General features: G+C 43.6%; 1 protein-coding gene across 1 annotated transcript; it reads right to left on the bottom strand.

The window, feature by feature from the left end:
* Positions 1-12687: 12687 nt before the first annotated feature.
* Positions 12688-70286, bottom strand: cdin1 (CDAN1 interacting nuclease 1). The gene is made up of 12 exons (XM_030356754.1): positions 70188-70286; positions 69831-69949; positions 60266-60311; positions 59079-59143; positions 58121-58181; positions 55400-55472; positions 47289-47368; positions 46997-47046; positions 45368-45435; positions 43600-43665; positions 43231-43336; positions 12688-13380 (listed from the first exon to the last, which is right to left on the bottom strand). Exons 2-12 carry the CDS (start codon positions 69929-69931, stop codon positions 13179-13181), a joined length of 918 nt encoding a protein of 305 aa, XP_030212614.1. The 5' UTR covers positions 69932-69949; positions 70188-70286; the 3' UTR covers positions 12688-13178.
* Positions 70287-72089: the final 1803 nt, after the last annotated feature.

The raw sequence follows: 72089 nt of genomic DNA, 5'->3' as shown, positions 1-72089 counted from the left end.
AAAGCAGCCTATTTTCTTATATGGTTATATTACTTTAAGTTTACAAAAGATGCGGCCTGCTGTACATTTGAGTTAGTTTCGGTATCATGAGGCAGGCATTTATTTTGACTCTCAATCAACAATTAATCTTTGTTCTTTTGAAAACTGAAACAAAAATAGTTTGCAACGTGTTAATGTCCGATGTTGCTATATAAAAAGAATATTATGCAACATTGTAATTTGTTTCACCTGGACATACAGGCATACATTCTGAATCGCCAATCAAGCTTACAAAAAAAGAACATTGTAATATCGTGCAATACACACAAGCTGTTCTAAGGATTGAAGGTACGATATTGTAAAAACAATCTTATACTCCACATTTCAGGGAATCAACAAGCTAACCCCTACAACTTTTGTTTCGTTTTATTTTGATTCAACGGATGGAAGAGCCACTCCGTTTTGTGCGGAGATTACCAGATGAAAGAAAGAAAAAAACGGGATTATTGTGGATGGAGGGGATTTTAATATTAATAGTTTCTCCATCCCCCCCCCCCCCCCCCCCCCTTCCCTTTCTCCCTCTCCGAAGAGACAGAAGGTAGATTGCCTCTGCTGCTTTCTTTTGCCGATTCGGTGTGACAGGAATGATGGATGATCTAGCCGAGCTAAACAACTCCGCCCCTTCATCTCCTCCCTGTCAAAGCCAGTTCGGGTACTGCTGCAGGAATAAAATAAGGAATATTCCCCCCTCTCTCTCTCTCTCTCTCTCTCTCTCTCCCTTTCGTGCACAATGCCGCCTGCTCTTCCAGCAGTACGCCTTGAAACGCTCAGATGGCTCGACTGCAACAAAATGAAACGTCCGCAGCACCAGGCCCAATACTACGTTTACACAATGTGTGTTTAAGAGATGGCGAACATATTAATAGGCTTACTGCTTATGGTGATATCTGGTATCTCTGTAAAGAATCGGAGAAGAGAGCAGGAGGGGAGTGAGAGAGGAAGAGCGAGAGAGAGGGGGAGAGAGAGAGAAGGAGAGAGAGAAAGAGAGACGGAGAGAGAGAGAGAGAGAGAGAGAGAGAGAGAATGCCCTGTGAATATTAACTGCTGGCTTTTGAAGAAGATACAAGTTTTATTTCCTGTTCCTTTTTAAAGAACAAAAAAACATGCTGATTTGGATGCCGGATCATTAAGATGGGCGTGCGGAGGCACTGCGCGTGTCCTTCGCTTTGCAGCTGGCTCTCCCCAAATGGCATGCTTTGGGGGACAGCGGGTTGCGTATGTAGGCCTCTGTGCGTGTGTGTGCGCGCGCGCGTCTGTGTGTGCGCGCGCGCCTCTGTGTGTGTGTGTGTGTGCTGCCCTCCTTTTTTTTTTTTTTTTTACATTTCAGCAATTTTCTCTTCTCTTGCCATAAGGTGTTTCTATGACTACGATATGTAGGCCTGTGTGAGTGGGTCAGAGGCGGGGGTCCCTGGGAGAAAAGGGCCGCATTTGGGTGATCATTTATCAATGTCAACCGCATAATGATTCTCCCCGCAGTCCCCTATTGATGAGGATAATTACATTAGCTCAGACTGACTGATCAATAAAGCCGAGGGAAAATGGTTTATTATAGCACCACCGAAAAGCCTTTCTGGAGGGATGGGCTGGCTGTTGTTTTATTTTATAAAACCAGGCGGGGAAGAGGGGAGGGAGGGGGTCTGTGCATACGGCTATCGAGATAATCAAGTCAGGAGAAAAGCTTCATTCCAACTTGCTTTAATATAGTCTCGTGGTTGTTGTTGGTGGGTTTTCTAACCCATTCTTCTGCCTTGTTTGAGACATAGGTTGCTGCTCGTCTGTGGCATTAGGGCAATACCTTTATATATTTATATATAGACAAACAATGCGTTATTTAATAGTCTAGTTTAATATATTTCTTCTGTTCGAGGAAGAAAAAGAAAGTCAAATGGGAATAATGTTGACGCGATGAAAGCACGCACACGCATATGTATAGGCTGTCGACTCTACCGTATGATATGAAATATGTTTTTTATTTCTCTATATATCCTGAGGACAATAATTGTCTTTAAACTGCTAACTCTCCATTGCATCCGACAGCATTGACCAGAAACAAATGGTGCTTGACAGCGAATGCCTTGGAAGAAGATAAATAAATAGCCAAGCAGAAACAGAAAATAAAATGACAAACATTTTTTTCTCTTTGTGAAATTTGCTTTTCACAATAGGGAGAGTATATTAAAAAGAATACTTATGTACACACAACTAACATGGCGAGGAGACTGTAGACTGCAAATGCGTTCGACTAATAACTCGGGCACGCTCTTCCTTCCATCCTTGTCCGCTTCTCTTGTGTTTCTTTGTGTGTGTGTGTGTGTGTGTGTGTGTGTGTGTGTGTGTGTGTGTGTGTGTGTGTGTGTGTGTGTGTGTGTGTGTGTGTGTGTGTGTGTGTGTGTGTGTGCGTGTGTGTTCTTTAATTGTCAACAACTTATCCCCTGCAGGAATGTTGCGAACTCTTTCGCCTAATTCTCCGTGGTGGTCTGTGCCAGCTCCTATTTAGGCCTACTACTGATGAACGTGTCTGCAGGAGACAGCTCCATTATCTATGTATCATTTATGATAGTATTTCCCGGCTACGCATGCAGACAGACACACACACACACACACACACACACACACACACACACACACACACACACACACACACACACACACACACACACACACACACACACACACACACACACACACACTATGAATGGAAGCGTGTTTCCTTTCACAGAACACCTATAGCAGGCTTCTGCATGAATGCCAAATTTGTTATTATTGTGTAAGAAAGCACAAGGCCAAATAAACATTAGATAAAAGTATTTTCGGCTTAGAGGAAAAAAAGACCACTAAATATACGTCCAAACATAATTGTTGCATTCTAAAAACAGATAACTCATATTAATAATAACTATTATTTGTTCTAATGAAACCAATGATAATATTATTATTATAACTATTATTATGATAACGATAACGATAGTATAGCAATAATGATAATAATAGTTATTTTATTTATATAACGTTTAGACAAACTGCTTCTCCTATTCGTTTAAAACAAATACAAATATCAATATTAGATTTAACAAGCATGTATCATACGTTGGTTATGCTATAGGCCTACGGCAGAGCAGCAGAGCATTTGAGCTATGATGCATTTCACTGGACAGTCTGTTTTCCTGCGTTGACCTGCATTCCGTGCAGCAAAATTGCCCCTTGCCGAGCCGGCGGAAAATCGGCTTGGCTGGTATAATGGGTCTGCGGAGAACTAATGTTTGTTCTATATATACACAAAAAATATAATACATATAGCCTATGTGTGTATGTAGCAATTCAATTAATAATAACCAAATGCAAAATAAATATCTGCAATAAGCCTAAATGAATAGCCTTCTTAATATGGAAACAGTGTTACTGTAATCAATAATAACAAAACAAACAATAACGAAAATAAGAAATCAAAAAGAGTGTTATTGTAATGATCATTTGTGTTGTTGTTTTTATTATTCAGAATATTCTTAGCATCATGAGCAATAGGCTATAATCATTACTGCACTTATTATTATAACTTATTTTGTAATCGTTATTGTTGATATAGGTAGCCTAATCCTCTTCTAATTTTAACGGTGTAACGTTTGTGTGTTACTTTGTCAAGTAGACAACTATAAATGGGGGTCTTTTTTCACACTCCAACGCTGCTTGTCCTCTTCAAATTGAATGACAGATTTGTTCACTCTCTCCTCTGCTCCTGTAAAACGTAATGATGTTAAATTTATAATTAGTCAAATAACATAGCTACAGGGGTTGGGGGGATTAGTCACAAGACATTGCAATGGCCAGTTGGGGCGCTGGAAAATCAAAATTGGGCATTTGAGTGCAGAATAAATAAAGCGCAATAAAAGGAAATAGCCGGAGTTTAGTCAAGCCGCGAGGCACCGGAGACGTTATTTCAATCAGTTAAGATTTAATTAGGCAGGCCTCGGGCCTGACCATCTCTTTTTTCTCATTATGTTGCCTTCTCCGATGCTGAGTGTTACATTGGCCTAAAGGTTGTCAACATTTGACCGGGTTTTCCACTAAACTAATCTTGGCTATAAGGGCTTAGGGCCGCTATTAGGCAAATCTGCAGGAAGAAAAGACACAAGAAAATAAGAAGCATGTTCTATCACACGATTAAAGAAACAGCAAGCATACAGGCGTTGTCGTCTAAGATCGTCCGCTGTCTCGACTTGAATTTTAGTGTAACTTTACTGTCATTTGAACCGTAAACATCAGAAATATTTTGTGGCCGAGGGCAGCAAAGTGAGACATTTCACGAGAACTGTAAATAACAGCAGTGCGGACGACGCTCGCAAGTGTAGAGAAAGGATGAGTGGCACGAGAGAGGAGTGCATGTGCATGTGCGTGTGTGTGTGTGTGTGTGTGTGTGTGTGTGTGTGTGTGTGTGTGTGTGTGTGTGTGTGTGTGTGTGTGTGTGTGTGTGTGTGTGTAAGCGAAGTAGAGAAGGGACGTAGAGAGACGGAGAAGGGAGATGAGAGAGAGAAAGACCGAAAAAAGAAAGAGAGAAGAGCAGGATAAGGCGCAGGGACACCAGACTGTTGAAAAGGGGGGTTGATGGGAGTAGAGGAGCGGTGTGTGTGTGTGTGTGTGTGTGTGTGTGTGTGTGTGTGTGTGTGTGTGTGTGTGTGTGTGTGTGTGTGTGTGTGTGTGTGTGTGTGTGTGTGTGTGTGTGTGTGTGTGTGTGTGTGTGTGTGTGTGTGTGTGTGTGTGTGTGTGTGTGGAGTTAGGAGGGGATCTTCACCGCAACCGAGCGGACTCCTGGGCATGCTTGTTGGCGACCTCTTCTGGACACTTAAGTAAGTGAGGTTTACACACTGAGAGACAAAGCGACCGCTGTGACAAGTCTCCCCTTACGCGCTGCGTTGAGGCGAGATGTAGGCCTTTATGGTCCAATGACACACGTTATTTTGTACTTTAAAACAGGATCGGCTCTGTGTGAATGCATCGCACTTGGGGGGAGGCATAGGCCTACCTCAAAAAAAAAAAAAAAATCACAGAGAAATGTGTGTTTTTTTATGTATGCAACATTGACCTATTCCAATCCAATCATTTGGTCTCCAAATGGCCGGTCCTCCCTATATAAAGGTGACCTCCAGAGAACGTTAACTAATATTTACTCCCAAGTATGGGCTTTTTATGCATGCATTAGACTCCTTTGATGGTAGCCTAATCGATAAAGATGGATCGTACGGTCAATATGAGGTGTTACTCCGGGGACTTGTTGCCAGACGTTCTTCATGGGCAAGTGTGCGCGTACGTGTGCGCCGAGCTCTGAGTTTTTTCTTTTTCCGTTTTTCTTTGTGTACACAGTGCACATAGGTCTACATATATAGTCCTCCCCGCGGACGACACTATCTGTACACAGTTTACTGGGGCAGGAGTGGCAGGTTGAAGAGCGCGCAGCAGGACTGCAGTCACCCAGCTATGAGGCTCGAGGACCCTCACCGCAGTCCCCCCCCCCTCCCCTTGCTCACGTTGAAATCATTAATCATAGCCCACTTGAACATTATGACTGGCCGAGTACAGAATCGGTAACCATTATCGTCTCCGATGGCAGTTAAAACCTCTCCTTATTTTTCCAAACAAAATGAACGGCGGCACGAGAAGCCATGCAGGACAATGGGAAGGGAACACCATGGCTGTGCATCAACTTGGACCGGATTACACACACTTGCTGAAGAAGCGTGTGTAGATCATGAGGTCGTTTCAATAGCCTTTTAAAACAAGTAACAAATAGAACGAATAATAATTATAATATGCTAATTGTAATCTACTACGAATACTAAAAATGTATGTCATTATAATTAGTTTTACAAGTTACACATAGGCCTAATACAATTATTTAAGAGGCTGGCGAATGGTTTAGGCTACTAGGCTTTATTGTTGGTTATCTCAAAGCAAAACATGATACAATTAATAGGCCAACACCTTATACACAGACCTATATAATCAAATCCTAATCAACGTAGGCTTGCATCATATTTGGTATTTTTGTAGGCCTCCATCGATTTATTTGGGAACTTTGTGTGGAACCAAGACGAATACAAAATAAACACAAATAACGGGAAATGTGAACTTGGTGACTAAACCCGTTTCAACAAAAATCCAGCGTTTACCGCATAACTAGCCTGTTAAAACATAATCGAGCATTTAGGCCTACCGGAGTCGACTCCGCTTCATCTCTCAATAGCCTACTTAAAAATGATTGTGAACAATTATTATTTGATCTACCTCAAATCAATTCGAAAAAATATAACCTAGTTGGTTTTAACCTCAAGCCGAAGACACGCTGAAGAACGCCTTTTACTCCGTGAATAAGATGCCTGTTACTTTGCCTGGATGAAATGGAGTCAGGGAAAACCGGAACAAAAAAGAGAATGGAGAGGAGTGGGAGTAAGGTAGTGGTGAATAAGGTAGAATGTTCTTGTTCAAAGTGGCAGAAAGAAAGAGAGAAAAATGGAGAGAGAGAGAGAGAGAGAGAGAGAGAGAGAGAGAGAGAGAGAGAGAGAGAGAGAGAGAGAGAGAGAGAGAGAGAGAGAGAGAGAGAGAGACTTAGGCCATTAATGTATTTATTGTGTGGAAAACCTAGTTGTTCAAGGCATTTGCTTATCTTCTCAAAGGTTTAACCACTGGCGTGAGGAAAGAAACATGTGCTTGTGTTTTGCGCAAACATAGAGCAGCAACATTTGTAATAATAATAATATCTTGTATCAAGACTGTGCAACTTCACGTGTCTCTGTGAGGGGAATGCTGTCCAAGCGGAGCTAGATGTGCCTGTTAGCAGCTGAAAGTTCTGGTGTTGAAAAGCAATAGCTGCAGTGAAAAACTTGTTTAGCGACATCAACACTGTTGGGCGGGTATAAATAGCACCGCTGTGAGGAATGGCAAAACTGTTGCTATTTATTTCTAGGGGTGCCTAGGGTTTTTGCAAATCTCCTCTTGACAATTAAAGGTTAAGTTCAAAGTGGTGAAACAAGCTCAACATTGTTTACTAACAAGCAGTATCAACCGCTGTCAAATATTCTCAGATAGCCTTCTGGTCTGGCAGTAATGACCCGCACCCGGCTACATATCTTATCTGTGGCCAGGTAGTGGATATACCTGGGGGAATCACTGGTGTGATAAAGAAGTGGCTGGGCCAATAGAGAGGTCTGTGGTCTGGCCATGGAGTTAATGATGGAAGCCACTGGAGACAGGAAGTCTTCAAAAAGTGAAAAGCACTTTATTGCACACCTGAATGGTGGGGCTTGGGTTTCCCTGGGCCCCGATGGGAAAACCACATTACAGATCTTTACACAGGGTCATTACAAAAGGCCAGCCGAGGTTCAAGTGAGCCATTCGGATTTGAATGACAAACGGTCGCCTTGCTCCATTGAAGCATCAACCCCCCCCCCCCCCCCCCCGTTTCTCTCTCTTGTATGACCAGCGAGGTCTTTTAAAAGTGTAGAAGTGGTGGTGGCAGGAAAGCTAGAGTGAATTGAAAAAGTGTTTATTTTAAAATAATGACTCATGTTAATGTTAATTATCGGCCTAGAGAGAAGACGAGTTCCGATGGCCGTTTTTTTTTTTGTCAGCAACAGGTTGACGGATCCATAACCCACAATACATTGCAACATGACATCATCGCCCATCTAAAAATGAACAGTGGCATCGATCTCCCGCCCGCCTGACCTTCCATAAGTCAAATATAGAAGATATGTGATATGTGTTTGGATGGAAGTGTATATTTACCTGTCATCTGGGACTCAAGGACATGGCATGGGGAGCTTGTATCCAGAGGGAGAGAGTGGTTTGGGGAGGTGAGAATAAGTTGTAAAAGTGATACATTTCCCATATTTCTCAAGCGGTGGAGGAGCCCTGAATCTGGCACTGTGCTTGTTGCTGAACAGTTAATTGCTCAATACAGTGAAGGCTCAACAAAATACTCATAAACCACGGAGATGGGTAGAAGAAAAAAAAGATGAGTCGCGTAACAATCTTCCCCTCCCTCCTTCCCTTGCTTATTCTACTCCTTTTCTTCTCCTTTCATCATGGTCCTCTTCTTCCTCAGTCACATGGCGGGACTGCAAGGCCCGTGCCCTCCACAATTTTCCAGTGCACAAATATTATGTTGCCGGGGGCAACAATTTTCATGAAATAACCAATCACATCTGCCCCGGTTCAAAAATATTTCCAAAATTAAGCTGCCGCCATCAAAATAGAGGAGCAGGCTCATCTCTTCTAGGGTTTCATGCCAGGATTTATTGTGCGGTGATTAATGATCACAAGGCTTGTTTTGACCCCAGCGACGGTACTTATGAATGAAAACTGGCCCCGGCGCAGCAGGGTACTATCAGCTGGATTAGTGGTTCTGATTATGCCTTGGATCCAGACTCTGCTCTCAGCACCAATCAAACACTGTGGTTGGACGTCTCCCATGATAATAATAACAACTATGCCCCAGTCTCCATAGGCACCCCACCCCACATCACGGTCGCCCCCCCTCCCTCTTCCATTGATGACAGAGATCCTTATTTAACAAGCTAGCGATAGCTCTCGTCAGTCTCGTTTAAAGATGGAATACCAGCGGACAGGCACCCTGGGTGTTTGGCTTGTATCACATTCTTCTTTTCCAAGCATCCCACAACCGGATCCTGCTCAATTTGATTATCATACCTCGGATTCTTAACTCCATTATAGCGATGACTCCTATTTCTACCAGCTCCCACCACCTCTCGTCTCCCCCTTGCCGCAGCCCTCTTTACCCTCCTGAGTCCCCCCTGCCAACCCGCTAGTGTGGGCCTGCAGTTGTCATTGGGCCCATTTGGGCTCTCCACTGAGGACCAGAGATGACACAGTATCTGGGTCACTTCTGTCACAGCCCAAATGCCACTATGGGAGGCTGACCTTTACCAAGATGTGGGAGGAGATCCCCTCGTAGGGTGTACCTAGCTGCCTTCTCAGCCACACACAAGCGCTCTCTTCCGGCTCTCTAAAGGCCTCTAAAGGCCTCTAAAGGCTTCCAACCTTCAATTTCGTATTTTATTTTTCCCATCCACAACACAACAGTTTGCAAAATCCGAGCTGACAAGTAAACACAGGCGGCTGTTAGTCAGCCAGTGTGGCCGTCGGTATTCAGGCCGGCCGGAGCGTGGGGGCATTGCAAGCTTGCTATGGCCACAGACACATACACTGCTAACCCATCCCAGTCTGGCAGGACCCCCAATAAGCCTCAAGGATGCATGCGTACTGACAGTATGGGGTTACACACCGTTATGCCACAGTTACAGAGTTACAGAATACTTCAATTAGCAGGAAGCGCAGTCAACACCCTTCAAAGGGCTTCAACATGGTCATCCGCTATCTGAGACATTTAGGTGTCCACTAGCCAAGATGTCCCTTTTAACAGCAAGCGACTTGAGCCACTTGGAAGGAGGCTCAGGAGGCTGGAAGAGAAATTTACATATTTACGTGGTCTGGCCACTGGATACATGTGATGTCAATTCAGTGTCAGAAGTGATCTGTGTACAGGGTGACAAATGTCCTACGCTTCTGCCGGCTGCATCCATGCTTGCTCCGACGTTGACTACTACACTGCGTTTCAAAATCTTTAATGGAAGTAAGTGACATATTTTTTCTTCTGACAACAGTGTGCCCTGGTCAGCCGGCAGGCCAAAAAGCGACATCGCCCATCTAAACAAACTCCAACATATCGATATCCCATTTCTGCGGAGGTTATCCTCAGTACAGTTGATATAGGCAATAGACAAGGTTCTTGGCAGAGCCGGGTAGAACGTAAAAAAACTGTTTGCTACGAAATGTTTAATTTCCCCGTGGGATGCCTGGGCTATCAATGCACACCAACACTGGAGCTGTCGGCCAAGTTTGTCGGGCCTACTGTTACCTGTTGTGGCTGCTGCATATACGGCCTAGGCCCCCTAAAAATGAAACACCATCAACAGCATCGCCATGCAGTGATCAACGGTGTTAATATACAACAGAACGACGTCTGAGAATTCATGACAATAATATGAGCAGAAATCCTTTCAAACACTATTTAGGAGAAAACGCATGAAAAGGTGTCCACACACTTGCATGCCCTGAAGAACACGAGAACATAATATCAGTATCACCATGTGGTATCTATTTGTAGTTTTGAAAATGAATGCACCCTTTCATTTGTAATTGGCTATAATTAGTTTGCTTCTATCTATATCTTGGGAACTTAATTAAATAATTTGTAAATGTCAGTGGCTAGGCTGATATTGCACTAAATGTAATTAAAAGACTTAAAATGAAAATCCCATCGCTTTCCCTAATTAAAAAAACAAATGATAATCATAGAACGTTTGGGGATAAGGAATATGCTACAATCGTATCTTAAGCAATGGCATCACATGGATGCTACTACCAACTATAAACAAACAGCACAGTACTTGTTTGACCACCATTGGTTTTGTATTCTGACAGGCCATGGCGGACTCGTTAAACTGGTGTTTTTGTGTACTTCCAGCCTCTGATTTCTCGCTGGCTTGAGGAAGCAGAGATGATCTTCCTTCCCTCCAAAAGCGCTGTATTGCCTGGGGCGGAAAACTAGCCAGAAGCCCCCTCCACATAAATAACGCAAGAACCTGAGAGGAAGGCAGTACGGTGGTCTGCTGGAGGGCTGGGACATAGCCAACCTCTCAGTTTTTTGTCTCAACTTCACTCACATTCTCTCTGTCAGCCCGTGTATCGGATGGCCTGGTTACGGCTGGGTTTTGAAGTGGGGTTTTGACTGGACTGGTTGGAGCAGGCTAGCTGGCTGCAACCAGATAATCTAGACATTGAAGACGGGATTCACCATAACCTCACTATAAACACATTAATAATAGCTACCTGGTTAAAAATGGGCTCACTATTATAAAACTATAATCAATTCATTGGAAAGATTGTTTTTTTCATCAGGCATTAAATCTCAACAAAAGCATTGATGTAGTCATCTACTCCTATACAATTGTCATAAAAGTGAAAGAAAGTAGTATTAAGCCAGTTGCATATGTTCTGCAGTGATTCGCAGAGGGTGGTGTTTGTATGCAGACGGTGGACATATAAGTCTACTGACGCTGTTCCTCAACTATCGGAGTGCGGGATCACATTACAGCGAGAACCTTGGCCTCTCACGACCAGCCTTATTTGGAGAACGCCTAAGTGCCCCATTGTTGTGACAAGAACAATGAATCTATAAAGAGAAAGCAGACAGGAGCACGGAAAAACACAAAATAAATATGTCTGGCCCTGAAAAAAAAAAATCCTCAGATGGATGCATTTCTTTTATATGCACAAGACTTACATCATGGAAATCCAGTCAGCTGACGTGAAAGGTCGGCCTTTCCCTTTGAAGTAGGGTTCTCAAAAAAGGCTGTATTTGGTTTGCATTGTGTGCAGAAACTAATTTATCGGAGTTGACCCCGGCTCCTCTTTTGTGCAACAGCCATCTTGGAAAACAATGGCAGGAAGGCTTGAAACCTGAGAGGAACTCAATCTGCTGATTTCCATTTTTCCCCCCCGTCCTTATTCAATGCACTATTTTCCTCCTGCCCGGAGTAAAATAGCTGTTTTGTGTCCAAGAGGAGTCATAAACTGATGTCTAAGCATTCCATGGGCAGGCAATAGGCCCTGGCTTTAACTGGACACATGGGGACACTTGTTTTGCACCACATAGAGCGGGGGGGGCCCAGGCGTAGGAAACCCTGGTCGCAGGCTGACCCTGGCCTGACCCGCCTGGCCTCCTCACTGAGGGATAAAGGCTTAGATGGGTGCCTGGCTAGAGGTTAGAGGTTTAGGGGTAACAAATCAAGTAACACTTTAGTGGTATTTAACCACCTTCTAATCTCCGCGCATATCTCCAAGACTACAACTGGTGGTTGACAACATGCACACTATATATATATATATATATATATATATATATATAATAAAAGGAAAAGCTGCACATGGATTTAAAGGTGACCAGCATGATGGCAATTCTGTGTCGGTTCAATAGCAACCCGATCTGTGCTTTGAAATACTTAGTAGCCCAAGTTTGTCAATAGAAAAGCAGACACATATGCTTTGCTGTTAATTTGTTAAAAATACTGAGACCCAAAAAGGAAACAGACAAAATAATTTTCAATTGAATTTATTTTAGAATAAACATAAACAGAGTTAAAATAACAGAATTACAATTGAATGATAAAAGAAAGCAAAACATTTGGCAACTTTAAAGAACCCCATCATAACACAACAAAACAATTTATTTCAGTATGATTAAAATGCCTCCACGGTAAGCCATCGGTATCTTCTTTCTTTTTTCTAACGACGCCCGTAAAGGAGGTCACGGCGGGGTCCGCCTTTAATCAGAAGTGCTCCCGTTTCCTGTGCCGTGGTGTGACAGAGGGGCCAGTGAGTGACGTAGGTGAGAGACAGATCTCCCACCCCTCACCCGGGCCACTCCTTCTTTATCTGCCCGCTGAGCAGAGCAGGAAGGAGTGAGAAGGGCCAGCGCCTTGGAAGTGATAAGGGAGAGCCTCACGTCCTCTTGGCCCCACCGACACCCCCCTCCCTCCCCACCTCCTTAACCCCCCCCCCCCCCCCCCCCCCCCCCCCCCCCCTCGACTGGTCTGGATACTCGGAGAGGCCAAGGAGCTGGCTGCAACCTGGAAAGGTTCACGACAGGGCTTCACACTGTGGTGCGGGGGGCGAATGGCAGATGTGTAGAATGGCGGCTGCGTGTGTGTGTGTGTGTGTGTGTGTGTGTGTGTGTGTGTGTGTGTGTGTGTGAATGTGAGAGAGAGCGAGAGCGAGAGAGAGAGAGAACAGGGTGGGTCAGAGGGAGATACCAAGTAAAAAAAACAAAACATTTGGAAATAGAAAGAGGGTCAGTTACAGTTCAGGGCAATATATTTTTTTGCTGGTAGTCTCCCACTGCAGGAAGACTAAATTGCTTCCGGATCCATCTATCCCAGCCTGCATAGCTCCACGTTTACCCTTCCTCTCCACCTCCCTTCCTCTGCTTTTCTCTTATACCTCCCTTCCCCCCCACCCATGTACCAGGCGCCATTACATTCTTTCGCCAAACTCTCTTGACCTGTCAATCAAGACGACTCTTCTTCTGCGGTTGTTGTCGTCGGCGTTGTTGTTATTTTCCCAGGGGGGGCGGGGCCTTCGTGGCGGGCGCCATGGCAAAGTGTGACGATGTCAGTGGGGAAGCATTCCTTGAGGAGGATTCCGCGGTCTCGCTTGCAGTCCAGCTCCCCTATGAAGCCATACCAGTAGATCACCAGGCCTGGCCCGAACCTACAGGAGAGAACACACACACACACACACACACACACACACACACACACACACACACACACACACACACACACACACACACACACACACACACACACACACACACACACACCCCACAAGTTTAGCTGGAATGTCAAAGATAATGTCAATGGTTCTGCAGCCACTGTGAAATTGTTGCGGTTCTTTTGGCTGTTATTGAACTGTTAGCTAGGCTTGTATCTCAACTACACATCAAGATATCATACACATCTATTAGAAGATATACAACTAAAATAAAGTATACAACGCTGGGACAGATTGATTGAGCGATGTGAGATAAAGTCACGTCAAGTGCAGATTTCTTTGATCAACATCCAGTCAATGTTAAATCAGACACATCCTGGCAAAGAATACAGACACACACTCAATCTAATAACAATAATCATTGAATAACATAGGAGGGGAAAACAAACGGTGGAAACGGGTGCTTAGGAACCGCCGGCAGCTATCGGAGCAGAGCAGGACCCAGGGAGGGTGCAACGAAAACTTCAATACTGCACCCGCTGGGGGCTGGCTAGCAGCGCAGTCCTCAGCTGTTTCACTCACACAAGCTGTGAGAGACACAGAAACTCTGTCTTCGTTGGCAAGAGTTGTGTCTTCCAGAACTCTATAAATAATCACGCCTTGTCATTCCGCTGGGAAGACAACTTACAACAATATTTATATGCAAGTCCCCCCCCCCCCCCCCCCCCCCATACCCTGCTTAGAGTCCGTTCATTTTGCTAGTACCCTTCAGCCCTTGCGTATTTTGTTTGGGTCTGTTGGACATACAGTATATATCTGAGGGTTTGTTGAAAAGTGTAAAGGCAATTCAAATGTAAGATGCTTAATAATTTCACTGCTCCTCCTGGCCAAGGCCGTAAATCATCATTGCGGTTCTTTATGACGCCCTGAAGAGACACCGCAGCCTCCCCTCTGCCTCATCCACATCCGAGCTATTCTTTGAACATTAGCTGGCAAACGTAAATACGTGTCACAGTTTGAAGCGCCTGGCTGAGGGCCACTCCACCCCCCTGACACCAGTGCAGATTTAGGAGGATGACCATGGTCCTGTCCCAGGTATTTCATCCTCAGACAGTTAAAAGTGTTCCGGGGTCCCTCGAGACCCCCGGACAGGAGGTTTTGCCCCAAAAAAAAAAAAAAAAAACGGCAGGAAGGTACAAAGTACATAAGGCTTCCAAGTTCTAATCAATATAAGAAAAACAACCATTCATGAATCTAGGAGTCATTCCCAGAACGGCCGACCTTTGACCAAGTAGTCACACTACATGAACATACAATACTAGACTACAATACTGGAGCTAGCCTCTTATCATGCCATTGCAGTCTACATGCACAGACTGTGCTTGGCTCACACGTTTGTCAACTAGACCTTAAGGCAGTGCATGTACTGTGCCGAGAGTCAGAGTCGTGCATGACACATATACACATACACACACACACACACACACACACACACACACACACACACACACACACACACACACACACACACACACACACACACACACACACACACACACACTGGCCCGCATTCCGTATTTTACAGCGTGTAATTTACGGTGCTGTATCTATGAGCGAACGGGCCAAAGCTAACAGCCCTGGAGAAAGCCCACAGATGTACACGGCAAGTTCACCGCAATGTCACACACACATAGCTCAGCCTTTGAGCACGGCACAAATCTCAAAAAGCTGCCATTCCTCTCTCAACCAGGCACTGGCCTAGCGAAAAGCACATGGCCCGCAACTCTTAATATGGAAATGTTATGGAAACAAAACCTAAACATTTACATTAGATGTCTTTGGGAAAAAGGGGTTATGCTTGAGTTTTTTTTATTATTATTTGGCGGGCCGTGTTGTATGTACTCCCATGTGTGTGGATGCCTAGTGTGCATGTGCGCGTGCATGCATGGATGCGTGTGTGTGCTTGTGGTATAGATGTTAGTGTGCGTGCATGCCTGCTTTGTGTACGTGCAGGCTCCGGATTGTGAGGGGTGGGTTTACACTGGAGTAGGTAAAGAGAAGTGGAAGGGTAGTGCAGAGATCGGAGGGGGGAGGCAACCTTCTGAAAAAGGTTAAAACTGTACATCAACAGATAAGGCCCAGGCGTATGATACATCATGCTCCTGGCCTGTCAGTGGAGGGGCCAGACACAGAATTGAGCCAAGGAGGGGCGGGGGGAATTATAAACACAGGGGAGCGGTGTCACAGAGGCCTCTTCCATACTGTAAAAGAAAATAAATGGGACTTGGAGTCATCCGCAGAATTAATGCGAGCGCTAGGACACTGAAGAAGGACCTTGAAGTGAGGAGAAATACACAGACGGCCCGACTAGAAACAATAACACTCAGGGTTTCAGGCAGAGGAAGGTCATGGGGTCAAGGCTCAGTTGAAGACCGACGTTAAATTCTCAAGAAACGGTTCCAACCTCTACTTAGGCCCACAGTATATATATATATATATATATTATATATAATATATATATATATAAACTTTTTTATAATTTTACCTTTTTTTATATATTTGTTTTTATTTTAAGTTTTCTCATTCATATTTTACACAGAAAATATCTACTATCGAGGGGGACTTTTATTTTTTTAAGAATTAATTCAATTTCAGACAGGAAGTATAATTCATTATTTATGTTGGCTTGACACGGGTTCATACAATACACGATAAGCGTGATAAAACAATAATCTAGTCAATGTTTTACAGTAGCGTGTAAACGCTTTTTATTGATAAGAAGGTGTGATAAAGTGTTTTACACCTTAACAAACTGAGGCTGGAGATCTGCAGCTGGACTCTATTGAGAAGGTCAATGCTCGGGGGGTTGTAAAATTAAGAACAGGAACTTTGGGGTGGGGCATGCAGAACTGAACATCTCTGATTTGGGATACATTTTATTTCAGCTAATTTAACAATCTGCAGCTGCAAACAGACAGTATTTTGTTCATTCCAAAAGGTAGTAAATCACACACAGTGCTCTTACTGCATCCATAGAGTTGAAGAACATTCAAAGACCGATAATTATCTCTATCTGTTATATAGGTCGATCATTCATCTTGATAGCCGTCGGCACTACAATGTTTACTTGCGCTAGTCGGCGGGCCTGGAATATAGGATGCTTTTGATAACATGACAGTTTGCAGTTACAACATGACATTACAACTGCACAACTAGAACTCGTGTTGGATACAAACTTGGCCTGAAAAAATGGATATCCTAATTTAAGTTGTCGCGTTTTATTACGCTTTGTATTTTATCTCAAGAATTTCTCGCTTTTTCATGTTCTTTGTTCATTATGTAAAATTTGTTAACTTTAGTCCACGCTGGAAACGCAGACGAGTAAGTGCAAACATTTGAAAAATAATTACTTATATTTTCGGTTCATTATTAAACAATGGCAGGCCGGCATAGTTTAGGTAACTATTGGGAAACACTGACACACACACACACACACACACACACACACACACATATATATATATACAAACAAGTAATGTAATATATTTCACATCCAGGCACACAGAAAATACACTTGGTATACAGTACATTTCTTAACACCTAATCGATTATTTAGTGTATTGAGGCAAACCCAATACAGTACAGTACAACATAAATATTATCACTTTATCCATGGCTCAGTTTGAGTTCTGGAGGGGCTAATTGTGGGACTTATTATGTGGGCTGGTAGATCCTAACCTGGTGTGCGCTTATTATTAAACACACACACGCGTGCGCGCCTTCAGCGTCAACCCAGAGTCATCTTCCAATAAACACCTAGCTGTGGAACGAGTTGGTGAAATTGTTTGTTAAGGCGGGTAATTTCAGCAGGGGGGCTCTCTGCTTGACGAGCCCAGGCGCAGTGTGCTGCTGCCAGGCACGCCGTAGCTGGGTAATGAGCAGGGCGCCGTTAGTGTTTAAAAGCAGGTGCTGAGCAACACACACACACACACACACACACACACACACACACACACATAATGAGATCACGACACTTGGGGAACTAAACAATAAACACAATCTTTTTAAAATATAAATGTATGGAGTTAAATCTATGAAGCTCAGCCTTAAACAGACGTGCATACTGGCTTATGCACATCAATTCAAGATGAAAATACATAATTTTAACATACACACTTAGATAAATAAAGAAAATGATTTAAATATCACACACACACACACACGAATAATTCATACATAGGGTTTGTGTGTGTGTCGTGCGTGACTTGACATTATTTGACTTTTCATTTTTAGTGGTCTGAGCAGGTCCTGGACACTGAAACTCGGTTGTGAGTGAGTTCAGGCTTGAGGGTAGTGAAACACTACCTCAAGGTTAATTTGTTCTGTCACATTTGGTGAGAAAAGACTAAACTAAAAACATTGCCGAACTGCCAGAAAAACATCACATGACATGAGAAATGATCAATAAAATTGTGGTACAAAATACAGCCCACTTCAAAACACACTGGGCTCGTTTGTGAATACTGCCTAGGCCCATTTTAAACAGACGTCCCAGCGGTGATTTAGATAGCATGAGCCTCCAAATGACTGTGAACTCCAAGGCTCCGAGGTATTCCCCCACAAAGACCCCTTTGTTTTCTGCATCCACACATCAGGGCAAAAAGGTAGAGCGGCTGAGGCCCTGCCAAACGTTTGCACTCTTTTCTTTCCCCACCGTCCTGAAAGTCTGTTGGACTCTAGTACCTATGCTGTACAGTGCCTGGACCTGCATTAGCGTTCGCCAAACAAGATTCTCAGGGAGAGGAAAGGTGAAAAATGACACTTGGCACAGGATAGGGGGCAAGGTAGCCTTGGTTTCTGGGTTTGAACCCTTGCACATCCTTGTGCAAGTTACCGAACACGCCAAGTTACGGTGGATCACAGCTTTGGCTAAACTAATAAATGGTGACACAAGGCAGAAAATTGTTGCATGTTGGTTGGAGTAAAAGAAGTCTCGACATTGGCGGAACTCTGTGGTCAGAGAGTGGACTGATGGACCATATATATGAAGGCCATATAACTTTTGTAGAGATTTAAGTGTGCAAAATGGTGGAAATAACGTGCATTGCTTGGCCATGCAGCTGCGCAGCCGTGAATAGCTACACTTGTCTAGCATAGCTTCTGCAAGAATTAAGCCGCACTCTCACAGCTTAAAGAGTTGATTCTGGGCCAGGGGGGGGAGGGTTAAACCCTCACCCAGGGAGGTAAACAAGCCTGGTAATGTTCGCCACACCCAGTAGCCATAAATAACTGGTTTAAGGGAGGAGCCAGCCCACCTTATGAAGCGTTATTAACAGCACCAGAGATATGGGCATATTAGGTCACCTCACCTCCCACTTCGTTCTGAACCGCTCAGTGGAAGTTAAACCGTGTTTCATGTATTTCAAACACAAACAGAAGATCATCGTAAGCAAACGACTAAGGACTGTCTTTGTAACTGTCACACTGGCGTTATTTCAGATGAGAGGGGCGTTTTTTTTGTGAGTTTAACTGGAAATGGCCTGTTACACAGGTGTTCTACCACAGGTCGCTGTCTCGTTTGTGTCGACTGTTTGATGGATGAAGGGGGGCGTGGCTGGTGGGCGTGGTGCGTGTGTGCACAGGAAGAGGTGCATTGTTAAGTCAGTTGGTTGTGTTCCATGTGTGTGTTTTCCGTTTGTGGTTTGGAGGAGTGCCAGAGGTCAAGTTGGGGGAATGTATGACAAACCACAAAGGTAATTTACATCCTCTCTTCCCCGAGATGCGGATATGAAGTGGGGGGGGGGGGGGGATCAGAGGAGGATTACTATGTTTTAAATAGAAACCATAGCAACCTCTGTAAACCCTTAGGGCATGACCAGACGCCAAACCTCACCTGACCCGTCATAAAATGACTCAACTACACCCGTGTTGCTTTGATGCCTTTGAATGTCCCATCGTCGATATGCATCTATTTGCTGCTCTAATGGGGCAGGGTAACATTAAAAAAATGTCAAAGTATTTTGGGAAGTAGTTGCCCTAGTTGCTGATTTAATAATAATATGGTTTAATAGACTCTTACACTTGTAAAACAGGTCAAAATATCCTGTTTTTCACAACTTTGAACTTGCCCAACTTAAGGAAGACTGCTAGTCATAACCTGAAAATGTACTATCATCCAAACTAATGAAAATATGTCACACAAGTCATTGTGGCAGCATTTTATCACAAAGTACGTATAAAATGCTCCGTCAACTTCCGTGTTTAACGCTCGATTCGGCTTGAACGTGAACATATCAGACCTGCACTTTACCACAAGTCGCAGCGGCATCCTTTAGGACCCATTATAATAAACACAGAAATAAATCAAAAATTGAATCTTCCGACATGGGTTGTCTATCTCGTACGCAACGCCGCCCGACGTGGCGCACCGTGGCTCGTCTGGTGTGTGGCCCACTTGACACGATTGAATCTCTGCCCTAACCGAGTGGGATTCGGACCAACGGTGGAGCAGGAACCCATTGGGTTTGGTCGTAGAGTTGGGCGAGCTTCAGTTGAACGCGATTTTCTTTTGTTGACTACAACTATATTGTTGATATGACATGAGGCTTTTTTTGTGCAGAAATGGATACCGGTATCCTCATCAAAAATATGATATCTCCCAATCCTCTGTTCTTAGCGTTTGATTCAAACTCCATGAACAGAAATAGCAACCAGAATCATCAAGGTAAAATTCTCAACAATAATACTGTTTTTAAGGTACTTTTTAAGGTAGAGGGTAGGTCATTTATATAAAACCGCTGGGCTGCAAGCACAGGGAAATGATATTCAAAATACAGTCATGTTTTCCTTTGGCATTTGAAAAGATTACAATGTAGTGGTTGGTTCGGATTCTACAAACCGAACTTCACTAAACTGCCCAGGTATACAGCCCCAGCCTTCTCCTGCCGAGCACACTTACAGTATCTCTCTTTCCAAAAAACGTAACTTCCAATACCCTAACATTCCCCTGACACTCACAAGCCTATCAGCCTTCAGGAGGGTGACACCTCTAAAACACCCTGGAGGCCTCTATCTCCCATTGGTCTATTATCACCTACACTGACCTCAGTACCACCCGACAGCCCACTATCCTCATGACACCAGCATACCACCAATCTTATCAACAACCGCACCAATCTTAAAACACCCAATTTGGGCCCAAGCATCTGTATTGATAACTGGGGTCAACACGTCATTCTCTAGATTTTCTTTTAGGTAGGGCAAAGAAAGTCCCCCAAGGAAAAACTCCCCCACTCCAACCCCCATTTGGTCTTTATTAGGAATGGTATGAGCAACATCAGAGCCTCCACCACCCCCCCACCCCCCCCCCCACCCCCTGCCCCGTATTGCCAGTCAAAAATGGAGGGCGGCCTAATGAATGTTTGGTACTTGTTAAGTCCCTTAACCGAGCATGTCCCCCACCACATTAGCGCTCGTATTGGAGGGACCCGTGTGTACATGCTGTGTGTATAATGCTTGTCAGCCCCCCGTCTTAGATCTACGCTTTCACGGTCCAACGCGCTCTGACAAAGTCTGGTCTGCTTTGGATGTGGAGCAAAACCAAACAAGGTGTGGTCTGGTCCGGGCTTAGGCGGTCAAGTGTACAGAACGCGGTCCAAACTTGTGCAGTGGACATTGATTAGAACAATACGGCATGAGAGGAACAACAGCATAGTGGAATGCAACACACGCAATGCAAGGGTTTTTGGAGAGAGAAATTTGGACCTTACCAAATCCTTTCGCATGAAAATGTTTTTTATGTCTTTGGTTGTGATTAGGTTCATTTCCACCTTTGTAAGAGCACCTTTGCTCAAGTGTTTCATGTCATTCAGTTAAATAGCCCCACTAAGACAGTCCAGAGTGATCTTGTCTCAGATATTCCTCCACCATTTACCTCTGTAATAGCCCTCTACATCACTAAAATGGATTAACCTCTTAAATTAAGGTCTACTTAGTAGGTTTTCATCAAGACCTGATGCTTGGACTCTAACATTTCAGTTGTGCGCAATTGAATACGCCACAAATGGTGTCAGCTGTCCCTGCACTGAAATCAAGACATCAGTGGTGAGTGGGAATGTGGATAAATCATGAAAGAAAATAATCAAAATAATAAATCAATGAATTATGGCGCATTATACCATACTTACTGAAAATTTGTCCAAGAATTTGTGAAAATAAAGCCCTGAAGGCTTGCACCCTGTTCAACCAAGAGCTAGCTCCACTCAGAAAACAAACACTAACCATAGTGCTAATTTGGAGTTCTGACCAGAGCGCCCCCGAGCCTTTGATGAGTCATCGTGTCTGTAAGCTAAGCTTGGAGACAGGAAGTTCCCTTTGGAGGTAGAGGCTGGCGGCGTGGGGTGAGGGGGAGGGGGGACCACAGCGTCAAGGGGATACACAGCCCTTTAACCTGTTATTGTGAACTCCCTGCAGCCCTGGCCGATAATTACCATCCCTCTCTGGGGGAAACCCAGTCAATGACAGGCAAAAGAGACGGCCATTTTGTGTCTGCTGCTGTGCCCTGACTGGCGCTGGTCCGCAGCCCTTGGCCTAATCTTGCCCCTCAGCCCCGCTGGCTAATGTGTTTTCAATTTCTGACAATACCCCATATACCCATGGTCTTAATCAACAACAGTGTGTAAGGTAACCTTAGCCACCACGGTGAGGGCTGGCTGGCCCAGCCAGGTCGTCTGCTACCAAACCTGCCCTGCAAAGGGAAACGTAATTTTTGCGTGCATTTGAGTGTGCACGTTTTGTTTATAAGTGAGGTCAGAGGATATGGGCATTTGATATGCACGACTGTGGACCTTGTCTTGGCGATCTTTTGGACACAATCATATTGAAGATAAACATGCCGTCTTACACCCAAACACACACACACGCTTGGATAAGATAGAGAGTTTGACATTATACTGTTGGTGACTTTGCGAGCTAGAGTCAAATCATACGTAGCATCAACATTCCAACATGTGTGTGTGTGTGTAAATAAAATATTATAATTCCACATATAATGTTTACATTTTTCGTGCATTCGAAAGTTTTTAAGTGAGTTATTGCAAGGGAAACTAGAGGACATCTCCAACAATACTTGTAATAATATACATTTCGAGCTTACATTTGAATTAAATATCAAACATTTCCTTAAATTCTTGCCATGTTAAATTTTATATTTGTCACCCCAAAAACGTCCTTCTGTAATTGTGAACATGTTGGTGGGGGGATTTTTTTCACTGCATGTGTCAGAGAAGGTTGAAGGAGAAGTAATATTCCACGTTCCCATTAATGAAGGCTGAATCAATAACAGGTCATGGGAAAAGCAGGTGTGAATGTTTGTTGTCTGGAGCTCCCCACCCCAAGCATCTACACATGGAACCCAGCCCCCCCCCACCCCAAAAAAAACCCAGCATGCCTCTAATGTCTCCCTGGGAGAAAGGGGGCCTGGCTTTCGTCCAAGTCAGCACCTTTGGAAGTGCAGTCACGTTACCACCACTAAATCAGCATGTCAGCGCCCAGGCGCTCTGAACCTCCGCACCCAGACCCTGTTGCTCACGGCTACACCGCACACCTAATGAATCGCTGCCCCCAACCGCCGCACCCCCCCCCCCCCCCCCCCCCAAAAATAACAAAAAAAAGTGGGAAGTAAAGCCAATGGGCAGCAAAAACCTTTAACAAAACCAAGTAGAGGGAAGTAAACGAAAGAGCGAAGATGAAAAAGAAGGAGAGAAGCAACACTGTTTGACCACTGAAACATTTTGTGTGCTGTGATCGTCATTAGTATCATCCATTAGAGGCCCTACTGCTCCGAAAAAACGACTGTAACCAGAGAGAGGAAGGATTTATTTTGCAGAATCTTCTAGTTTTAAAGCATGCAACCTTCATTAACTAGACTACCCTTAAACCCCCACACAGTCCCTGATGTTTCGAAAGGGAGGCCGGACATTGGACGATGGACACAGACACACGGCCATAGAAAGTGTTGTGCTTACTCTGCCGTTTGTTTACATTCCTGAGGGGTAATTTTAGCCCCCCCAGTGGGAGTGGGGAAGGTTGGGGCTGGGGGGGGGGCAACGTTTCGTAGAATCTTGTCAGAGGCCGACTGCTCGCCCGACGCAGTGGCGGCACCTGGATGTGTGGGTGGTAAGCCCCCCTCCTCAACCCCCCCTGGTCCCCTGCCACACACATATACACAAACACAACATTCATATACAAACACAGCACACGCACACACACACACAAACACTCTAGGGTTGGGGAGGATCAGATTAAAATGATTAATGTTGATCGTTCGTCACCTGAATGACAATTAGCATTTGTATCTCTTCATATTGAGACACATGGTCTTAATGACAGGAATGGATTTGTACATATACACTCCACTAGATACATACACTCTAGAATACACACCATATATCTTACCAACTATTAATTTAAACAAAAGTGTCACTGGTTTGGAAGCGTTATATTAATGCTGCACCAGTGGTACACTGAACGTCTGAATTCCAAAACTAAGACACCAAGACCAAAGCCAAGCTAAGCCAAAGACTACCAGTATTAGGGAAACACTCAGCATGTGGCCATTAGCACTGAAGCACACAGGATATCCCCTGTGTTTACACTGATGATCTGGGGTGAAAATCTGATTTCATTGTAGTTTTAAAAATTTGCTACAAAAACAAAACAAGGATCCCCTGTTTAAAATGGACCAAGGGGCTTCTGTGTTAGGTTGGCTGTTTTATCAGTTCCAGCCTGGAGTCCCCTCACACGGCCACACACACAGTATCAATTTCTGACCGTAGACAGGAAATGACAGATAGAAAGGGAGAAACGCAGAGCGAGAGAGAGCGAGAGAGAGTGAGGGAGAAAGAGAGAGAGACTGAAGGGCTCAGAGCTCAGTGACGGGACCCAGCGAAACTAATTAGGCAAGGGATCAGGGCTAGAAGTTAAATACTGGGCTACATGTAATGAAAGAGGCAGAGTGGGGGACATCTAGGGGTCAGGCCCACACCAAACAGTGGTCCTCGGGCAATCTGGTATTGATTTTCACTCGTTGGGGGATGAAGGTGGACCTGGGTGGGGGGAGGGGAGCGGGGGGGAGCCTAGGAGGCAAGCCAGCGGTGGGGGCCAGCGACTAATGGTCTCGCAAGTTGTCAACTTGACAGTTTAACCCCCTATTGGAGCAGAAAACAACAAACAAAAGGATCTGCTTGCCTCACAGCGGTGATCCGCTAGTGAGATGACACTGCAAAGCCCCCCGCCGGCGATGCCACCTCCATCTCAACCATCTCCCACCACCACCACCACCACCAGCGGCGATGGAGAGCAGGGAAGAGGTCACTATCTGGGAGAGAAAAATGCAGCCGCACAGTTCACTAAGCCCCTGAAGACAGGGCCGTGTTCCTAGCCAAAACTGAGCTCACGCACAGACACACACACACACACACACACACACACACACACACACACACACACACACACACACACACACACACACACACACACACACACACACACACCTTCTTATGAGTGATTACCCAAAATCAATAACTGCAAATCAGTAAATTTAAATTCTTGCCACTCTGTGGGGCTTAAAAGGGTTTGCAGAAGAGCGATGGCCTGACAAGACAAAACTACAAATGGCTTTTCTTAATGGTTATTTTCATAAATGAAAGCCGCAACAATGAGTCATTAGAATATGCACCACATCTGCCTATTTATTCGCATTAATAACACCATTTAAGACAGCGTGTCGATTGCGATACGCCCTCTTCTTATTAAACTCTCACTCATTACTAATTGGTCCTCAGCACTCTCCCAGGTCATCGGGTTGGACCATCGCTGGGATAATAGAATGGGTGATCAGCCCATGTCAACGAAAGACACACAGATGTCCAAGTGCACCAGCGTCGCCACTCCTGTCACTCACTCGGTGAAGGCCGTCACCCTGAGCGCCTCCTCTCTCATGTCCCTAAACACTCCAAAAACCCTCCATTCACGATCCCCTTCAAACAGGCCTCGACACTGTCAGACGGTCAAAGGGGACTCCATTAGCCCGGCCTAGCCAACAGAGCAACACACCGACCCAAACACTAAAAAACAATCAAAGGCACACACAGGCTTACAAAACAAACACACACACACACACACACACACGATTACGAGCACACAAATACACAGTTACAAGCACACACACACACACAAACCCAAACACATTACATACATGTATGTAATCAACAAACAACAGGATGTTGATAACATCCTTTTGTATGACTTGCATGTTTACACAAGTCATGCAAACACACACACACAAAACATACTCGTACATAAAGTGGCTCACAGTAAACCGAGCACACACATAAGCTGGCTCACAAACCAAATCCCACACACACACACACACACACAAATAGCCACGCAAAGTCCCGACAAACACACACACACACACACACACACACACACACACACACACACACACACACACACGGACCCAGACGGGACACCCACAAGGCTGTCCATGTCAAATTAGAGTGGCCCCAATTGTCCCCATTACAGCTGGGGAAGGCACCATCATGACGGATGCTACGGGGCCGGCTCACGTGTCAGGAGTTGTCAGACAGACGGGGGAGTCTGGACACACACGGCTGACAGGTCATCTTAATGCCTTCAATTAGCCCAATTAGGCCTGTCATAAACAATTCGATAAGTGCTCAACCAACAAAAACAGATAGACGCACGCGCAGGCAAAGGCTGCATAGGGCTCTCACACACACACACAGACGAAAGAGCCTGGGAGGCATTAATGAGAAGCGTAATGGGTATATCAGTGATGGCACGGATGACTTGTCTTTGGTGTCTAGGCCAGGATGCGTCCCTCTCCGACCATGCACTGTGCTCAGCTGTGCACTCTTGGCTGTTACCTGGTCAGTTCAAATTGTACTATCTCCTTTCATTAGCGTGCCGCGGCCTGAGAATCTGAAGGGTCGTGACAACATTCATTTAAGACGAGGGAAAGCAGATTGCCAGAAGCAGGTGCTATAAAGGAGATAAAACAAAAGAACTGCCTGTGAAATTCAGAGTGTGTATGTTTGTGTGTGTGTCTTCGCGATGAGTGTGTGTGTGTGCAAATCTATGAGTGTGTCTATGAGCATACGTATCTGTGCGTGCGTCCATATGTGTTTGTGTGTGTCCATGTGTGTGCGTCCAAATGTGTGCGTGCGTGTGCGTGTGTGTGTGCATGTGTGTAAGTGAGGTTTTGCTCTGGTCTTCACATTCAGTTATTCTCCTCGCTGGGGTAAATGGATAATGACACAAAGAAAAAAAGTGTGTGTGTCGGTGTGTGTGTGTGTGTGTGTGTGTGTGTGTGTGTGTGTGTGTGTGTGTGTGTGTGTGTGTGTGTGTGTGTGTGGGGGGGGGGGGGGGGGGGGGGGTAGGGTTGATCAAGAATTTCCCTTCATGTCCATGCTCTCTCTCTCCCCCATGCTTTTGGTGGATTGACAAAAGCAGTGGCGAAATCTAAATATTGTTTCTAGCATGACTAAACAGGCCAACACCTCTCTGGGTGCAGGACATGGGATTGTGAGACATTGTTTGAGTTGCTCTCTGCTTTGTGCTATCTTATCGTGGTACAACGGCAACGCCCGCCACCGCAGCCCCGTGCTTTTGTTCCTAAGACCGTGTTTTAATTCACGTATTTGCACTTCATATCCACCCTTCACTCATGATGTCCGGGGCACGTTTTGGGAAATGCGACGAGCCCTTGTAATTCAAAACCGTTGATTTTTTCAGTGTGTGCAAAGGACTACAAACGGTGTGGCCTCAACGTGTACACAAATGCACCCAAACACATGCAAACGCACAGACCACGTGAGCACATGCACGCACGTTTAACCAAGGCCCAAGCAATGACCAATATTTGAACAATAATTCTTTCCATCACCACAGCCTTGACCATATGCACCATGCAAATCCTCCAAAACCTCCCCCAAAATAATTGTCTGGATCAGGCAAACACATCGACACTACTGAAAAGGTAATAAGTACTGTACTCCAGGAATATTACGCTGAGCAACGGCAGGGGACAAGGACGATACCCTGAGGCTTCAGGGTTAAAGAGGCACGGGAAGAGTCTAAACATAAGCGTGCACTATGGAGAAACAGGTGTTCGTGGTCATCCAGTCCAACATCATCGGCAACATCTGTGATCGACCTCCATCGCCTTGACTCTCATTTCAACCGACGTCTGTAACGTGGCCATTCGAAAGGACAAAAAAAGGAAAGACTGAAAGAAACGAAGAAAAAATTGTAAAAAAGGAGGAAAAGACGTGACTGAGAAGTTGTAATAGGAAATTGCTTTTGGCAACTATTTGTTCAAGCACCAGAGTTTTTTTTTCTTTGTGCCAACCCCAGCGAGCCCCCCCAATTGGAAAACAGGGCAGGTCCCTCTAATGAGTAATCTATTTCAAAGCAGTCGTGCCTGGGCATGACAGTTTACTGAGAGGCTTGAAGAACTGGTAATTACCAGTGTTACGGGGCAATTAATGCATATTACACTGCGCCACTCATGGCGGCGACTGTCAGCTCCCCAATAAAAATGAGCACTCTTCAGCTAAAGGGTGACATTAATTGGGTCCTTAATGACTATGCAGAGGAACCAAGCCAAATACGAACAAAACAGGGGAGTGACTCTGACTCCAGGAGAGGGCTGGAAATTGGACTAAAAATGAGATTAATTGCTGTTTAGAGGAAAAAAAGAAGGAAAAGATTGTGGCGAGGGGGTAGGGGGGGGGGGGGGGGTAGGGAGAGGTTGGAATTATAGGGTGCAGAGTGCAAGCGCTGCCCATCGACATGACAATTCAATTCATTATTTTATGTTTTTTTCTACCTTAAGGAAAGGAGACAGACGTGCTGACAATTCTGAAGGCGGATCGGTGGGGTTTGAGTGGAGGGATGTGGTGTGCGAGGCGTTTTATGTTTTTTTCTTTTGTGAAGGCGCCCACATATCTAGCCTCTATATGCAATACATATAAATATATGTGTAATCTAATATAATATTGTCCTGCAAAAACATTTTATAGATGTGGGGAATTTCAAAGAGATGATATGATTATACTTTTTCCTTGTATTAAACAAAAAATACAAATAAAACCTTATTTAGTAGGCAAAGTATTTATAAATTCCTCCCCATTTCCGCCAAAACTCATAGCCCATGGGATGTTTGTAATGGTCATAAAAACCATTTAGCAAGCCTTTCATCAAAAGTACATCTGCCAAATTGCAAGTCTACCGCCCCCGGAACCGCTTGTTTAGAAGTAAGTTCGGGATGCAGCAACCGCATGAAGTAATTCAGATTAATGTTAGTGAATCTAAGCACGTCCTCAATTCACACTCCACCTGAATAAGCAAGCCCGGCAAATCATAAAAATATATCTGCATGCAAAACATGCCAGCATTTGCATACATTTTTGAGTTTGGATTTCCCCGCTGCTTAAATATGCAGTTAGATATAGTCCGGCGCTGCCTATTGCGCTGTCACGCTGCACACTCATACTGTCATTGGTCCTGATAGAACTCACCCGCTTCAAAGGGGCTTTGCAACGTAGAGGAGAATGAGCAAATATTTGAATTGCAAAAACACATCATCTTGCGAGTGCGGTGTGTGTGGTGTGTGTGTGTTTGGGGGGGGGGGCATTTTGAGACAACTTTCAGAGTTGTCTTGAATTTTCCCTCTCTCTCTCAGTCACAGATCTACACAACTAAACCACACCAAGCTCACACTCTACGTGCAGTTGGGAATGGGGGGGAGACGGGTTTGAGCGGGGGGAATTGCAGCGTATTTCTATCTTAAGCACACTCTCCGTTAATTTAACAAATCCAAATTTGTGTAATGGGATGTGACACATTTTAGAGGGAATGAGGAAAAAAAACCAAAAAAAACTATAATTTAAGTAGAGAACCATAAATAATGATTTTAACTACCCTTGAATTTAACATTGAAAAAAATAAATAATCCCACCACACAAATTCAGGTTCTCAAACGACCTGACAGGGGATTGCTTACAAGCTGTGGGGGAAATTGCTTACGTTTCCCTGTGAAAGGAATGAGTAGCACCACCAGGCTCGCTGGGTCAGTAATATGAATGGGACGGCATTGTGTAGGGGGGGGAAATACTTTTCAGTGAGCACGCTGCAAAGAAATCCCATAAACAACATTTAAATACAATCATTACGGCTAAAACTTCCAAGACAGTTCGAGGCTACTACAGAGGGTTTAGGTAAGGCTGCTATGAATAGTAGTCATCTTGTGCCTTACATGACAAATCTATGTTATGAGACATTTGAACCTAGGATATTATTCTAGATTGGAAACCCAGACAAGTAATACATTTGAGTGCTTAGACAACCTAGAGAGGTATAAGGCATCAAATGAACTGCAGGATAAAGGATGGTTTCACTGCGCAATGACCTCCGTAGACTCTTTTGCCCCTAAATCCATGACCTCTGTCGCAGGACTCTTTCCCCTAAACCAATGCTTGTGATAAGGGGGCCGTGCACCTACACGCCACCTCACCTTGGTATGTCCAACAGCAGATCCTATCTGTGGCGGGAGGAAACGTGTAATAACTTAAGACAAGCTACGAGAAAACCACTAACCCCACATTGTCAAACACAATTTACGATGTATACACACCATCCAACCTCCCAGCGCGCCCCCACTGTGTTGCTGTTAAAACTGTGATCATGAGAACGAAAAGAGCGATATGGCAAAGTTAGAGACTTGGAGGGAGCGCTTTTCACAGATTCCTTTTTTAATAAAGATTTTGGGTACGAGAGATGGTCGGAAATGTGTATAACTATTCTCCCTGCCAAAACACTGGTTTTGTGTGGAAATATACACTGACAGAACCATGCAGCAGCGCCCTCCATGTCGGCGCTGTCGGGTCTGTTCGGGACAGTGATGAACGCCGAACGGGGTTGAAGGTTGAAGTTGAGAGGAGGGCCGACAGGAAGGAGAAGAGAAAACATTCTGTGAAGATTACAGCGTTGAGTGTGCTGAGATCCTATGGTACTTTTTCCATTTGCAAGTGCGTCTGTAAGTGAGAATGAGAGAGGGAGCGAGGGGAACATAGAGGGAGGGAGAGAGCAAGAGAGTATAAATTCCCAGGCAGTGGCATCAAGATGGGGAAGGAAGACTAAACATGACATCAAACGTTGCAATTAGCTGACCCCCTTTTTTTTTGGTTTCTCCCGGAGTCGATGCTTTGAAAAGTACTGATTCTAAAACCCTGATTAAAATAGGTTTGCTCTCTCATTCCAAATGACATTTGACAAGGTTAGTAATATTTCAACTAACTGAAAAAACATTCCCGTGGCCATGATGGGTTTTTTTCCATCGCTTTCCAGGGGCCGCAGGTAACCTTGCAGCGAGTTTCCCATGAACTCAAAGCCGAGATCTGAAAACATAAACGGCCAGGGAAAAAAAGTAGAAGAGACAGCCGAGAAAGAAAATAAGGAAGAGTGGTTTAAGGTTTAATGCGCGAAAAGCTAAATGCTTGGCTTTCGTCATTCTGAGAATGTATTCTCCATTCTAAATCAACCACAACGATTACCGGAAAAAAATAACAGAACCAGTAGTCTTTACAGTAACCATGGTCTACGTGCCCAGATGGGACTCACGAGAGAGATGACTGTCAGCAGGTTAAGAGATTGAATGTCTGAAAATGTTAAGCACCCCTTCCTCACCAAATCAGAAGAGGTGCAATCAATTTGCTCACCATTGAAAATGTAATCAAGAACAATTTTTTAAACTTCAAAGAATTGGATTCTAATTCAACAGCGGGAACGAGGTAGGAACAGCATCACAGCAGTGGTATAAGGTGGTTTTATTGATATTTTATACCGTAATAGATCAATACATTTGAAACTTTGATAATAAAGTTCTGATCCGTTGAGTGATGTCAACACTAAATTCAGATTAACAACAGCTCAACCGAGGAAGACAAGCCAAAGAGAAATGTACAATTTAAGTAACTTTTTTTTCCATAGAACTGCAATCTTGACAACAAGGGAGATAAGTCACTAACAGTGTAGCAGTGATGAGAAGTTGCTTCAGGGAATCAAAAAAACAGACGGGGGCCCAACTCGTGTCTAAAGTTAATGGTTTTCAAATCCATTCAAGTCAGAGGAGAAGAGAATGTGAAGTGTCGGGTCGGACGGCGAGCCAGTCCAGAGCTGGGTTGCAGCTGCGCTGGAATTGAAGTGGCACTTTATATCAGAGGCCTCTCACCAGACAACTCTATTCTGCCCTCCGTGACACACCGAGACCCATAATAACACAATACGATTGGTCATTTGCAAAAACACTTAGCTGTCATTGGAGAGATGTATACTGGGTTTAACACAGAGGGATCAGGGGCTTGAACGTACCACCGACAAGAGATATCCCTCAAAATGAGTAATCTATTGCCCTGACATATCCATGGCTGCCATTCAAACAAGGAGAGGCCCAACTCGCCAATGTCTGGGCAGAGTTTATGTGATAAAAAGGAAAAAATAAATGTCTGCCCGTTATCTTGAATCAGCCCAGAGGAAAGGATGAAGCAATGTCCGTTTCAACTACGATGAAGAAACCTTACATTACTGGTAGACACGGCTGGAATATAGATTACACTGTCTCTCTTAACCCCTTAAGATCTTGTAATAAAGGTTAACCTGTGGTGCTTATTTCACGATGCAGTTTGATGTTCAGACTTTATTATTAGTCAGTAAGTACGCCATTTATCAGCGAAATATTTTTAAAAGGCTTTATTTTCTTTAAAGAAAAAAGGTCAACATCCATGTCAGTTTGGAGGAAAGAAAAAAAAAACTTGGTTGACCCAAAATATCTTGTACATTGACTCCTGGAGTTGATGAGGCAAATCAGAAGGTCAACGTGTGGACACGGGCTCCTCATATGTCTGTGATTACACACTCCCACGGTGGGACAGGCGGGCTAGGAGATGTTTAAGCTATCAGGCAATCAGACCGCAGAGAGACGTGAAACTGAAACCAGAGGCAGGAGAGGAGAGGGCCGCGTGGAACCTAAATGCGAACGTTTTCCTTTTTTTTACGAAGCTCTTAGGATGTTGAGAAAAAAAGAAAGATTTAAATGTAATACGTGTATCCCTTCCTTCAGGCTTTTTTTGTGGCAGCGACATATTGTGGCATAAAATAGTAACGTAAAGTAATATCTACCGGGAAAAACAAAAACAACCAACATACAAAAATCAATGTTTACCTAGGGTTTCAACTTTGACTCGTGGTACATCCATCAAAGTGACAGGTATTGGGCACAGAAACAAGTCCTACAAGCTGATGCAAATAGCTGACATAGTTTCAGCATCATTTATCTGTCTCGGGTAAGTTAACAGGAGGACAAAAACAACTTTATAAGAATAAATATAAAATCTAAAGAAAATATGTAATGTAAAGATACTGGGGGATAAAGACTGAAGATACTGGGGGATAAAGATACTGGGGGATAAAGATGTAATGTAAAGATACTGGGGGATAAAGGGGATAAATGATGCTGAAATGATAGTTTCAGCATAATTTATCTGTCTAGGGTAAGTTAACAGGAGGACAAAAACAACTTTATAAGAATAAATATAAAATCTAAAGAAAAGATGTAATGTAAAGATACTGGGGGATAAAGACTGTTTTTCGATATTCATCGAAAAACAAAAAACATAGATTCAATAAATATCCCCCTTACCCCCCCTTAAATATGCAATTATAAATTGAGTGCTATATTATCTGCTGGTAATGGTAATAAGCATGACAGTTAAGAGTGGGAATGGAGCTCAAAAAATAAAAGTCTATATAACTGGGTAATTACATAAATTATAATCATTTAAGAAATCTAAGAAGACAGTGGTTAAACCATATAATAAACTGCACTGTATAATCATGCGTATATTTAAGCAATCTCTGCCGGGTATTTTTCACCCGTCAACTGTATTTATTATTTCTTTATCTTCAACAACCCACAGAATTGAAGTAGGTTATTTTCGAACTTAAAATGATTTCTTACAGTAAACAAAAAAGGGAGTTTGAAGTTGTGTTTTTTATGTTTGAAACATAAAAAGCAAATAACCATTGAACAGGAAAAATGGGACAAGGTTATGTGAGGGACAGCAGACCTATAAAAAGAAACCATCCGCCTTGGTTATCTATAAGGAACTACTTATCACTTGCACCCAGTGCCACACTGTGACTGATGGGCCTCCCCGGGCCCAGAGGTACCACCACACTATCTTGCACACGCAGAGCTGCTCTTTAAACACAAGGGCAACAAATATGAAGCATTGTTTCCCTTCTGGACCATGGGCAGAAATTATTTTTTATTTGCTGTATTTGCTCTAAATTAAAAAAAACAAAAAACAAACATGAAATGCTTTGCCTACTCTCTCGGAACAAATTGCATGAAAAAAAAAAGAAATAAACAATTCCAACAAAGTTAAATAGCTAAACATTTTATTAGATGAATACAAAGACACATATAGATAGGTTATCCACCAGCACAGAAACAGGGACTAGAAGTCATTTTCAAAAAGCTGTTAGGCACATGCTATGTCATCAAGCCAACCAGAACTAATACATGCTTTCTTTCGATCATTTGAACTGAGCAGATCAAAAAACCTCTGCTCTAAATATCTCCATACCCCTAAATGCTTTTCTTTAAACCAAATGTCACGACCATGGGGTTTCAGATGTGAACAAAAGACCACTCCGATTTAATTGGGTAAATTCAGCCATGAAAACATCGGTTGACATAGAGCATGAAACCCATTTTGGCATTTCATAAACTGAGTGTATCTCAAATGCCTTAATCATTTGTGTGGTAACTTATATCAACCATGATATGCCAAGATTGCTTTTCTCTATAGAGACTTTAATATTCTCTTTGGCCTTTAGTTGCAATGGCTTTGGTCGACATGCAAGGAAAAAACACTCTTTGCAACTTATAAGATCCACCCCTGTAATTACCTCCCTATCTCCGCCCATCTCTCTTTGTGAGTTGCTATAGATGTGGACGTGTCCGACAGCAATATGTCCGCACGTGCAGGCCTGTGTGTGATGTACAGCAAGCATCCTGCACACTGTGTGCAATCCATTTGTCATAAGGCTCATCTCTGTGTCAGGAAAATAAGCACAGCGTGTCTCATTTCGTGGTTGTGTACAGCGTGAACACGAGGCCTGAATGTCTTTGGGGGTTTTAAGGGGACGGAGCATACTCAAAAACCATTTGGGCAGCCATCAACCCTCTGCTTTTAGATTCACTTTTACAGAGCTCCATTCTAATCCAGACCCACTTATGTGCGCCTCCAGACAAGATCTCACCAAGATGACAAACGTTGCCGACTTCTTCCGGACTAAAACCCGGAAGGTCAACTTAGAAGGAAAGAGACATGGAGTGGAAACGAAGAGTAGAGTATGAAGGAACAGAATCACACGTATGACGACAATCATTGTGAAGGCCGAGACAGATTGTTGCAAAGTTAAAACTCAAAAGAAAAGGCATAATCTTAAGGAACCTCAACCCCCTCGCTAGCCAGGGTGCAAATATCCGCCTGCTCCTCGCCTGTTCACGCAAAACCGTGGCCGTGTCAAAGCATGTTCTCAGGCTCAATGTTTAATGGCAAATTTGGATAATGCACAGAACACTACCCTACTCAAATAAATGGTTGACACGGGGGCTTAGCTACCACTAAATCCCCCAGGCCGCCAGGAGACCTGAAGTGTGCGGATTACATCCCAGACGTGTTAAACAATGCGCCCCGCAACCCCCCAAAACGCGCATCCTTAAGACCATGAAATCCTCCAAGCATCAGCGTCGACTTGTCATTCGCCGTTAGTATTTGAAACCGCGTCGCCGGAGGAGGGGGGGGGGGGGGGGGGGGGGGGGGTATTGGTACACCTCTGTGCTCAGCTGTGGCCCGAGAAGTAACACTGGTGAAGCCCCCCACCCCCTCAGATGAACATCCATTGTGTACAACCACTTTTCTAGCTGAGACATATTCTGCAGGAGGATGTCAGTACAAAGGAAACAATAAAAGAGGTCACGTTCCTGCACAGCATGGGGTTACCATAACATTAGAAATGGGGAGGAGGGGTTTGTCACTGGAACTGAAACCGGCTCAAGAGTTGCTATAAAAACAATGCCAAGCCACTAAGCCATAGGGAAAAATGTTGCGCTATTAAGTTGAATGGTAAAGGTGTATTAAAATGTCTTTAACGTCACAGTTTGGGATGAATACCATTGGTAAAAAATAGTTGGCTTCTAGGTCAAGTTAGCTTTACTGGTATAGCTCTTTATCACATTTACGATTATGACCAGCTCACATTCAGCTTATTTAGACGCCACCCCTTAACCCCTATAACCACAAAGGGCTTCAAGGGATGCTTTGTCACCTCACCTCTCAATATGTATGCCACACCTCAGACAGCAATGCAAGGAGGATGATGTAGCCAAGCACAGAATCACACTAACCGTCTCAAAGTCACAGTGCCATTCTCAGGGACAACATTGTAATGTCCAGCCGGATCGGATCAGTAGTCCTTGTGTGCAGGCGTACAGGGAATCAAATTAATGTGGAAGTCATTCTCAACGGTCTAAAAAAAGGGTTTTCTAGAACCTCGCCAATCTACTTGCTGAGCCCTGACTGTAGAAACACCACTACTGCTGCAGAGTTCAATATGTTTTTTTTGTGTGGAATGGGTAGTTGGAACAAAGGCGACAGTATATTGATGTCTGGCCATCGAACACTACTCTAGGATATAGGCCTTATCAGGTGCACTTCATAAATCATTACTCTATTAATTAGGCATTTTTGGCTTTGCCACTTTACAAAGTTCAACAAAAATGATGGACATATCCATTAAAAAGGAATACATTATGCAACATCTTGTATTGCCATTTTTAATTTGATGTCAAAGCAATCAGATTGTGCCAGATGAGGCTAAAACCACAGTATCTTAAGGTTTCCGATGTAATATCTACAATATACAGTAACAAAAATTGGAAAAAGTTCCTTGCAGAGTTCAAGATTTCTGATTGCAGCTGTGTCAACTAATTTAAACCATTGCATAAATCAGTCTTTTATCTGTTCATTAGCAAATGTGTCAGCACGTAGATTATCAATGTTGTAAAAACCCTGCTTTGAGTCTCAAGAATAATGACTTCCACATTAATTGGGTTTCCTGTACATACGCACACAGACATACGCTATCAGACCTAAATATCTGATTCAAAAAGCAGTATGCTCCTCTGGACTTTTGGGTAAACTTCCTGTTAATTATCAAAGGAAATGAAATTTGACATTGCACACAAGGATTTTACATGTGGAGAACAAAGGATCAAGGGAAACCCACAACAATAGACCACGAGTCCCTGTCAACACATTTCCGACTGGTCAAGCCAGATGATGTATAATGACAATCCCAAAAGTCTTGACCCCAAATCTCACACGAGACGGAGAAATGAGCCATACTGTCCCATTATATTGCCATAAATCATTTTTCCTGGCTGCATGACAGCTTTTTATCAGATCTAACCTTTTCAAGCCTCCATTAGGTGCGCTAACATTTTCAACTCTGACACATTTGCAGTTTACGAATCTCACAGCTGATTAACTTTGAGAAGCAGCCAGTGTGTAAACACACTCATTTCCACAAAAGGTTGTCTGAAGGCTTTGGTTGGAAGGAACAGGGGGAGGGGGTGGTGGTGGAGTCAGGCCCGAATCTAATTATCTAGGTTTTCATTATGCTTTGCTTTTTATTATTATTAGAACATACTTATATTTTGAAACATCTCTATATGCATTGTATCACAAGAGAAACGATCTTTGAAATACAGTAAGTCATTTTTAATCCATTCCTTGTGATTGGAGACTGAGGTTTTTAATAATAATCTGACAAAATACCAGTAAAACCTGAATCTTTTCTCGTCATTGTATCGGCTAGAGAAGGGATATTCACTGTTAGCTAGTCAGGGAATGCTGTCAACATTGAAAAAAAGCAATCACATTATTTAATACCGTGTTGGATGATTATGAAGATAATTAAAAACCTATTGAAAGGAAAACATTGGGATTTTTCAACATGGACCCTATTTCAGATAATTTGGGGTTGAATGAAAGAATGTGGGCAACAATTTGTGGGATATGGTCCAGTATTAAGCGTGAACACTGCTTCCGTAATTAATGAAAATGGGCTGCTATGTAATCCTTTGGGGCAATTAAGTTCATCGTACGTCCTCTTAAAGTTCTTGAATTAGATTCAGAACAGATTATAGTATATCATTACGTGATTAGTATATCAAGCGTCAGAGTATTTAGAAAGGCGCTATAAAAACTGATCAATTATTATTATTATTATGGAATGGATCCCTACAGAGAAATCAAACTTGTTTCTTTACCTTTCACCTGATCACTGTTTGTTATTGTGTCCAACCGAGTCTCGCTCAATGAGAAGTCTCGTGAGAGTTTAGTTTTTGCAGGAAAGCGTAAGGATATGCAGAAAAGGTAGTTTAGTGTTGTCTTAGAGATTCGGGTGACCAAGTGTTGCGGTCTTAATTACAATAAGGGAATATCCTGCAACAAAGCAACACGAGAATTTCAGCGGTAGACTCCTCGAGCATTATTTGGTTGGACACAAATACGTTTTATTTCCCTGTAGGGATCCTTTCCATAATTATGGAATATAATCTGAGCCTGTCAGTGGCAAAAACAAGCACTTTTAGAGGAGGTACATTGACGTACCTCCTCGTGCTTCAAAGAATATTGCCTGGATTAGTCCCTTTTGACCCAAAGTGATCAGGAAATAGGGATCAGGTTTAAAGTAAAAGTTTTCCTTTAAGTCTTTGTACAACATTTTCTTTAGTAATGGTGATTTTATTTAAGAACTAAACTATCTTCATGTGCATATTAACAGCAAGGCAAAGAGGCAGACATCACCAAAAATGCAATCTGCAGACTGCAAACCGGAGGCAGAACATTGGCCAGGGGGTTGTACAATACTTTGTTGTTTTGCCTTGCTCTGCTTGTATGTCATCCAATTCCTCAGTTGTTATTTCAGCCATTTAACACGTGGTCTAATGAACTGATATAACATCATCCCCCATAAACTACCCATGGAGCAATGACATCAGTAGCATGAAGCAGTGACTATCATCGACTCTAATATTTGAACAAACAGCATAGTTTAGAGACAAATCACCAAAACTATTCAGCACGTCGGTGAGCCTTATATACACTATGAGCTCAGCCATACCGTGATTAGATAAATAGGCGGTTGGCGGTTACACAAGAGAGTTATGGCAGCACCTTTGCCAACCATAATTGATTTAAATACGCTACGATGAGGGGGAGGCAAGCCGAGGTGCGCCTCACGCCAGGGTCCATATTTCATTACATGCTGTGTTTAACCTTACCCACTTCTCCGTAGAACACACTGGAGGCTCATTATGTGTTTAATATCCACCAGCAGGTGAATAATTTTTATGCAACTCTGATAGTTGGGCGAGATGGATAACTCAATTATCCCGACATCCGTCAGAGCACAGGGGCCGAGCAGCTCTGGAACGCCACCAGCCCCAAGATTGATGGCTGGAAGACACCAGTGGTGGCCGCCTCTCCATCTCATCCAGGCACTGGGCCTGAACGCATGGTTTGGTGCAGCAAAATACCCTTTTCTTTTTTTAACACTCCCATTCTTTCCACCCTTTTTACCCCTGTCATTCCCCCCCCCATCCCCGCTTCCTCCAGAGCCTAGGTGAAGCGTCATTACCCTTCACTCCATTGAAGAGGTTTGTTATGAGGTTAGTGTGTTGGCCAGATTATTGTTTGGATGAATACCGTTGGTGAGGGGCTTTGGAATCAAAATTAGTTATGTCGGCTTGTTTTTTTCCCCTCTCTCTTTCCTTGTTTCTTTCCAGATAAAACATTTCACCAGTGGTCACTTTTTGCATTGCTCGCGGGCAAAACTGAGAATAATTAACTCAAGCTACGGGGTATAACAGCGCCTCAGAGTTCTGAGGGAAGGAGCAGAAATCCATGAAAAATAAGCAAATCACTGGAAATGTCAATCAGGGGCCAGGAGAGTAATTACAAAAGCAGTGATGTCACTTCAAGGTCAGAGCCGAGAGGGGGAAACCAAAAGGGGTCTGCAGTGGAATCTGTCTTTAAAGAATGGTGAACAAACACAAGCACCGGGAACCCGTCTCCTGACATGATAGCGCTAACGAGAAGCGAACGGAGGATGATGTCAACCATCCAATCACTCTCTTTCTCTCTCCATTTTTGTTCATACATTTCTGACTACAAATGAGGCAACGACCCCATACATACACGCGCACGCATACACACACACACACACACACAGTCGCGCACGCATATACCCACACACAGTCGCACACACATACGCCCACACACATACGCGTGCACACACACACACACACACATACGCGCGCACACACACACACACACCATCACTGTGGCTCAGAATATACAACGCATCAAGCCTAACAATAATAGAAAGCGGGTACATTTTGAAATGTCAGCAGTAAATGTCAATTAAAAAACACAACAGTGCTGGAAAAGGTGGAGTCTGAAGGGACTGACATTTTTTCGTTCTTTTTTTTGACATGCCAGCGTTTATCTGACCAGGCCATTTATTGACATGACGTGAATCTACGTTGTCAGTTCCTTAACACACTTTGACAAGGCCGCCCGAGCGAATATCAATTAGAGCTACCCCAGGGCGTCTTAGGTTCAGTGCAAGCTTTATCCCAATCAGCCAGTCACTTAGGTTCCAGATTTCCTGATATAATCTAAGGTCAGCCTTGACCGCATGAGAACACTGATAGACAAATGGCACTTCCCAAATCCAATGCAAGAAAAAATACGCTTGAAAATACCTTTTGGAGAAAAAAAATACGCTTTTTCTTCACTTTATGTGCATATTATTGTATATTTCTATTCATATGTAGCCATATTTGATGGAGAGAGAGGTCTTCTGGAGCATTATTAAGGTTCCTAATTGTCTAAGGATGTTCCGTTGTCCATTCCAAGCATTTGTTGCAGACACATTTTAATAAACTTAGTTATTCAAAGAACTTAAGATTGAACATGTGTTTTCAGATACAAAGTTCTGTATAAACCTCATCTCTCTCTGCTTTCAATTTGAACTCCACAAAATTGTGTTTTACTTTGATAATGCCTGCGAAGGTCATGAGCTAATTTAAAAGAGCTGTTTGTTTGTCTAGAAAAATAGTTAGAACTAGTTAACATTGAGCCACCTTTCACTGTCTCAGTTTATGAATATCACAAACAATTCTGACAGTAATGGCTTGAGCCCCAACATTTGCAATTTCCAAAGTATATTACAAATATATGTTTGCCTAGATAAGTATTTTAGAAAATAAGGCTTAATGATGAATTAATAAATCACTAAATTCAAACCCCACAAGTTTAGTGTTAGTAAAGTATTTCTAGGAAGCTACATTGATTTGATAGTTGGTCTATCGTGAATCATGAAGCCCTTGGATTGTTATCCATCTCACAAATAAATTACTGCGCAATGTTTATCTGATATTCACATAAATTGATGTACTAAAATGTCAAATAGATGGTTAATGAACTATTACCAAAGGTTACGGTTTATAGTGAATCAGGAAATTACATATTTTTTCGATTTGGATTATCAATTGTGTCTTTATCTCTACTGTGGTTGCTAGACATCTAGACTACAATGCTGACATGCCAACATCGAGGCTCAGAACACGGGAGATTGAGACAGAGACAGACGGACGAAAGGTGAGGACAAAGAGATTAAAAATGAGAGGAATGAAGGGTAGAGATAGCGAGAGAGAAAAAGGCAGATGGAGAGAGAGAGAGGACAGCCTGCCTCCTCATAGCTACAGTAGCCCCTCCAAGTCGCTCTGCTCTGCTAGGCTGTGCCTGCTATCAGGACTCACAGGCAGGGGTGTGGAACCTTCTGGCACCCCAGAGCCATGTCACAACGTGTCAGCCGGCCGCCACAGCTGATGGGAGGGGTGGGGGGGAGGAGAGGGGTTGGGGGGGGGGGGGGGGTTGTGGGTGTCGGGGTGGCAGCAAGGCCGGTGGAGGCAGTGGGGGTGACCTTTCAGCTTGCGTCTGTCTGGAAGTCCCGGTCAAGGCTGAGCAAGAGAGCGAGGGATGGAGAAGCCACGCGTGAACGCACTTCTCCCCCCGCTTCCCCACCCCCCCCTCCCCCCTTCTCTCTATTTTGACCCCCCCCCCCCCCGCAACCAAAATTGCCCTGTGTTGTGGTCCCCGGCACACATAAACGTAAGGAAATATTTCTGAATAATAGTGAAACTTGCAGTGTAAGGTCTTCTACAGCAGTGGTTCCCAACCTTTGACTTCTGGTGTACTACTGATTTGTCATCAAGACCTTTCACGGACCACCACGTATGCAAACTGTAGATCGATTAATAGATTAATACACCTCAGTGCCAGTGCCCCCTTAATACAGATTTATTTTCTTTATCTTTTTAACTGCAAAAAAATGGCATGGCCAGTGGAAAATAGTGGAAAGAGAAAGTCAGCAAAGACATTAATGCTGTGTTTATTTAGTACAAATCAACCATAAACATGATTGGAAAACATGATTGAAATCATAATGCATTCAATCATGCAATTAGGGAAGATCTGTTATGTAATCTAGTAAATATCGAAAGAGCTGAAATAATGCTCCAATAATGATATTAATACTGCACATGTCTTCAGGTGTGCAGTGCTTCTTTATGCCCAGTGTAGTATGCAAATTGTGGTATTTTTTTATGACAAACGCTATGAAAATATTTAAGTTGATATTATAAAAAATATCAATTTAAACAGACTTTTTTAAAATGTAAAACGCGGCATGGATGTAAACAGTATGACAAATATATTGGGTAGGTATACAGAACATGGGTAAAAGGACTGGGTATTGTGGGTATTATTCATTACAATCTGTTTGAGTACTTCCAAACTATTGTGACCATGGCACTTTAGGCTTCACAATTTAAACATTGGCTCATGTGCATGTTTGACCTACACCAGAGTACATACTCTGGTGTAGGTCAAACGTGCACACGATCACATACATGTACGCGCAAGGCAGTTCCTGTGCAAACGTTGTGATCAACAGATGCAAGGAATTAATCACCCATTTCCTCTCTTTCCTTTCAAAAACAGTTTGTATGTGTTCTGGGAAACAAAAAACACTTGCAAGCGCACACACACACACACACACACACACACACACACACACACACACACACACACACACACACACACACACACACACACACACACACACACACACACACAGTGTTTGTGAGGAGCTCTGGCTAGACCGTTATGGACTGTACAGGGGCTAAACTGTAATCTTACAGTGTACAGGAACAAGCAGTAGTGGAGTGATGTGGAAGTGGAAATCTGGTGGGTTAGTGTGCGGTTTAACGTGGTGGAAGTGGTGGGTGGTTTAGCGATGACAACGCAGCCCTGGGAAAGGCAGATAGTGGCTAATGGTCAGTGGGAAAGGAGAAGTTGGCAATCTACGGAAGGGCATTAACCACATTGTATTGCGGAAGACTTGCGTTAACTGTGTGGTGATTTCAGATAAAAAGAATAATAATAGAAAAAAATTATATATATATATATATATATATATATATATATATATATATATACGCTGCATGAAGTGCCATTAAAAATAGGGGAGAGTTGAGAACAAGAGAGGAAATCAGGTTACCTGTTACAGTAGCTCCAGAACTGTTCAGTGAGGTAGGTGCAGTGGCTCTGGTCGTCTCCGAACGAGGCCTTGCTCTCAATCCAGTGGACAATATGTCCTTCAACAACTTTAATAAAACATACATAAATAAATAAAATCAAGCAATGTTCAACGACACCATCCGTCACAGAGTTGTACATGAATTCAGGTGTTCAATATAGAAGATAAATTCAGGGGCCATTTGCTTTTCACTTCGATCGGTTAACTAGGGGACAAATACAGTGGTTCTTCCATTAAAAAGCCTCGACAGAACATAAAAAACATTTCCCATTTGTTGCTTTGTAGGTGTATTGAAATTAAATTACATTACAATTATAAACAATTACTCACCTATTGGCACCTCTAGTATAATATCTGGTGTTTTGTCGTAGCCCATGGCTCTCAGTTGATTTTCATCTGGAAAGTACAAAAAAACAAAACATGAAATGAGCACATATCGAAGGACAGCAGAATAAATCACACAATATTGGTGAACAGGGACACATTTTAGGTTTTGTTTGGTTACATTCCTTCCTCAAAGAAAGACGACGATGGGTTAGCGAGCTACACAGAACATCATTTGTCCTGGTGGTCATAACAGAAACCCCTGGCATAAAAAAAGCAGAGGACACGACCACAGAGGACAGCAGCACAGTAAGACCATTACCTACATCTGCCACTTATCTGCTAGCGCAGCACAAAAACAGTGCTCCGGCTTGGTGGCAGAGCTTCATAAAGTACCAGGCGAGGGGAGGGGGGGGGGGGGGGGGGGGGGGGGGGGGTAGGGAAAGGTTGGCACTACAGAACCACTACCCCTGCGTAAGCCTGACCTCCGCTTACAGAGGCCTGCCGCCATCGTCCTTGACTCCGGGCTGCGCTTTGGCCATTACCCCCGCAACACCTGATTTCTCCATTAAATCTCGAGCTGACCAGGTCATTCAATTCCAGGGGCCTGCCTCTCTCCGTCTCCAGCCAAGCTCAACTAATGGGGTGTGCAGGGGATGGGGGTTGGAGACGGTGATCGGCTGTGATTCCAGCCAGGGACGGTGCAAGGGAGTCGAAGGTCTGAACCAACCACCCCAGATGTCTGGGGTGGAGGGGGTCAGCGGTGGTGCGCTGGAGGGGGGGAGACGAGCCAGCTCTTCCCTTACTCCTTCTGGGCTGTTGACACCGTCATGTGGCTCGGATCGCATTTTTACATCATCGTTGATTAAAATTAATGACCCGTCCCCACCGTTGGGTGGCTTCTTTCCAATCCATTTATCAGGGCCAGGGTGAGGGCCGCCATTGTGTCCCCCCCCCCCCCCCCCCTGAACTCGACAGTTTTAGAACAGTCCTCCGTTAAGCCCTGTAGAAAGGTCAGCACTCGGGGGCCATAATAAATTATTTGGACTTGATGACGGAGAGATTGAAGTCCGTCCTTCATCACTCATCAGTCACGGCGAGGTGTAATGATAATGGCGATAGAATGGTTTTACCATTTCCCCCCACCAGAAAACTCTTTATCCTGATATATATCTGGACCAAGATATTGATGTTGAACTCATCCATTAAATCAGTTGCAGCCAAACTGATGATTGCTTTGAGGAGAGGGTTAAAATGGCCCTCTAAAACGTATTTGATTGTACACCATTGGAGATCTCTTAAAACAATATCCTCAAATAATTTATTTTGAACCAATGGCTACAAAGAAAATTTCTCCATGTACCTGTACATCAGGTTAAAATACAAGCGATAGTGTGCGGTGTATGGTAATTCTGAAGCTCAATTATCTAAGGCACACAATTGACAACAAAAGTGTGATCCCCACAGACACCTTATCGAGGTTGTATATCTCTAGAAAGAAATCCTAGTGGCGGATTGACCCAGGAGGATAAGCCAGGGCTACTAAACAAACATTAGACCCAGGCCTTTGAAGCTCTTATTTCTTTAAATATTCATTACGGGCCGTGGTATAAATTAAACATTGGGCGGCTGGGGGTGTGGATATTCAATAACACCTGCTGGTTCTTAGTAGATCAATAAGAGATAACATCCACTACATCACTCATTTCCAGGTTTCCCTTTAACCGGATAACAACATGGATACAATGGGATTGGGTTTAGTGGGATAGCTTACCCAGAAAGGATAGGTTCCTCTCTTTCAGCCTGTCACACAGCAAGACTTCGTGCTCCTGGCCGATGGCACTAGGGGCAAGGTGTCAAGGAATCCAAACAGGCATGACTGCATCTCATCAGATTATAATTAATTAGTAGTGAAACAACAACAACATCTGATAGTGTGTGTGCGGGGAGAAGTTCTAATGAAATATTTAAACGCAAGGACGCAAAAGCATCCATCAGACAGGTATGTTGCTAGGGAAACCAAAAGCTCTCCTTGTAGTGGCTCAGTGGCATGTTGCTTTCTTTGACTTATTGCCTTGCTTCCGTACGCCACTGATCCACAGGTACCATCACCTCCCAAGCGAGAGGCGGACTTTTCAGGTCAAACTTAATGAGGTTTAATTTAACAAGTAAGAAAGGTTGAACGAGCAGAATAGGGAATGTAATGAAAATGAATAGACGGCCCATGGACCAGCCAGCTTATTGAATAGATCAGAAGTGTTTATAGAATACCCTTTATGTGAATACATTATGTCCTGGACTCCATATCCGGCCTATGAAATTTCACGAGGGCCAGATCATTCTTTAAAATTATTATGAGGGAAAAACACAACCCCAAAAACAAACTGCTCCGGCCGTGGGATGTACCCCGAACAGACGCACAGCACTCAAAGGCCGGTTAATGCATGCATACCCTGAGCCCCGCACGTGCACTAGAGCCAATCTAGTGATGTGTAGATGGAGTTGTTCCAAAGCCCACAGCAGTGGGGCGGTTATCGTGCGCTCTCTGTGGCGTGGAGTGACTCAATACGAGCCGAGACTAAAGAGGGGACTGGGACGCCCCCGTGAAAGAGGGGAGGGCTTCAGGGCCCGCGGTGGGACAGGCTCGGCCGACCGCAAACAGAAGGCCGCAAAAAACAACAACAAAAAAACCACCGGAAACCCCCGGCGCGCCACACATGCTGAGGGAGGTCCAGGCACAATGACAGACCGGTACGTGGACACAGACACCGTCATGGTCACATGCTTGAAAAGCCCCTCTTGATCAAAGGCTACGTCGGTTTTATCTCTTTGGCCGTTTTGTTTCCCAAATAGCCTGGATATATTAAATATTCAAAGAGTAGTATAATGCAGTACAGCACATTGAGCATCTAGCGTCGTCCAGTAGTCAATTGCAATCAAGAACTACTGACAAAAGAAAGCCGGAAATATTCGTATCAAGGAGAACCGAACGTTTAAACAGGCTTTCGATGTAATACGCCATACTCAGTGTTATAACGTTGACTATATGCTGACACCGACTGATGTTTGTGAGAAATAGGGAATCATCAATTAAATTACCTATATACGAGAGCTGCCAGTGCAATAAACAGCACAAAGCTATAGAGTTTCTGGTGGAATGGAGCATTTCCTCCATAAAAAGAGTAAAAAATGCATTCAGATCATCCAATCTCCTCATCCTGCTCATTTTTTCTCCCCCGTTCCGTCTCCGGCTGCAGCAGCGATAGTGGGATGGCAGACAGGCAGGAGATGAGACGCCTCCCCGCTGAAGCAGAACTTTTATGTCAGGCAAAGCCAGGCACATCTCATCCCCTTCAATAGCTTCTCGTCAATTCCAGGCTTAACATTTTATGGGATAGGATACTGTTTGATGCAGTCTACCAGCGGTCCATAACAGCAGTCATTTATTGTGCACTGAAAAGGAGGAGAGGGAAGGGGAGGAAATATTATGACGCGCCAAAGGGGTAGGAGGGGAGAGGTTAGGTAAAGTAGGGAAGGGTAAAGCACTTGTGTGACATTGCACGGATGACGATTGAATATAAAATAATAAAAACACACTAATTTAATAGCACCTTTAATGTATGTCAAGTTTCTGCATCTAAATTGATCTTAATAACAATAATAATTATTGTATACTAATTATAATACCAACCTACCTGGTAGATGTGCTTGGCTAGAGTCTGGTCTGGAATCAGTGATGGCTCTTTCAGCATACTATTGAGGACTGGCTTAGATGCTGACAACCAAAAAGACAAAGGAACAAGAAAAACAGATGGGTATATATTTCAATATCTTGACATACAAATGAACCCAAACATCATAATTTGTCTATCAAGGCAATCAATTACAAGTTGCATACAATAGGCTGCTTGTTATTGATTGGCCAAGATCGGGCACACACAGGAAATATAGATACTAAAGACTGCCAATGTCGGTGCAATATTTCTGCACTAGTCCATTGGCTGGTTTGCTTCAAGCATGTGCAGAATCCCCATAGATAAATGTTGCAGTCCAGAGCACAAGAGCCTTGTATAGTTTATCTATGTTATGAATGATTACTATTTTGCATCTCTCTTCCCCCTACTGCTGCTCTGCTAACATTATAAATCAGCATGGCAAGCACACGGGATTGATTCCCCTAGCCATGGAACCGCAAAAGAGAAAAATCTTAAATCATTTCTTAAAAAGATTTGGATTAAATGGATTGTATCATTGTGTGACGAAATGGGCGAAGGACGCAATCTTCGTGATATATATACCCGGTTTTGACAGACTCGCGGCATTACCAACAAAAATGTGTAATGTTTCTATCCACATTTCAGGCATGGCTGCCGTCTGTACTTACAATGCAGCAAGCTTCATAAGCTCCGTGGGATAATAGCATGTGTAGATAGCTGTTTACGACTCGACAGCTCATTTAAAAGATCTATAAGGGACCACTATCGCCAAACACAAGCGTTCAACTGAAAATTAAATGAATCTGTGTTCATTAAGCTTATTATGGGTTGGATATGATGTAGCACACGTATGGAAAAGAATGCAGCAAAACACTTTATTTCTGTCCTCTCTTCCCCTGGGCTTTCCCTGTGCCTTATCTGTGTATGCCCCTCCCTTCTGGATGACTATCAGCATAGAACCCTCCCAGCACCAGGAAGGAAGGACAAATATGGGTAAGGTGATCCCTCATGTACTATTCCTAAGGTTGAAATATATAAAATGGGGAAAGAGGGATGTCATGGGAAGGAGGGGAACCTCTCTCTCCCCCTCTCTCTCTCTCTTGTCCCTCCCTCCCTCCCTCCCCCCCTCCACAGCTGGGAGGCAGAGTCGTGTGCTTTATTTCGTTGCCCATTTTTCTCAGAGATTGGTACCTTCGTATGTGGATCCATACAGTGTGGTGCAGGTGGTGGGGGAGGAAAGAAATAAAGGACGGTTGGGGGGGGGGGGGGGGGGGGGGGGTATATTTTCCCCTTGAGTTAGGACACCTCATGACAAATGATAATGGATAATCTATAAAGTGGGGAGGGGGGGGAAATATGATGCAGCAAACTTTATGAAGCAAGGAGACGTATCACTCGCCAACAACACCCCGTTTCCCTTAACAAAGTCACCGCTGGACTGAGCCTAATAATCTGAAGGAAAAATCAAAGGAGCCGCAACCACATCAGCAATATTGGCAACTTATTCCACTTTAATGGCATTTTGATTGATTTTTTTTACCCTTCCTAATGGTCGTTTTATAGATTTGACGCTGCTTCTGCAAAATAGGAGTGTGTAATAAACCTCCCCCAAGGCAAACGGCAGCCATTAAAGCTCTTGTCTTACTCTCACACTAATAACTGGAGGTTGACCAACAGCACATTTTGGCTCCTCACAACACACACACAAACACACACACACAAACAAACAAACAAAAGAAGCGCGGACCAAGTTGCTTTCCCTTTTCTTACCCTCGCTCCCATCTTTCTTCCTTTTTCCCTCACCCTCCTCTTCCACACGCCATTATGCTGATTTTGGTTCGACCACAAAACAAAGGCGCTTGTCTTCCCCATCCACCTGCTCGTGGTTTTGAGCCACAGCAGGGCTAAAAATAGCCATCGACCGGTGACCTTGACACTGACATTGCTGGGATTTACGCCAAGCATTGACCTGATGAAAATGGAAGGCCGGGCCACTAATAAATCAGCCTGCTTTTTAAAGGAGTTTACCCTAATGCCCATTCATCACCGGCTGTAATGCCATTTGCAGGCCGGGGATTCGCCGCTGTGCACAAACAGTGCAGTAAATAACAACAGGGCCCTCGCATCGCTGCAGCCTCCGACATCAGCATGCATTTATTAATGACACCCCGCCATGCTCGCCACCGCTCCTCCATGCTACCCCGAGCTCTTCCAGACGCTACACAAACACACATATATATTAATATATACAAGAACACAAAAAACATTGAACACACACATACAAAAGACACAAAAGAAACCATTCAGGCAGAAATATGCATACGCAGATGCATACAACATTAACACGCACACACACACGCGCGCACACACACACACACACTATAAAACACAGAAATATTCAAAACAATCATAAACACATAGACACACACGAACAAGCATAAAAAAAAAATGACATACATACACATTAATAAAAACAAACCCCAAAAAACACGCACACCCACGGCTGCGCACAAAGAAGCAGAATAATCTAAAAGGAACCCCGCATGTAGAGAACAAAGCTTTGCGTCGCCACTTTGCACCTTGTAAACACTCCCGGTGTTTATCCTAATTGTCCTGCGTTGCTCGAAATTCTGACTGAGACTCTCTGCAACCTCCCCCCATCCCCAACCACCACACATCTGAACAGAGCGATATGAGGAGGAGGAAGAAAACAGAGGAAGCAGAACGCCTCCGTAGGGATTTGCTAAAGAAAACAGTCAGTGTAAACAAATCGCAAAAACATCTTTCCATTAGCCTACTGTTTCATACACACACACACACACACACACACACACACACACACACACACACCAAAAGGAAAGGAAACCGCAATGTAACCTTGGCTTGATTTCTCTCCTCATACTTGTGTGTCATTTGTTACTACTCCCCCCCTCCCCCCCTTACATTTCTTTCCGGCTGGGGTGAAAAAGTCATTATATGAAACACAAAAAAATGTTTGAGAAACCTCATTAGGGCACAGCATTTGTTGAGGGAGGAGCGTAATAAACGGTAACGGATGACTCTCGTTATTGGCCCCGACACTGATGAGCTCCACTGCAACTTTGTTTATTAATTAAAAAGCCCACTTTTTTTCCCCCCGCCGCACGTGTGTGTGTGTGTGTGTCTGTGTGCGTGTGTGCGTAGGGGGGGGATTTCCACACAGTTACATCTTCTACAACCCCCCCCACCCTACACCAGCTCCCCCTTGTTCCCATGCACAAGCCACTGAGCTGCAGAAGGTGGGCGGGGTGAGGGGGGGTGAAGAGGGTAAGCTCGTTCATCAAACTTCATGGAGCAAGAGGGGAGGGACGGGTCCTGATAATGCGTGCCGCTAAAGCTGATTTTCCATGATGAATCTCGGAGCATATAAATTGGCTAATATCTGAAAACATTTACAGATACTCGAGGAATTGACTACTTGTGGGACATGATGGATGAGGCCGGCCGGTGGTGGTCGACAGCTCTGCAAATCTCAGCGGCTGCCTAAAGCCCTCATTTGATTTTCCAATTTACCCCCTTTTAAATGTATCCCCCTCCAAGCGCGCACCCGCATGCACACGCACAGAGACAGACACACACATGCACGACTAGAAATAGAGAAGATAGGAAAATAAGGAAGGAGAGAGAGAGAGAGAGAGAGAGAGAGAGAGAGAGAGAGAGAGAGAGAGAGAGAGAGAGAGAGAGAGAGAGAGAGAGAGAGAGAGAGAGAGAGAGAGAGAGAGAGAGAGATGGTGCTGTGATGATGATAGTGGTGTGGTGTTGTTGTGGTTGGGTTTATTTGTATTGCTATAAGCGTTATGCAGCGATGGTTGTGATGCTGGGGGCAGGGTGTGGGGTGGAAGGTGGATGATACGAGGAGGTGGTGGTGGTGGTGGTGGTGGTGGTGGTATCTTATGTGCAGGAGGAGCCCAGTCCCTGTAGAGGTTACTGGGGCAGAACTGATCCGCTTCCACCTGATTCTCCCTGATAGCAGCGAAATGAGACTCTGGCTCTAGTTGTGGGCATGTGTGTGTGTGGGGGTGTGTATAAGTGTAAGTGAGTGTGCGCACATGTATGTGTGTGTGTGCAAGTGTGTGTGCACATGTATGTGCATACGTGTGTGCCTTAGTGTGTGCATAAATGAGTGTATGCGCTAGTATGTGTGTGTGTATGCATGTGCATTGGTGCCTGTGTGTGTGCGTGTGTGCGCGTGTGTGTGTGTGTGTGTGTGTGTGTGTGTGTGTTATGTTTGAAGCAATGCTTGGGAGGGTGTGCCATAGAAAGCGTCTCCCTAGGTCAGGCCATTAAAGTGAAACGAAGGCTGACTGGAGCTTTCTCCCCTGAAAAGGAGTAATTAGTATACTTGTCAAGTGAAGTGCCACGCCGCAGCGCACTTCCCCGGCGCACGTGCACGCACACACACACGCACACACACACACACACACACACACACACGCGCCACCTACTCTTCCTTACCCTCGTCTTGCTAATGAAGGGCCCTTGCGCTCATTATTTGAAGAAATAAATACACTCCAGCAGCCTCCCCTATTGACAGAGAGCGAGAGAGAAACCTGATGACAATAGACGAGGAAGTAGAACGGTGGTGGTGGAGGGGGGGGGGGGGGGATCTTGGACTTGATTTAGAATATAGACAAAATAAAATCAGGTATTGGATTATCGGTGTAGCACCTGATCGGAAGAACATTGAGAGCACTATGAATTGTGTCAGGGAATCAATGCAGACACTGGGAACGACAGAGAATTGACATCAAATGCATGGCGTGTATAAACCCTGCCTACATGGTTCCTGTAAAGGAATGTGACAATAAATCTTAAAAGGCCGGTCGAAATTGCATAGTTACAAAACAGAGAGAAGCAATCTAATCCTGAGCTGGGCCTTGGGAAAATGGAAAAAGGTCAAATAGCTAGTAGAATTGCCTCTTCGGAAAAAGAACAGTCTATATCGAGAGGCACGTGAACTTGTGTCACCATAGGAGTAGGGAGTGGGATTCAAAGATATAGATTGGGAACAGGAGTTCTTCCTCCACTCCCAGCAGGATAGTGGTCAGAGCATATGGTGTTTGACTGGCAGCAATCCCAAATGTCCGAAACCTACAAGTAGGCATCCTTAAACTACCACTAGTTCCTCTGTGATTACCTCCTGTATCTGAACTCACTGTAAAACCCTTTTAGATAAATCTCCTAAATGACTAAGTAGTAACTAGTACCGCAGAACCGAAAGCTGAACACGGACACATACAATATGCATCGAAAGCTTTGCCTGACTGAAAGTAGTGAGCAAGAGGTATGGAGCTAATATCAAACCTAAATGGAACAAGCTACACCTGTGTTTGACCCCGCAATGTCACCTCTGTGGAAAGGGACTAATTCAAGAGGATCAATGAAGGCTGGACGTGCTGGATCATGTGCACAGCACATACATCTGATTATGTGACTCCACGTTCATTCCCATCTGCATTCACTTAGCCCCTAACTCAACTCTCGCTTACAACCATAGTCACCCGATTCAACCGAAAACCCAGTCTCAATTACACACGTAGTCACCTGATTCAACTGTTAACGCTCACTTAGACAACTATAAACGGAAACCTCCCTCACACATGTATTCAGCCGATTAAATAGTACGCTAACTCTTGCTTACACCTGAATCAACTGTCAATCACCTTGTAATTGTACATATAGTCACGTTATTCAACAGTTAACTCAACTCCAAGTTAAACATACATTTACCTGATTCAAATTCAAACCAATTATGTAACAACGACAGAGTGAGCAGAACAAATCTACCTATGGTCAATGGCATTGTAGCACAATGAAAACCTTTTGTTTTTGCCCTATCTCGTCCAGTTCACCATTTTGTTTGTCCCTTTCACTCGCTGGCATCTTTTCACGAGGCAAGGGACATTATGGATGTTGATATCATATTGAATACGTAATAAAAACTGCTTTGAATGTATTGATTTATTTATATACGCCACCAGATAGCCTTTCAGTCCGCATGAGTGATGCGCCCTCCAATACTTTAGGGGGGAGGGAAGTGGTGGGAGGGAGAGGATCTGTAGGGGGAGAGGGGGCAGGCGTAATGTGTGTGTGTGTGTGTGTGTGTGTGTGTGTGTGTGTGTGTGTGTGTGTGTGTGTGTGTGTGTGTGTGTGTGTGTGTGTGTGTGTGTGTGTGTGTGTGTGTGTGTGTGTGTGTGTGTGTCCTGTGTGTGTGTCGGGGACTTTGGAGGGTGGATAAAACACCAACTAGCCAGCAAAAGCAAAACAAGGGAAAAAGACTGAAAACAATTTAAAACTCTGTATTGATCTCGCGCTAGTGATTGTACATATATCCAACGCTCCCAAAGGCCCCATTCCTGTGTCTCTTAAATGCAAAGGGAAAAGGACGGGGAATAAAAAAAGATGGTGCGAGGCCGAGGCAAGCACCTAAACCTGGTTGGGGGTAATGTCCCTTATATAGGAGGCTATTGATCTTCACAATGCGCCTGCTTGCCCTCCCCCTGGACACACAGACTCACACAGGGAAGGGATTGGGGGGGGGGCAAGATGGATATGCCTGCCAATAGCATTAGAGCAACCTGTTAGCTAATTGCCAGCAAAGACTATTATCCTGGCATTGTTTCATAATGGAAACACATTACAGAACTCTAATATACACATGGGGAGACAGGCTGATTTGACCATGGAGGCTGCGTGGGCAGTGGTTCATTGCCAAAGGGCACGCGGGTCACTGCTGGGGGGAAAGGCAGGAAAGCTTTGTCTCAGCCTGACAGGAGAAGTGACCCTCTAGCTTGCGGGCTGCAATTAAATAGTACTGCATAGTGCCATTATTATTAGAATTTGCATTTGTAAACGTAATTAAGGTTAATGGTATAGAATAAAGTTGATCTCAGATCTGAATTGAAGAAAATTGCTTCGAAATAAAGCAATAAAATCACGTTCGACATAATCATTGTAAAGGGTCTGCTCCCAATGAAGCAAAGCTCACGCTGAAGCCTCGACTGTGGCCGTGCTATGTGTCTAACTGCCAAACTAACCCAAAAGCTATTTTTAAAAAAGTGTCTGGCTCTCAATGTCAAAATAGGGTAAAAGATACAATAAAACAATAAAACACAATTGTAGTATATCTGTATTCACTGTATATAGAGATGGAGGGGCGCGCTCCGTAAGGTATTTGAGACAGCTTCTCCTGGATGGATGTTCTGTTGTACAAGCCACTCAGATGTGTATTTTGACAGGCGGTGGATAACGGCGGGTCCAAAGCAATCACGTCTCTGACTTTGACAAATGGCGGTGCTGTGGCGAAGTTCAGAATAAAACACACCCAATTTAAAACCCCTTGATTAAACCATGGGCACGTCTTCCTGACACAATACATTCGACTCTGAGCAAAGGGCTACCAAATACTTAAAAATCCACGGGAGAGACTTATTACAAAAAAAAATGACACTGAATGATGGGTCACAGCATGTCAAATTGGCTGTATACTGCTTGAGAAGAGAGAAGTATAAAAATAATGACAAAAAAAGAATTTGATTGCAATTGTTCAGTCTCTCAACTTGTCCATCAACATTTCTCTGAGAATATTTGTTTTTGTTGGCCAGACTCAAAACTAGGTGTGTGTGTGTGTGTGTGTGTCTGTGTGTGTAGGCGCCCATGTGTGTGTGTGGGTGGATGCACTGGCGGGTGAAGGAGAATGAGTCGGGGGGCTAGGAATCAGGCTGGGTGTTGGTTATAAATAACACTGATGAAGTGAGCCTGCATTGATCCAAACTGCAGCTGAGAGGTGGGTGGTCCTCCCCAATGCTTAATTGCCAGTCACAGGCCCTATAGGTGGCCGCTACCACACTACACGAGCAGTGGTCTGTCTCTCATTAGACCCAGGACAGGCTGAAAAAACAGCGCCCAACGGCGCTGATGGAACGAAAATTAAGGACTTGAGGGAAGAGAGAGAGAGAAAAAGGATAAAAGGGAGGAGATTAGTGGTCCAATCAAGACGGATGGAAGGAGAGATAGGAGCGGCTGGAAAATGGGAGATGTTTGTTACTCACGCACTGCACCCTGCGGGTCCTGGAGGTACCTGTCCAGTATGACGCGAGCCATCAGAGCAGGGGAGAGATCCACCTGGGAAGGAATAGGAAAATAATGTGTGAGGAAAGCTCGGAAGAAAGAGAGAATTAGGCCTAATGAGAGCCAATTCTAGTTCATCGAGCGAGAGTTAAGGCTGTTTCACAATGGAGGCAGTATGTGGGAATGGCTATTGTCTGGAGAGAATTGCTCCATTGAGAAGCCTTCAGAATGAATTCCCCCTATGTCCAGTGTGAAGTGTTAACATATTTCAAGAAGAGCTGGGAGAATTACGGCAGTGAAATAACACAGCGAGGGCGCCTCGGGCTGATGTCACATAGATAATAGGGGCTCTAATGGCTCTGAATGATCTTATCCAGTTTCAGAAACCTTGACCCAACTTTGCTCAAACCTTGTGAAGATTGTTTTTTTTTTTCTGTGCGCCTCTTGCTGTGCACTAACCTTTCCCACAAGAAGAAGAAAAAAAATTGCCGTATTACACTGCCAAGACACCCTTTTAAAAAGGCCTTCCGCTCTCTAAATACTAAATAGATAATAGTAGTCTTGTTTAAAATAAAAAAGGCAGACAACAATAAGCACTGGCAAGGGCTTTAATCATTCTACTTCTAAGAGACAAAACTCTAGGAACCTAGAAAAGATACCAGAAGGAATTCTGGGTACAATGCAACGCTTAATAGCAAGGAGATTGTTTCAACGGGGAGACACCTTGAGAGATGTGTGACGGGGTGGCTTTTGGTGGGAGATCTTACCGGTGGGGAAGATAATGATGTGAGGCTGAATGCCTGTGTGTTAGACCGAATTCTGCATTTGTAGTCGAACCCTGGCAACAATACGGCCTGCAATGCGCTGAGTAACCTCAGAGTCACCGTCAAGAACTTCAATATATTTTAATAAACAACCTTTGGATGCTCGGATGATTGATGTACAGTGAAATGAATCATACATCCAAAGCAAAATGTCAATTTTAAAAGAACAGAACTATATTAGTTAGGGAAAGTTAGGAATCCCTAGAGTCGAATTTGTACACTCCTAGTAGTGACTAAATCACCCAGCCTCTTCATGGAAGGCATTAAAACAGCCCTGCGAAGAGTCTCCTGCTATTCTTAGCCACTTCGTTTTGAAACAATGGTCCCGCAGCAAGGGATATATTTTTTTGGTGTCTGTCTTGTTAGCATAATTGGGAACCAAAAGTGAATTTGCCCTCAGCAATACTGAGATGGGGGTGTTTCATTTCCTTCCTCTTCCAGATATTGCTAGCAGCAGAGCAGGAGAGAGCTCTCTGTCTACATAAAGTCTTACCAGCGGGAATATTTGTTAACATCTTCGTAACATTGCATGAAAAAAATAATATTGTAACTACAATTAGAGTGTAAAGGAGCAGTCCCAATATCACATCAAGTCAACAATTAACATATATTGTTTATTTCAACTGAGGACTGCCGAAAAATCTGCTTACTCTCCTTCCAATGCTCTGATCCTTTCTCTCCATATTCCAAATCTATTTTGAATAACCTTCCCAGTTTCTGCCAAATCCATTCCTAAGTGTATGTATTCATTTCCATGAGTTTCATTCACCTCAAGATCATGAGAGCAGCAGATTTCCGGGTAAACCCACATCAGAGCTGACACATGAAAAATGGCAACATTATCAACGCCGGCCTTGCTTGAATAAGGACCACCTGATTAGTTCAGGTACTCGCATCCTCCTAATTTTCATATTAATCATTACTCCAACTCCATTCTCAAGTCATGGCTTTCTGCGAGGTTAACGTGTGACCAACATTCACAATGCCTGCAGAAAATAATTACAAGGTACCGTTTTATTTGATCCCTATGCTAACAGGCATCACAAGTGCTGAGATATACATACCGTGTTGTTTATCCGACATTTGCATGTTGCCACTATTTTTGTTATTGATAGGGGACATGAGGAGATTGAACAGATGCCCCCCATGTTAATGGTTAACCATTGTTAGAAATATATCGTCAAAAAAATTCTACTAGCTACTAGAAGATAATGTGTGCTTGGTTAAAATACATCTAAATGTTTTCCTATTGTTATTGTCATTACAAAAATGACATTAAACAGTATAGACAATAAGCTGAAGAATGGGCGTCATGACCCATCATCAAACAGATAATTACAATAGCCTCAAATAGCCAGTGTCTTTTTCAGAATAACCATTTCGGGAATTAAATATACATTTTCTTGTATTTATGTTTTTGGGGGAATTCAATAGATTTTATATGTAGTAAAAATCTATGGAGAGTAAAGACGAGCTCAAAGCCTTTGGGTTGAGGCGAAGACTTGACCACTGACCCCGGCATCACCTGTCCGCAGTTTGCCGTAACTGAACACCAATTTGGTAAATTGCATAAAACACCAAAAGTATTTAAACATCTGCTTAAAAGATGTTAAAGGCTAATTACATTCAATAATTGATAATAGTGCAAACTATCACCAATTTTCATAATCACTAACAGACAGGCGTGCCAGCACATCCCCCAACTGCATTTCTTTTTTTTTTTTTTTTAATAGGGGCATTTTCAATTGTAATGAACATAGATGTAAAGACGCTTCTCGACCATCAGTCTTAACGAAAAGAGGTAATAGAGTTCAAAAGACTTCAAAATAATACACAACTAAACAAAAAAGAGAAAGGGCAGGAAAAGCCCTGCAATACCTCATTGGCCAACTCCAGGAGAACCGGGGCCGTAGGGTGGGCCTTGGCTGCACTCAGATACCTTCATTACAACAAAGAACAACAGCAGCAGTGAAAACAAAACAAAAACACAAAAAAAGGGCGGAAAATTGCCCACAAAAGGCAGACAGAAGGGGGGAGAGAGGGGGGGGGGGGGGGGCAGGGGGGGGACAGGGATCAGGCCAGCCGAGACACGTCCGTGTCCCCGGTGACTGGGTCCCTGGATGGCATATGGCAGGCACGGTGCGGTTTAAACGGCACTGCTTACAGGGACTCAGATTTCCTTCAAGCCAGACAAGGCATATGATAGTTTGTTAACCCCTCGCCGCCAAAAGAAGCCTTCTTTCCCTCGCCAGCTAACGCGCCGGCTCCCCCTTCAGATCTTAGCCAGATCCTCGCGGAGGTTTGTTGTCGTAAGTGGATTAGAGGTGCATTACCCCGGCCTTGTTTTCGCTGAACACCAGGCTTAATAAGATAGATAAAGGCTAATTGCAGTATGCAAAAGAGCTTGGTCTGCTTGCATTCAGTTTTTTTTTCATATTTTTTGTTGTTTTATATTGAATTACAGATAATCAGTCCATGATAAGCCTGTGTAAGGCAAACACCCAACTGTTGTTGATTTGCTTATTTATCTTGTTTGCGTTAATTTGCACAAGGAAACAAGAGCATTAGATTCCACCCCAACAGACCTCCAGCAGCTCGTGGAGCTTAGCAGGTGCCTGCTGGAGATCTAGTGTGGATACTGGAGGAGATTATATCGCTCATGGCTGAACCAATTCCTCTCAACACGAGGGCCACCGCGGATCATATGACTTTAACGTCTTCCTCTTCCTCCTCCGAACAACGGAGAAGGACGAGAAGGGGAACGATCGAATGAGAAATGTGTAAGAGTACAATACACAGACCAAGAGAGTAATGTATATAGGGAGTAATGGAGTACCTTTGGTAGTGTCTCTCGATGACATCTGGTGCATGGTGTCGGGAGATGGTCTTCTTTGTCCTTTTCTGATGTAAATGAAGTAAAACGATTTTAAAATCTTATCGTTAGCTTTACATTTCAAACATGTGACTCAATAAATAATCCTTATAATAATAAAAATGCTACACAAGGGCTTTGCTAGTATATTTTTGATTATAAAACAATGCTGTGTATACATATATTTGTTTTTTCGACCATACATACATCAATAGCATGCTCAGCCATCCAAAAACCCATTGTGTACGAACAGGTACAAGGGAGCCTGGGTCAAAGTAATTTAATTTCAATAAGTTTGCCCTGGGTCAAAGTGAGTCAAGGCAACCTTGTTCGGCCCCCCTCCCCCAGCACTACATCTCTTCCTCAAAGCCTTGTATTCATTTCCCCTCTATTCGATCAAACAATGACCCCCATTCCACATCCCACAACACTTACAACATATTTCCATGCAATTCAATTGCCATCTAAGGCAAAGGGAGGGGGTTGGGGGATGGGAGAGGAAGAGCATTGGTTAAAAAAAAAGACTTATTTAAAAACTACTACACACAAGAAGAAAAAACCCTGAATGTAATTCCGCAGAGACGGCCGGCGAGAGTGACACCTGTCAGGGGGATGATAAATGACTCCATTTTCTGCCTGTGCTGCCTTCTGCCACTTGCGGCGGCAGCCATTTATCATCATCCCCTGTCAGCTGCGCAGAGCAGCAGTGACAGTGGAGTCAGCAAACATTTAGCACACGCAGCCGCACTACGCAGGGAAATTATTATTGTCAGAATAATAATGGTTTAGCATAATTTATTACAGGTCCACCAAATAAGCAGGGGCTAGATGTTATTAGACAGATGGAAGGGGAGGCTTGGCAGGCGTCCACCGAGACTCCGGAGAGGCGAGGGCCCACGACGTACGTGTACGTTTGGGTGTGTGTGTGTGTGTGTGTGTGGAGGATGAGGACGGGGAGGGGTACAAGGTAAGCGAGGGAGGGGGTGGGGTGAGCAGAGGGGGGGGGGGGGGGGGGGGGGGGGGGGGGGGTTAGGGGTTGGGCATCCACCAAACCAATCAGAGAGCTGGCAGTTCAATTACAAAGAAATAAAGGGACATTCATCATTCAATTAGGCACCTGTCAGAGCTCACAAAGGAAGAAAACTTCTAACCTGATACTCCAGGGAGAAGATGCTCAGAAGAGTGGACTGCGAGTGACTGGAACAAATAAAAGAAGGACAAAGTTAATTACCAGAGTGAATTGCACAGAGACAAAGGGTGGGGAAGGGAGAGAAGAGGAGGGGAGAGGCGGTGGAAGTGCTGCTTCAAAGCCAGGGCCGGCTGCCCTGTAATCTAAAAGAACATGAAAACAAGTGTGGCAAAGTTGTTCCAGATGAACACCTTCGACAAAGGATTCCTGCAGTGATGGTATGGGGGCGGAGGGGGGGAGAAAGATAGGGGTGGGGGAGTAGGTGTATGGTACAAGAGATAGATGGAAGAAGAACAAGACAAGCATGCTTTTTATTGTGATTTCTATGTTTCCTTTGTTTTGCAACTTCCTCCCATCCAACGAAGCGTGTTCTTCCACCTCTCTCCCCAGGCCATTGTCGGTCATTTAAATGCAATGTTTTGTAAGTGAGGCAACACAAGCAACCAAGTTTCAGAAAAATCAAATGGCAGAGAACCAGGGCCAATCTGTGTTGATAATTTATGAGGGTTCAAAACCATTAGCATTAGCGAACACTGTGTGTTTTTAGCATTGAGGGGGTCCTCTTCGGGAAGATGCCTCTTGTTTTGTGTGCGTTTGTGTTTGTGCGCGTGTGTGTGTGTGTGTCATGATTGCGTTGCAGGATGGGAGGAGATGGTGTGGAAGGGGTATGCCTGCCTGTCAACACTGGCATATGGGGTATTCTGGTATTCAGGTGCCCTCCCACTGCAGCTGATGGGCTGCTTTGAAAATGGAAACTTTCGCTGCAGGAAGCGTCGGTTCCCAGGAGTCGGTCAATTCCTTGGGATGCCATAAGCTACATTCATCTCCAGCTCCAGTCAATGTCAAACACCTGGCAGAGGGAGGCAAACCCGGAGAACAGGCAGTGGATTCACTGTCCTACTAATAGTACCTCCCAAGCACCCAAAGCTCCCTTTGAATTGAAAATATTTAAAGCAATGACAGATTCTGCACTAATTGGATGATGCATACCTCCGCCCTAGCCATCAACATAATAACATAGTGATGCAGAAACATGCGCGCGCGCGCACACACACACACACACACACACACACACACACACACACACACACACACACACACACACACACACACACACACACACACACACACACACACACACACAGACACACACACACACACACACACACACACACACTCATATGTACACCCACTTACACATACCAAACAGCTAGTCTCCAGGGGCCTTGTGTCTCCATATACTGTTCTCAGTACATTTGATTGTTAAATTTAATGGACTATTCTTTACAAGTCACCTGAGAACTGCATGTAAATACAGACTAGAACTCAGGGCTTCCTATCTGCATTGAAATATTGAGTCTACAGGCCTTCAACATAAATCACCCTGCACTGTCAAATGACCATGTGACATGTAAACAAAGAAACCAGAGGAATCTCATGCATCGATTTCTGTCCATAATCCCAGTCTTAAACTAAATCTTAATAAAAAGCAGTTTAACCACTGGAATTTTTCAGCCTGTTATAAAAGTAAAAGCCCACCAAAGCCTTTGTGCTAGCTTATCCAGATGTCAGTTGTAAACAGTTTTACTGCTCTGGCCAGGAGCGGCTAATGTTCAACAATTTAAGTCTCTGGATCCATTTTGGATGGCTACGATCCACCTCTGTGACAGAGCATAGGGGAGAAATCAGGAAAAAAGAAAACAAACATTGAAGGCAGAAGAGAAGGGAAAAAAGGACTGCCTCCCTCAACATTAATTTACCATGATATGTAGGGACTAAGGGGCCACAGCAATTAAGTGGCCCATTAAATGGTCAACTGTCAACATGTGGACACTTAAAGGGAGAAAAAAACGTTTTCTTCTTCTTCTTCCCCACTTCAACCTCGCACCTGAGTATTTCAACAACATTATAGCATTATTGTTGGAGTGGGCCCACAACCATCCCCCAGTTGGAACAGACATCTGTTAGGTCTTAAATGGATTACTTTCTATAATGAGCGTGATTACTGCCTAATTGCTAAATCTTTACTCTGTTAAGTTTAAAGGGACATAAACTGCCCTTAATATCTGGGAAAACATATCTGTTTCAAGAAAAAAGACATTTGGGGGCCCTTTTGTATTCCGGTTTACCCCCCAGTCTGTATTAAGTAAACTGAAAAATACGAAATACAAAAATCACTGTGGAAAGAAACATTAGAATTAGGCCGAAATAATCAATTTGGAGGTATGAATATATAGATGAATGCATGAAACAGGATCAAAAACGTGCATTTCTGAGTTTTATGGTCTGTCAATTTTTTACACTGGCATTGTATTGAATAATGCCCTCCTTTTGAAGTCTAAAATGCATTCATCGTAAGTTATTGCAGGTTGTACATGAGTGTATATTCAACCTGGTCTCTCTGGGGTGCTGTAAGCTCAATTCATGCTAAAATATGTAGCCCCGCTTCCGATCTTACCATCGAGATATGATGGTTTTGCATGCAGAAGACTATTAGATTTGTCTGTGTAATTTATCCACCTGCTTGCTTGGTCATAATGGAAGGATTTAAAAAAAAGGGATATTCTACCTTGTAGAACCTTATAAATATAAGTGTCATGGACACTTCTCTCCTTATTTTTTTTTTTTTTAATGATAAAAAAACACATTCATTAAAATAAATGAAGTCCTAAAGCGTTGATCTCAAATTGTGATTTATACTCCTGCTCCAAGCTAAAAGATAAGCTTCTTTATAGTTTAGAGCTGGGTTTGTACATCCTTTACCGATTCAAGTTGATCTTTATTTGAATGATCTGATATCGATTCATGAAATGTCAAGATCGATCTAGACAGGGAAAAAAAAAAAGAGATAGAAAAGCAGGTCGGTGAAGAGAGGTAACGACAGGTGGGAATTAAACCTGGGTCGTAAGTGTACTGCCTAGGTGCACTAGGGTTGGAACCAGTGCATGCCGCTCCAGAGATCAATCCTTCAACATGTGCCTTGGGTGGCTGCTTAAAACTTTGACACTATTCTTGTGCGCTGGACATGTTAAAGTAAAAAGGACATTAATGTAACTGCTAAAGGGTCAATTCTTCATGTAAAAATATATATTTTGAAGTACCAGAATAGAGGATTCCTTGTACAATGTACAGTATTAGTTTAATAATCTTTCATATCGGAGCAAAAATTGTACTGTAACTGAAAATACCCTACTCCAACAGATATTGAATTGATGAAAAAAATGAAATAGAATCTGACCTACCCAGACCCAGTATAGATCATATGATATAGGGGACAATGGAAGCTTTAACCCGGAAGATACTCAATTTGGTAACAAAGTCAGCACATGCAATTACCAAAATAACAGCAAAGAAAATGTTGAATGAATAAATAATTTAATGTATTAATTAGAAGTTCTTCAATTAAATATTTCAATTTACAAACCATATTTTAGATTTTCTTTACATTTATATCACTATAATCTAATGAGACAAACAATTACATCATATTTACATTGATAAGAATTAAAAGAAAAAGCATTATCTCAGAGGAAACCCAACACACAGGACTTAACAGAAGGTTAGGAGACAGATGAATGGCTCGAAAAATCATTCACTTTGACCATAATTACCACACCCACATATACAGAGCATTAGGTGTTCACTAGGTCACAAAATATCCATGTGTCAAAGTACAACATGCACAACAAAGGACAACTTTTTGCTGAATGTTCTTCTTCAATCAATGAACGATCCCAACTGGCCTCTTCAGTTAAGCCTGTGTATCTACAAGGTGTCTTAAACATACAGACATAGGAAAGAAAAGGCCAATTGCAATTTATATGTATGCTAATTACCAGGATCGGGGGGGTCTTCAGGCCATCAATTATATTCAGAATCTTCCTATTTACAAATAATTTATTATAAACGATAGCAGTAATTTAGGTAATGAAAGCCACCTGGCTAATGGCATCCGTGGCATATGCTGCGAAAGTACTTAGCATTTGGTGGATCTACATGCAGAGAATGGTGCGTAGCGCAACACTTCGGGGCATGCAGCGAGCTAATTGAGGCATCGCAGATTTTTGTCTATCTAATGGAGGGATCTTTCAGAAGATGAGGGAGAAATGGCACAATCTTTCCAAAGCGAGGCATTTCTGTGGTCATGATGGGCACTTTTGATACTTCATTCAGCCTGTCGTCATTTAATTCAATTTAGGTTTGTCACTTCTGAATAACAGAAACAGCTGAGAGCTGTGGGCCTTGAATATAGCATAAGGCATTACGTCCCTCCTTACAGCATGAAGTCATAGACTAGGAAAAAGAGTATACAGAAAATAAAAACAATTTGCATATAGGTTCTTGCATTACATTGCTATTAATATTTGATATGGAGAAAGTTTGATGTATATTGGATATGTGCACATGCATATGCAAATTACTTTAATTACACATGCTGATAGGCAAAATGATAACATCTGTTTCCCAGCTAAACCCACCATTAGCACCACCGCGACAAATGCCTGCGACACAAGCAAAAAAAAAGGAAAAAACAAAATTTCAAGGCCTTAATGTATAAATGTAATACATTTTGATAAGATATAGAAACAAACAAAGATGAGTCATGCAGCGTCGAACAAATACTTGCACAATGTGAGCACACACGTTTACAGTGCAAGCGGTGTCGCTCTGTTTTCCTTAAGAACAACTGCTGTCTTGTAGATCTAGAGCTAATAGCATAGGTAGGCTATTAGTAACACTAACATGTTATGTTATTAATGACTGGGCCCATTATTGTTATTCCAAAAATAACAAAAACACCCAATAATCACACTATGGATAAATCCATGCTGCTATCAACAGGGGAATCTTAGTGCATCTAATTTTGTGGTAACAAAAAATATGGGGTAGAATAATAAAGTACCAATCGTTACCCCTACACTCAGGGACAAAGACTCATCCAAGGGAAACCCAGAGATCAACCAAGCCTAGGGGAAGTGTACGGACACTTCCAGCGTTTCGAAGGAACAAAGTCGACACAAGTCGCCCGAGCAGTACTTTTCAACCCACATCCCTCAAACCCTTATGCTTTCAGACGTCACCACCGCTTTGCTGACTGCACCAACGAGCGGGATTTGCATGACATTCACCCCATTAATTATGATTCTTCCTGATGCCTTGTTGCAGTCCATCGCTGTGGTGGAAACCTCATGCTGAATTAAAAAAATGAAGCCCATGACATTCGCAGTCTCATGGCGAGCCTCCATTAGTGTGGAAAGAGACATACGTCCTATTTTCTGCTGTGCAGCTAGTTATACTTGCTATTCTGAGCAATTTCTTTCATTCTTATTTTGCCAGTGATATCACAATGATTAGAGAACCCAAGGATACGACAACAGTGCATGATGTTGCCTGACTAAATAGGGGTTCACTGGGAATGAATGTGGATTAAATATTGGTTTGGGCAGCAGCATTATATAGCAGTGTGCCTATATGTACAGCTTTAGACTAAAATAGAAAGCCCGCAGCTGGTAAACAAGTGAATGCATTAAACTGCAAGGCAACGCAGGTTTGAATATTCTGCAGTGTCCTTTCTAATCACTTTAAACCACACAGTACTTAAGCAGCGGCTCGCTTTTAGCTTTGGTCAGTGTTTTTTAGCCCAATGAGCCAAGCAGGCTTTACAATTCTTCCCACTGTAGCCTGGACTACCTCCACCGAGATATCAGGTCATTTTCAGTTCTTCCTAATCAAGTAATTGATCACATCTATTATTCATGAGCTCTTTAGCTTGGCATGAAGTTGTACACTCAGCAAGCTCCCTCTCCTGCATCCTCTTTGGTGTGTCTCTCTCTTTTAGCCTCAACCATGCATGTACGCAATCCCTTCATCCTTCCAAGGTACAATTTGACCACACCGAACCCTGGAATTGTCAGTTGGTTTTCTCAACTTCCAAAAGGTGGTACCAGGAAGCCCCATTATGCCAGTACGAGTTTGGTTGTGTACAGAGACGTCTATGCTGGAGGCTTATGTTGCTGCCCACACACATTTTGGACAGGATCTGCCTGTGGGTTGGTTTTTTGCCACTTCCAGACATCAAATCCTTTTCCAAGTAGCAGAAATATAAGCAAACCTATTTTTTTTTTATAAACATCAACCACACTGTATAAGATCCAATGTTTGAGTCAATCACATTTAGAATTCAGATCTGTACTACTTAATCAGGGCAGTTTTTCATCGCACAAATTTTATAAGATGGTATATCTATAAAATAATGGGCTTATGATCATAAAAAAAAGGTAAATGACTAATATTCTAGCAAGTTACAGTAAGGAAATGAACAGAAGGGCATTTGGAAATTCTTTAGGTTAAACCAAGCATCACAACAGAGTTAAACACCACGGCAACAATAAATAATCAATGAGCACATCCCTAAGCTTTTACACAAGCGGGAATATTACCATCAAAACCCCAAGTATCTGCAGCCAAGAAATCACCATATCAATGGCACACGCAATAATCATGGCCTCTGCTTTTTACTTCCCGGATCATGGTAGATGGACCCTGAATAACAGAAATTAACAAATGCTTGACATTTGCTTAACATCCATTATTCTGACATTTCTTTAGAATTTCAAAAGGCTGAACGCATGCTTAATTAACATTCATATTCCCTGAGCAGACCACGGCACCATATTGCAGCCCGCCTCATTTCTGATGAAAACGGCACATTAGGGCCCGATTTTAAAACATCCAGGCGGGACTCCATGCCAAGAACCACTGCGTGTATGCGACACAAAAAGAGAAAATATTTCCTTTAAAGGAGGGTGTAACGTCACACTCGCTCTATTAAGCGTTTTAACCCATCCAAAAAAGGAGGCATCTGCCCTATTCTACAGGCCAATACACAGACCCCTCCCCTGATGTTCAAAGGGCCAAATGAGGAGTGAGCTGAATGGCGTTTTAAGGAGGGGAATAATCATTACGGCCAAATTCATTCATAATATAGCACCAGGGGGATGCCAGGGGAGTTCCACGACCCCTCCCACTTTCTCACCCCCCCCTAACACAGACGCTCTCTGGGGACAAAGAGTGGGGAGGGATCCAGAGATGTGGTTCTCCTACCCAACAGCCCTCGACCCAGCCGTCTCAGACCAGAGGGAATCCAGGCGAGGCCTCAGAGAGCAGACCGTCATTTCCAATTCTAATACACGGCTGGAGAATGGCCTGACGGGAGTGATGTCAGAAAACCCCACACCCCCACAACCGGCCTGCAATGAGCCCCCACCGCCACCTCGCTGACTGCCTGCTCCTCATTGTAGCTGCAAGCAGCAGCCTGGTGCTAGTCGGGATATGGCTGCTGGGGAGAGGGCAAGGGAGAGAAGTGGCAGGGTTGGTGGGGAGGAGGGAAAGGGGAGGCAGGGAGGAGGGGGGGGAGGGTATTTGCATGCCCCTCCATTGTAAACGGGGGTAAAAAGTGACAGCACCGTGTCCAATTCTTTTCCCCTCTGAGCAGCTTGGGCCCTGCAGGAGAGGCCTGGCTGACAGATGACTCCCAACATCTGTGTTATGCAGGCGTTACAGATGAGGGACTACACATTGCACACCCTCTCTTTCTTTCTTTATCTATGCCATCCTCCCTTTTTCTCCTCCCACTATTCATACTTATGGCCATGGCAGAAAGACTGACAGACCTTCTGTGAAAATTAGCCTGAAAGGACATATCACCATCATTTGGTTCAAAGCATCTTGAGTGTCCCATCCAATTAAAGCAATGATTACAATGGCTGTGATTATGCTTAAGAAAGGTATATCAAAAGCAATACCATGACAAACCGATAAGTCCCCTCCACCGCATGAAACATGGCGCATCCTTCCTGACACCAGGACAGCTTCAGTTCAGCACTAGCAGACGCCATATGATAGATAGGCCTATGAATAAATATGTCCAGCGTCATCTGAAAAAAGTCTATCAGGATGATAAAAAATGTCAATACCCAGATATAAGTCTATTCTTCATTTTCATCAGATTTACCCCAAAAATTCCAGTAGCCATTTTTTTGTAGCAAGGCTGTTATTCCACCCCTTCCCACAACCAACTCTCCCCACCACCACCACCACCACCCTATGTCCCTTCAAATCGCCAGCTCAGGCAGGGCCAATATTTACGCAGTGTCGGGCAGAGCTCCCACGCAGTCCTCTTGGACAGGGGGGGTGGGTGGATGGAAGGAGGAGGGGAGCGAGAGGAGGGGGCCGGGGGTTTGGTTGACTGCCGTGCCTCGGCGCATGCTAAGAGATGATGGATGGCCTAGTCGATATGTTATGTCTTAAGAGCCTGATTTCCTGCCAGTCCAATCACAAACCCTCCACAGCCCAGCTCAGCTGATTGGACAACCAGAATAATTTTGCAGGCTGTGAAAACACTGCTGCTGTTCCTGTCCGTCAGGCCCGGTGACGAGGCTCGGGGATTTTAAAAAGAGCAGGGGCCTCCCAAAGATTGGTTATGGTGAACGAAATAATAACAATAACCGGCAAAACTAAACAACAGGGCCAGCACCCCCAGGAGATACTGATGATGCAGGATTATTGGAATGAATCTATTCTAAATGTTTTCCTTTCATCATTTCTTCAACCAACAGCGGCCTCCTAAGCTTCAGGGAAAGGTCTACTATTGGCCACAGGAAGTTTGCATTATAAACAAACATAAAGGGGAAAAGTTATTGCCCCGATTATGCGGATTCTTTGAAAAGCGGTGCCTATACGTCCCGCATATTGAATACACTTTGCACACAATTTTCTGCAAAATGCTGACAGTGAGAACAAAGGCAGGACCCAGGTAGCCTGTGTCCCCCCTTTGGGGACCTGATCGCTACTTGTAAAATGGTGATTAAGGCACAATAGAAGTAGGAAGCCCAGAATGCATGCGACTTTGCAAGTGACCTCAGCAGGATCAGCTGTGGTGTCCGGGTTGGCCTTGAGGGACTACACGTGTTCCATTCAATAAGGAGAGGGCCCTCAGTGTCAAGGAGAGGCACAAACACAGCCATTAACCCTGCACTTCGATTTCTTATTGTGCAGCATCTGCTTGGCGGAGCAGTAGGCAACAGCATGATGAACAATGCGATGAAATGCAAAAAAATAATAAAGTATAAAATTGCATTGTGAAATTTAGAAATAGGTCATTAAATACTTTTTGGTGGGACATAAAAATAAACAAGTGTAGCGCAATGAAAAACGATTATTAATATTAGCCATAATTGCAATAAATAATAAAATCGAGAGACTTAGCGATATAAATATGACAAAAATACATTTAGGAGACTACTACTAGTTTCATATATATATATAGTAAAAAATACACACGTGTTGTTTTTTGTTTTAATGAAACCATCCTTGTACACTATGCAGTGTGCCCCTAAGATTACATAACAGTTGCATGGTAATAAAAGCCCCCTTCCATCTCCTCTACTCTAGCCCGCCGGAACACAAGTGAGAATGAATCTGCCACTTGCAGCTGCTTTGAAAACGTACTTTTATTCCATACTTACTTTGGAAATCTATCCTTTAGTATCTTCATACACTGACGCGTAGGTCTGAGGTGCTCAGTGCATCGGACTATGTCTTTATGTTCGGCTCGAGATAGCCTCATCTTCGTGCAGTTCCGTGTCTGTTAAAGGTAAACAACAACATGACAGCTGATTGATTGCTAGGTTGTCAAAAGCAGCTGCGCCTACAATCGAAAGGTTGCTAATGCAGTCTAGCTTCACATCATAGCATAACTCTGGTTACAGTTCGCACACATTGCTACGTCTAGCCTATTTGATATTATAGCAAATAGGTATATTATGAGAAGATAAAGATACATTTTAAACAAATAATGTAAACAAGTAAAAAGCTTAATTTACCAGGGACGCACGAAATAATCCGTAACAGTTTCCTGATAGCTTCCCGCGAGGAAGTTGAAGGACAGGGTTTCCTAAGAGCAGTGCTCTGGTTGGTCGATTAGTCCGGGGAACTAAGCATAGCGGCAGGCAATTGGTTTGAGAGATAGATAGGGCGGAGTCCAGATCAACCATGCTATTCTACGGAACTGTTTTGATGCTGCACGGACTTCAATGTTTGCATGAATAATGCCTTTTATTTTCCAAAGACATAGAAAACCAAATCTGCCCAAAAAAGAAGCATGAAAGGACTCCTTTTTAAACTTTTTTTTTTGCGTGTAAGCACGCCTTCATATGCAGATATATCTATTTGCTATTTAGTCTGCATTTGTGTTAGTCTTGTTTGATTTAAATCTTTATACGTATTTATTCAGTTAATCATTTATATCGTTGAATCCATGCGTGTAGCCTAGCTTATCATCCGTGACCAAAATGAACAAAAGTTATTTCCTTTCAGATATGCATGCTATTAGGCTACCTAAACACATATATTTTTTGATTGTCCCTGCCCTTACATAATATTTTTTGACAGTTGAACATTACCTGTACATGTAAGTATCAATTTCCTCCCATTTTTATATCAGATCTGCTGTGTTTTTGTCTGTCTGTGTTTATTCAAATGCTGTATATTATAATGTATAAGTATAGCCTATTTAACTTTTTTGGGGAACAATTGTGAAATATTTATTTTAATGTTTTACAAAGAATACAGTCTTGTGTTTTCAATTAAAATGCAGTAGCTAAACTTGCATTGAGATTAAGATCTGTTTCTAATATCCACCAACTTAAAATGGCATGTAAATGTCTTTATCTCCTGTGTCTTCTGACTTGATATATTCATGCCCCTACATTGATAAGGTGATTGATGTCTTAGTAAGATTTTGGTTTCCATAACACACCAAATGTCTTTAAATAAATTCCCCTCATGCAATTTCCTAATCTTAGCTCAAAGTGAACTTACTCCCAATCAATTCAACTCGATCTGTAAATAATGAAATGTCTTTAAAAAAAAAAATAGAATTAATATAATTGATATACTTATATGTGTACGTAGTAGGTCTACATTTGATGACACTGTCTTTGTCTAAACCCGGCATGTATGAAAAGACTACTTCATAGAACAAAAAGAAAACGAAAATGACCCTCAATCTGACCCTGTGCTGTGTCAGAAAAATAGAGCTCCATTGTTGTCGGCCAGTGTAGTGTGATGTGTGTGATGAACTGAGCTCTGGGGTTGTGTATTCACCCACTACCACTCCCTGTCGTCTCGTTGGGTCCAGGGGTGCCCATTGCTGCGTGGCGGCCCACAAAAGGAAACTGTGTACTGGGGGGAGTATAAGCAGGGTGTAGGGGGGATTGGTATGACCAGATAATATCAGCGGTCCGACCGGCACTGCAGTGTGGTGTGATTGAAAGGTCTGAGGTCAGGGGAAGAGGGAACCGTTCACTCATCTAGGTATCAAAGGTTCAGTGGTGGAGGGGTGGCCGGGTGAGGAGGTGGGGGGGGTTTGGCAGGGACTGTGATTGTCTGTGTGTGTGTAATGTGTATAAAAGGATCAGTGTATGGTATAAAAAAGATACAAATCTGAAAAGGGGTTTGGTAATGTAATGTAATGGCTCTGAATGCGAGGGGGATCAGAGATGGTGGATTGTGTCTGCGTGTGTGTGTGTGTATGCATCTCCGTGTGACCTTATATGCAAGCTCACATGCATGCACCCGCACACACCACCACCGCATGAGTGAGTTAGCGGCCGTGTCTGCATTCAAATGCCAATGTGATCCACAGCAATACTGTGTGTGTGTGTGTGTGTGTGTGTGTGTGTGTGTGTGTGTGTGTGTGTGTGTGTGTGTGTGTGTGTGTGTGT

Source organism: Gadus morhua, chromosome 5, assembly GCF_902167405.1.
Source record: "Gadus morhua chromosome 5, gadMor3.0, whole genome shotgun sequence".
Taxonomy (NCBI): Eukaryota; Metazoa; Chordata; class Actinopteri; order Gadiformes; family Gadidae; genus Gadus; species Gadus morhua.
This window is presented reverse-complemented; position numbering and strand designations above follow the sequence as displayed.

What these genes read in the sequence shown, in the direction of transcription:
- cdin1 (XM_030356754.1), bottom strand. Translation starts at nt 69,931, where the DNA reads ATGAGGCTATCTCGAGCCGAACATAAAGACATAGTCCGATGCACTGAG. An exon ending in CTAAAGGATAGATTTCCAAA is followed by an intron (nt 60,312 to 69,830) that starts GTAAGTATGGAA and finishes TATTTGTTCCAG; the next exon opens with TCACTCGCAGTCCACTCTTC. An exon ending in TCCTGGAGTTGGCCAATGAG is followed by an intron (nt 55,473 to 58,120) that starts GTATTGCAGGGC and finishes ATTCCTTCCCAG; the next exon opens with GTGGATCTCTCCCCTGCTCT.